At 47.2% G+C, this 60,948-nt stretch overlaps 2 protein-coding genes across 10 annotated transcripts in view; one reads left to right on the forward strand and one right to left on the reverse strand.

The window, feature by feature from the left end:
- Positions 1-17,773, forward strand: part of dennd4c (DENN/MADD domain containing 4C) — a 228,185-nt gene extending 210,412 nt beyond the window's left edge. For all 9 annotated transcript variants that reach the window (XM_038804599.1, XM_038804598.1, XM_038804600.1 and 6 more), the window contains 4 exons: positions 3,500-3,617; positions 4,728-4,881; positions 5,151-5,215; positions 16,552-17,773. In XM_038804599.1, coding sequence (XP_038660527.1) covers positions 3,500-3,617; positions 4,728-4,881; positions 5,151-5,215; positions 16,552-16,688 — 474 coding nt within the window. In that variant the 3' untranslated portion in view covers positions 16,689-17,773. The remainder of the gene's footprint in view (positions 1-3,499; positions 3,618-4,727; positions 4,882-5,150; positions 5,216-16,551) is intronic.
- Positions 17,774-40,123: 22,350 nt separating this feature from the next.
- rps6 (ribosomal protein S6) lies at positions 40,124-55,588 on the reverse strand. The gene is made up of 6 exons (XM_038804607.1): positions 55,434-55,588; positions 54,986-55,117; positions 50,277-50,487; positions 45,871-46,017; positions 40,897-41,054; positions 40,124-40,261 (listed from the first exon to the last, which is right to left on the reverse strand). The coding sequence occupies exons 1-6, from the start codon at positions 55,437-55,439 to the stop codon at positions 40,166-40,168; spliced, it is 750 nt and encodes a 249-aa protein (XP_038660535.1). The 5' UTR covers positions 55,440-55,588; the 3' UTR covers positions 40,124-40,165.
- Positions 55,589-60,948: the final 5,360 nt, after the last annotated feature.

Below are 60,948 nucleotides of genomic sequence, written 5' to 3' on the forward strand. Positions count from 1 at the left end.
ATCCTGACTTTGTGGAATATGAATGTGTCCTTAAATCTGTGGTTTACAAGCTATTGCAATTATTTTTCATGAACATTAATTTTCAAATTCTGAAGTTTTTCATTTGACGGAATGTGACGCATATACATTTTGAGCATCCATACCAGTTGTAGCATGGTTAAATACAGAGTAATGTTCTCTGTAGCAGTTAGCACTGCTGCCTCACAGTGGCAGGAACCCGGGTTCAATTCCGACCTTGGGTGACTGTGGAGTTTGCACATTATTATAATCTTTATTAGTGTCACAAGTAAGCTTACATTAACACTGCAATGAAGTGACTGAAAATCCCATAGTCGTCACACTCTGGCGCCTGTTCAGGTACACTGAGGGGAATTCAGAATGGCCATTTCACCTAACAGCACACCTTTCGGAACTTGTGGGAGGAAACCAGAGCACCCGGGGGAAACCCTTGCAGACACGGGGATAACATGCAGACTCCACACAGACGATGACCCAAGCCAAGAATCGAACCCGTGTCCCTGGCGCTGTAAAGCAACAGTGCTAACCACTGCTACCGTGCTGCCCATTCTCCCCGTGTCAGCGTGGGATTCTTCGCGGTGCTTTAGTTTCCTCCCACAGTCCAAAGATGTGCGGGTTAGATGGATTGGCCATGCGCAATTATCCAAAGGTTAGGTGGGGTTACAAGGGATTGGGCCTAAATAGGATGCTGCCTTGGAGGGTCAGTACAGACTTGATGGGCTGAATGATCTCCTGCATTGTAGGGATTCTATGGTTCTGCTTGGGAACTCTATGCTACTATGACATGCTTCCATGTTGCACAACAGAAATTCTCAGTTTGCTGCTATGGTCTTAGGTGGCCTGAACTTTAGTTCTGTATCTCACTGGCTATGCTTACAGAAGTTGATTGAACAAATGTAAGAAGATTATCTACCACAGATGATATGATAGATATGGTCAATCTTGCTTTGAGCAACATTCAGCCTCAGCAGTTTCCTAAGCTTTTTTTCTCTGGCTGATTCAGTGCAGCTTGGAGCTGTTTTTGTATGTTGTCTTAGAATTTACAACAGAGGAGATTATTTACCTAATATATTATTCGCCTTCTGTACTATCCCTTTCAATGGGATTCATTTATACTAATTCTGTTTTCTGTCCCATATATTTTTTAAGTGGATGGTAGTCTGTGGCAGGGCAATTGAGTTTGTGTTGGAAGCACTAACTTCAAAAATCATTCACTGCTTTTTCAGGTTGAGTCTTGATCTTAATTTCAGAATGACTTTTTCAACTTTGAACAGCATTAGCACAGAGAGCTGTAGATGCAGTCAGATTCAACAGACCCACACTTGCAAATAATAAACAGTAAATCCTTTGTTTGAGGGGCCTTTTCTTTTCACTGAAAATGTGCAAATTATCTTTTTAGAAGGTGAGGACACTGCACATCTCAACATCCTGTGGCAACTTATACCAACTCTTGCCACATGGTTTGCTGTCCGTATTCTGCAGTTCTGCCTGCAGCCCCAGAAGTGATGAAAATGCTAGTTTGAGAGGACCAGCAGATTGCTTGTCATGTCTTGTTTTATTTTCATAATTTTAAAATGCCCAATTCATTTTTTTCCAATTAAGGGGCAATTTAGCATGCCCAATCCACCTATCCTTCAAATCTTTGGGTTGTGGGGGTGAGGCCTACGCAGACATGGGCAGAACTCCACACACAGTGACCTGGGGCCAGGATCGAACCCGGATCCTTGGTGCTATCAGGCAGCAGTGCTAACCACTGCTCCACCGTGCCATCCAGCGCTTGACAATGTCAATAGGCTGGGTTTTGTTTCTTGTTTTAATAGGGATCATTTGAGGATTATTTTTTTTAAGTGGTGAATGCGCTTTAGTTTTGGCTTTGGTACACTTTTAGTTATGACTCTGTGGAAAAATGAGAACTATTTAAGGCTAATTACCTCTATGGCATCTCTGGTGTGCCTGTAGTCAGTCATTTGCTGAGTGGTTTTGGGCAGATCAGCTTTTCCAGAAAGCTGTGCTTCTGTTTTCATTTTTTTTAAGTTTTAAAGAAAAATGTTTAGCATACTTTAGTGTAGCAAAAGAAGTTGGATGTATATCTTTGATTACTCAAAGGATAAAAATAGATGTCATCTTGTGAATATTTGAAAGCAGAGGATAACTTGTCTTTTTTCTGACTGCATCAATATTTCAGTGCTGTTAACTTCCATTATATCACTGCAAAAGTGGGCATTTAATGAGTTGAACCATGCGTACCTCTATTGGAGATTATTATTTCATAAAATTGTCCTGGGAAAGATTAGCATGGAGTACTTGCTAAAATGGTGAGACTATATGCCCTGTGATAGTGTACACTTTACTTATACTGGATAGGGCAAGATACTAGCTCATGTTGATGGGATGGAAGTGTTCCCTAGTTGCAAGGGCCTTGTCTCCATTCAGTTACCAGCGCATAATCCAACAACACAAAACTGTTCCTCATTTGGCAGTCCTGTTCTGAATCCACAGGATGATTTGAGAGGAAAATGGAAAAACAATCGTGCTTTGGTGTGTTTTGTGACTGAGACTCATTAGAACATAGAACAGCACAGAACAGGCCCTTCGGCCCTAGATGTTGTGCCGAGCAATGATCACCCCACTTAAACCCACATACCCCTAACCCAACAATCCCCCCCCCCCATTAACCTTTACACTACGGGCAATTTAGCATGGCCAATCCACCTAACCCGCACATCTTTGGACTGTGGGAGGAAACCGGAGCACCCGGAGGAAACCCACGCACACACGGGGAGGACGTGCAGACTCCACACAGACAGTGACCCAGCCGGGAATCGAACCTGGGACCCTGGAGCTGTGAAGCATTGATGCTAACCACCATGCTACCGTGAGGCCCGTCATTGTAGAAGAATAGACAGTGTATTAACATATTCAGTGGTGCTTTTCCTGATCTAGTGCTTGCTGTTGATATGGATGGTTGAAATGAAGAGTAATAACATCTCTCAAATGAGCGCAATTTCGTTTGGCAGGGGATTGGGGTAATGAATTGAAAGGGAAGGAAAGACAACTGCTACATTAATCTGTTTTCTAACCAAAAATAAAAATGTGTCCATTAACTTCTGCAACCGACAACAAACATTTAGCCCAGTAATCAGCGTTTGCACTTCAACTCTTGCATTATCTTCAACCAGACAAATATTATTGGTACTGCAATGAAAACTCTACTTGCTCGGGGTTGTTACTATATACATCTGCGCAGCAGTGGTGTCCTTTATATCTAATCATTCTATTCTTGAAATGTAAATGTTTTTTGACTGCCACCCAAGCAATGATTTCTCGAGGATTATGCAGTTTCATGTATCAAATACATTTTATCAAAATTCTCTGAATTGAATAGGAGCAGCTATTTTTCCTCTTGACAGTTTATTCATTCATTTGTGCATTTTTAAACATGTGAAAAATTGTTCTTGAATCATGTATTTTTCCCTCCTAGATGTCTCAGTCAAGTCTTTCACTGGACAGCAAACTGGTTTACATCCAGCTACTTTGGGATAACATCAATCTTCATCAAGAACCTGGTGATCCCCTGTATATACGTTGGAGAAACAGGAGTAAGTGACCAAAATGGACTGCACAGGATAGCTTTACTTCATACTTCTGCATTCACTTGATCGCCTATAGGGGCTGGTTTAGCACACTGGGCTAAATCGCTGGCTGTGAAAGCCGACCAAGGCAGGCCAGCAGCACAGTTTAATTCCCATACCAGCCTCCCCGAATAGGTGCCGGAATGTGGTGAATAGGGGCTTTTCACAGTAACTTCATTTGAAGCCTACTCGTGACAAGCGATTTTCATTTCATTTCATTTTTATATTCCTGTTATGATTTAATTTGTGGAGTTGATGCTTGCCTAACAGTAAATGCAACACCAGTAGATAGTTTTCCCAATCCTCATCAAAATGAAAAAGTCAGTTTAGAAGAAATACTGATGTACGGGTCACTCGTTTTATCATTGCCACCTAGCTGTGCTGACCAGTAAAGCCTAGAAGCAGTAAGTTATTTTTAATTCAAGTTCAACTTGACAAATCAATTTTAGTTATTGCTATTTGGATGAAAACCCCAAACTCGAATGTAGCAATAGGGTGAGAGATGGATCACAACAAATGGGAACATGTTCAGTAAGGAACTGTGAACACAGAATAAATCTTTTCAGCAATTGTTTCTGGACAAAATAAATTAAATGTACAAAGCTTAAATTGATAGAAACATTGTACTTAAATAAAGCTGTGTCATGGTTTTGATGCAACAAAAGACCAGTGCAGTTTGTTGACTGAACATGGTCATAGTTTCATATAGAGTAAGATTGTTTGACAAGTGATATTCAAGTTTATGTCTAGAATATTGACTGCTTTATCCGATTGTCTGTTGAATTTCATAAACTAGTGAGTTTCCATTTCTGACAAATTGAACAGAGTATCCATTGTATTGCTCATGATTAATTGGCTCTGCTCCCAACACCTCCCTGCATTCCAACACATTTTGGCAAGCAAAAATAGAATGTTTTAAAGTTGTTCCTCATGTTCACATTTTGTGCACCAAACTCACAAACCAACATGGATTGTATTTTCTTGTCGATGTGCACTGCATGAGCATGAATCGGCAAAATAAATTTGTCATCAAAATTAATGCTTCCGGTTCTAAAATATTAATCATCTTTATCACAGACAAAGATGTGGCTGTTGGATTAACTCCAGATCGTCAGGTAGAGAAGAGTCCCTTGCACATAATTGTGAGAAGCATCCAGACTAATGATGTGTTTGGACCTATATGCCTACTCCTGAAGGAGTCCGGGAAACATCTCGAAACTAAGCGACAGAGGTCAGATACTCGTGAGAACTCTTCTACAGTATGCAAATGCTGAAAACAAAAATAGCCTCTGCCATAAACCTGTCCTTTCTTTTAATCTTCACCAGTAACTACAGATCTAGATGCTGTACTGTTCACTCCGTTTCAATGCTGTTGTATTTGTAGGTTCTGATGCCTGTGGAAACAGTTTGTAATAGTGTTATGTTAATGATTTTAGTATATGACAGATTACGATTCATTAGCAGCTCGATAGTCATCGGAATTATTTTCTTTCTCCACAGGAGCATGTACAGGGAAATTCTCTTTCTTTCCCTTGTGGCCCTTGGGAGAGAGAATATTGATATTGGTAAGTAAAGTAAAACTGGATTCCATGGTAATGTGCAAGAGAATTTTCAGTCCTTCTTTTTTTCTTAATATAATTTTTATTGGAATTTTTTACAGAAAATATAAAACGTAACGACAAACAGTGAAATGCAACAAAATAACCCATAATAACTGTAACACCCCCAGACCGTATCGACGCATGTATCCCATCCCCCAACCCCAATGAACAACAGAAGAACTTAAAAATAAATTTAAATTAAATAAACAAACATAGTCATCGTCGTGTCCCCCCCCCCCCCCCCACATTTTCCCTCCCCCACCCCCCCGGGTTGCTGCTGCTACTGTCCCCGTACCCTGTCGTTGAGCCAGAAAGTCGAGAAAAGGTTGCCACCGCCTAAAGAACCCTTGTACCGACTCTCTCGGGGCGAATTTGATCTTCTCTAGCTTAATGAAACCCGCCATGTCACTGATCCAGGTCTCCACGCTTGGGGGCCTCGCATCCTTCCATTGTAGCAAGATCCTTCGCCGGGCTACTAGGGACGCAAAGGCCAGCACACCGGCCTCTTTCGCCTCCTGCACTCCCGGCTCCACCCCAACCCCAAAAATCGCAAGTCCCCATCCTGGCTTGACCCTGGATCCCACCACCCTCGACACCGTCCTCGCCACCCCCTTCCAGAATTCCTCCAGTGCCGGGCATGCCCAGAACATATGGGCATGGTTCGCTGGACTCCCCGAGCACCTGACACACCTGTCTTCACCCCCCAAAGAACCTACTCATCCTCGTCCCAGTCATGTGGGCCCGGTGCAGCACCTTGAATTGGATGAGGCTAAGCCGCGCACACGAGGAGGAAGAATTAACCCTCTCCAGGGCATCAGCCCATGTCCCGTCTTCAATCTGTTCCCCCAGTTCCCCCTCACACTTAGCTTTCAGCTCCTCTACTGACGCCTCCTCCGCCTCCTGCATAACCTTGTAGATATCAGATATCTTCCCCTCCCCGACCCAGACCCCCGAAAGCACCCTGTCGCTCACCCCCCTCGCGGGAAGCGAAGGGAATCTCTCCACCTGCCGCCTAGCAAATGCCTTTACCTGCAGATACCTGAACATGTTCCCCGGGGGGAGCCCAAATTTCACCTCCAACTCCCCCAGGCTCGCAAACCTCCCATCAATAAACAGGTCCCTCAGCTGTCTGATGCCCGCTCTGTACCAACCCTGAAATCCCCCATCAATGTTCCCCGGGACGAACCTATGGTTCCCCCTTAACGGAGCCTCCATCGAGCCCCCCACTTCTCCCCTATGTCGCCTCCACTGCCCCCAAATCTTGAGGGTAGCCGCCACCACCGGACTCGTGGTATACCTCGTAGGAGGGAGCGGCCACAGCGCCGTTACCAGGGCCCCCAGGCTTGTATCTCCACAGGACGCCCTCTCCATCCGTTTCCATGCTGCCCCCTCCCCCTCCATTACCCACTTGCGCACCATCGACACATTGGCCGCCCAATAATACCCCAAGAGATTGGGTAACACCAGCCCCCCCCCCCATCTCTACCCCGCTCCAAGAAGACCCTCTTCACCCTCGGGGTCCCATGCGCCCAAACAAAGCTCATGATGCTGCTAGTCACCCTCCTAAAAAAGGCCCGAGGGGGCATTCCCCCTTCTGGATCCGCCACATACAACAGCAGGTCGTCCACATACAGCGATACACGATGTTCCTCCCCACCCCGCACCAGACCCCTCCATCTCCCTGACTCCCTCAACGCCATAGCCAAAGGTTCAATCGCCAGTGCAAAGAGCAAGGGGGACAGGGGGCACCCCTGCCTGGTCCCACGGTAGAGCCTAAAGTACTCCGATCTCCTTCCATTGGTAACTACACTTGCCATCGGAGCCGCGTAGAGCAGCCTCACCCATTTGATGAATCCCTCCCCGAATCCGAACCGCTCCAGCACCTCCCACAGGTACCCCCACTCAACTCTATCAAACGCTTTCTGCGCATCCAGCGCCACCACTATCTCCGCCTCCCCCTCCACTGCCGGCATCATAATAACATTTAGCAGTCTCCACACATTCGTGTTGAGCTGCCGTCCCTTGACAAATCCTGTCTGATCCTCGTGTATCACCCCTGGCACACAGTCCTCTATCCTGGTGGCCAGGATCTTCGCCAGCAACTTAGCGTCAACATTGAGGAGCGAGATAGGCCTGTATGATCCACACTGCAAGGGGTCCTTATCCTGCTTTAGGATCAGAGAGATCAGTGCCCGCGACATCGTCGGGGGCAAAGCCCCCCCCTCCCATGCCTCATTGAAGGCTCGCACCAACAGGGGGCCCACCAGATCCGCATACTTTTTATAAAATTCCACCGGGAACCCGTCCGGCCCCGGCGCCTTACCTGACTGCATTTGTCCAATCCCCCTGACTAGCTCATCCAACTCTATCGGCGCCCCCAGCCCCTCTACCAGCTCCTCTTGAACCCTTGGGAAACATAGCCTGTTCATGAATCTCTCCATCCCCCCTCTCCCCATCGGAGGTTCCGAAAGGTACAGTTCCTCGTAGAATTCCCTAAAGACCCCATTTACTTCTGTCTCCTTCTGCACTACATTCCCACCCCTATCCGTCACTCCACCAATTTCCCTAGCCGCATCTCGCCTGCGGAGCTGATGCGCCAACATCCTGCTCGCCTTCTGCCCATACTCATATACCGCGCCCTGCGCCCACCTCCACTGTGTCTCCGCCTTTCTGGTGGTCAACAAGTCAAATTTGGCTTGCAAACTACGCCGTTCCCCCAGCAACCCCTCCCCTGGTGCCTCCGCGTATCTCCTGTCCACATCCAGGAGCTCCCCCACCAGTCTCTCCCTCTCCTTCCTCTCCCTCCTTTCCCTATGGGCCCGGATGGAGATCAGCTCCCCCCAGATCACTGCTTTCAGAGCCTCCCAGACCATCCCCACCCGGACATCCCCCGTGTCGTTGGTATCAAGATACCCCTCAATACTTCCCCGGACCCTCCTACACACCTCAGCCAGCAGCCCCACATCCAGGCGCCAGAGCGGGCGCTGGTCCCGCGCCTCCCCCATCTCCAGATCAACCCAGTGCGGAGCATGGTCTGAAATTGCTATGGCCGAATACTCTGCATCCTGCACCTTCAGGATCAATCCCCTGCTCAGGATGAAAAAATCTATTCGGGAATAGACCCTATGGACATGGGAGAAAAAGGAATACTCCCACGCTCTCGGCCTCCCAAACCTCCAGGGATCCACCCCTCCCATCTGGTCCATAAACCCCCTCAGTACTTTGGCCGCCGCTGGTCTCCTACCCGTCCTTGAACTGGACCGGTCCAGTGGGGGATCCAGCACTGTGTTAAAGTCTCCCCCATGATCAGGCCCCCTGCCTCCAGGTCCGGAATGCGGCCCAACAAGCGGGGCATATACATTAACCAGCACCACCTTCTCTCCCTGCAGCCTACCCTTCGCCATAATATATCTGCCCTCCTTGTCCGACACCACCTCAGCCGCCTCGAACGCCACCCTCTTCCCCACCAGAATCGCCACCCCCCGGTTCTTCGCGTCCAATCCTGAGTGAAATACCTGCCCCACCCACCCCTTCCTCAGACGAACCTGGTCCGCCACCTTCAAGTGGGTCTCCTGGAGCATAGCCACGTCCGCCTTCAGCCCCTTCAGATGAGAAATTACCCTAGTTCTCTTAACCGGCCCATTCAGCCCCCTCACGTTCCAGGTAATCAGCCGGATCAGAGGGCAACCTGCCCCTCTCCCCCGCCGGCTAGCCATAGCTTATCGACTGCTCGCCCCAGGCCAGCTCGCCCCGCCTGACCCGTTCCCCATGGCGATAACGCCTCTCCTCTACCTCCCCCGGCCCACGCCAGCTCCTTCCTGGCCATTCCAGCAGCAACCCGGTATCCCCCCCCCCCACCCCCCCAGGCTAGGACCCCTCCTAGCCGCGACGCACCCTCCATGGTACTTCCGTGAGTCAGCTGACTTCTGCTGACCCGGCAGCTCCTGCCAAAACCCATCTCCTCCCGGCATGGGGTCATCTTCCTCTTGCCACACCTCCTTGGCACCACTTCAGCGCGGGAAAGAAAACCAGTAGTGCCACGCCCCCACCTCCAGCTCCGCCCCCCTGCCCTGCAGCGCTGACAACCAGAGGAAAGCCCGCGCTTTCACACTGCCACACCCCACCCTTCTGACGCAGCTCCTCAAAATCCAGTTTCACCCCAACCCCCAGCCCCGTACAGAAGAGAACATATAAAGCACATGCCCCCAACGTTCCCCACATACCCCACACCCATACCTAACAGACAAACCCACCCGGAAACAGAGCAAAAAGAAAACTAGCATAAAAAAAACACATGTCAAAATTGAAGAACAGCAACAGCAAAAACAGCAACAGCCATAGTGTGTCCCCAGACCCTAGTTCGAGTCCAGCTTCTCCGCCTGTACAAAGGCCCACGCCTCCTCCGGGGACTCGAAGTAGTGGTGCCGGTCCTTATATGTTACCCACAGACGCGCAGGCTGCAGCATTCCAAATCTGACCTGCTTGGCATGCAGCACCGCCTTAATCCGGTTGAACCCGGCCCGCCGCTTTGCCACCTCCGCACTCCAGTCCTGGTAGATTCGCACTACCGAATTCTCCCACTTGCTGCTCCTCTCTTTCTTGGCCCAGCGCAACACACACTCCCGGTCACTAAATCGATGGAACCGCACCAGCACCGCCCGCGGGGGTTCATTTGCTTTAGGCCTCCTGGCCAGCACTCTGTGAGCTCCCTCCAGCTCCAGGGGCAAATGGAAGGACCCCGCTCCCATCAACGAGCTCAACATCGTGGTCACGTATGACGGGAGATCCGACCCTTCCAGCCCCTCCGCCAGGCCCAGGATCCTCAAATTCTTTCGTCTCGTGCGAACGTCCAGCTCCTCCAAGCGGTCTTGCCACTTTTTGTGAAGTGCCTCGTGCAACTCCACTTTCCACACGAGGACCACGGCCTCCTCCTCCCGCTCAGCGGCCTGCTGCTGCAACTCCCGAATGGACACCTCCTGAGCCGCCTGAGCCCCAAGCAGCTTGTTGGTAGTCGCATTCAGGGAGTCCAGCAACTCAGCCTTCAGCTCCGCAAAACAGCGCAGAAGAGAGGCCTGCTGCTCCTGCGCCCACTTCCACCAGTCCTCGGGTGTTCAGCCGGCCGCCATTTTGTCCTTCCCCCGCTTTTCTTGGGGAGCTGCTGCAGCTTTTTCCTTTGCCCCACTCTGGGTGAGCACCATAAATTATGGGGAATGCTCCTCTAGACACCTTCCCCCACCGGGATTCGTCGAGACAGCGCCGTTTGAGGCCCTCAAATCGGCCCAAAAGCCCTTAAGTAGCGGGAGCTGCGGTGCGGCCTAGCCGCAACTGCAGAGCCGATTTTCTGACCGCTCCACTCCTAGTCCAGGCCATCCACCGGTGGAGAATCTGAGGAGGAGTGTTCCCACACGGGGAAAAGTCCAAACAGCACCACTACGAGCCCTTAAAAGAGCCCCAAAGTCCGAAAATAGTGGGAGCCACTGAACATGTGGCTTAACTCCGCATCACCGCTACCGGAAGTCCGTCTCCGCTTCTTCAATGGCCTTGGTGAGATCTTTTCACAGTTCTTCCCTCTGCTGCTAGAATTCAGCTTTCATAAAGGCCCTCAGGTCAGCTTGAGACCTATAAACTGGCCCTTCCCCCGCTTGCATGCTTGCAGAGGCTTTTGTTTGCTGCTGTTCAGACAAATCTTGCACTGTTCTGAGGGTCTGATAACCAAGAAACATCCTATTCCTGGGGGAAAATACTCCTTGAACCTTCACCCACGCCTTTTCATCGAAATTCCAACCCGTGCTGCCCAAATTAGAGCTCTTTTCTGCAACCTTAGGCAGGAGCTGCCTCTGTGTGCACACTCACTCCATGATGCACACCGGAAGTCCCCGAATTTTCAGTCCTTCTGAATATGGTCCCTTCGCCTGCACACTTTTATACTTTCAGAAATGAAATTTAAAAATTAAGAAAAACATAATCTATATTATTGTCTTGAATGCAAGGTTAGAAGGTACTACAAATTTGCAGATACCATTAAAATAGGTGGGCTGGTAAGTTGCAACAAGGAACTAAGAAATGCACTTATGGATAAGTTAGGTGAGTCAGCCAAAATTTGGCAGATCGAGAACGTAGATAAGTGAGGGGATATCCATTTTGGTTGGAAAAATAGAAAGACAACTTATTATCTAAATGAAGAGAGAATGAGTGCTTCGGTGTGTGTGGGGGATGGGGGGGGGGAAGAGAGAGAGAGAGATCTGGGTTTCCTCGTGCATGAATCTAGTATGCAGGTACAGCAGCAGATAATAAGGAGGACAAATGGAATTTTGGTATTTATGGCTAAAGGAATACAGTATAAAAGGCGGGGAGTTGCTGCAACTGGACAAGGCATTGGTGAGACTGCACCTGTTGTGAACAGTTTTGGTCCCCATACTTGAGGAATGTAGTTGCATTGGAGGTCGTTCAGAGGTGGTTCATGAGATTGATTCCTGAGGTGAGGGGTTTGCCTCATGAAGGGAGATTGTGCAGTTTAGTCCACTCCACAGTTTAGAAGAATGAGGGGAGATCTAATTGAGATGTACAAGATGATGAACGGTATTGGCAAAGTAGATGTAGAGCAGATGTTTCCTCTTGTGGAGCAATCTAGAATGAGAGGTAATAGTTTTAGGATAAGGGTGAGCAGATTTAAAACCGATGAGAAATTACTTCTCTCAGGGTCGTGAATCTGTGGAATTCGCTGTGAATCAGGAGTGCTGTGGATGCAGGAAATGGAGTAAATTTAAGGAGGATATAGATAGATTTTTAATCAGTAATAGGTTGAGGGTTTATGGAGAATGGGCAGGAAAGTGTTGAGGCGAGATGTTATCAGCCATGATCGTATTGAATGGCGGAGCAAGCTCAAGGGGCTAAATTGCTTAATCCTGCTCCTAGTTAATGTTCTTAATGAACAGTTTCAGATGTCATTTATGTTGTGTGCAATGTATTAACTGATGTGCTGTGATGATAGCATGTATTGTAAGCTAAAACTACATTCTCCCCTGTCTGGGCTCACCCCCAGAACCCAAAAAGATGTACTGGGTAAGTGAATTAGCCATGTTAAATTGCCCTTTAAATGAGGAAAAGAAAATTGGGTCCACAATTTTTTTATTTTTTTTTTTGAAAGGCTATTCTAAAACTTGTACACCAGAACTGCAAGTTTCCATATTAACCCCTGAAACATGCAGAATTGCTGCTTCTTGGATAAGTGTCGAAAATGCTCACAGAACATTTGAAGCTGCTAGTAGATGGAGACTAAAATACATACCATAGAAAATACTTTTCTGACTTGCTGAAGTTCTTGTCAAAACATAAACTAAACAAAAATCTGCATCGCTAAGACTGAAACTAAGGATGCAATTTTCTCAACTCCAGTCAAAAGATGTACCAGTTTTGAAAGTATCCATGCCTTCCGAATAGCTCGCCATTGGAATTGAACACGAGAAGTGATGCTGATCTGTGCTAAATTTTAAGGAAAAAGAGATGTGTTTATATCATACCTTTCACAACCACAGGATGTCCTAAGCACTTTAAGAAACATTGAAGTTATTTAGGAAACAAAAGCTCCCCAAACAGCAATGTGGTGACCAAATTCATTTCTGTGATTGATTGAGGAATTAACATTCATAGGAGGGAGGCGCAGGGGTTAGCATTGCTGCCTAGGGCGCTGAGGACCCACGTTCGCTCCCGGCCCTGGGTCACTGTCCGTGTGGAATTTGCACATTCTCCCTGTGTCTGTGTGGGTCTCACCCCCACATCCCAAAAGATGTGCAGGTTCGGTGGATTGACCAAACTAAATTGCCCCTAATTGGGGGGGAAAAAAATTGGGTACTCTAAAATTTAAAAAAAAAATTAACCTGAACAGTGATTAAAGTATACTGAATTGAAAGAAGTAAACCACTGCTTCATCTGGCGGATCTGACGTTGGAAGCAGGTTCAGAGAAGGTTTATTAGATTAATATTAGGAATGGGCAGGTTGTCTTGAGGAAAAGTTGGAGAGGTTAGGTATGTTGGAGAGGTTAGGTATGTATCCACTATATATAAAAGGTAAGAGAGAGGCAAAAATAGACATTGGACCACTAAAAACGTGCTGGAGAAGTAATAATAAGAAACAAAGAAATGGCAGAAGAACTGAGTAGTTACTTTGCATTAGTCTTCACGGTGGAAGACACCAGTGGGATGCAAGAGCTCCAGGAGAATCAGGGGGCAGAGGTGAGTGCAGTGGCCATCACTAAGGAGAAGGTTCTGGGGAAACTGAAAGGTCTGAAGGTGGATAAGTCACTTGGACTGGATGGCCTACACCCCAGGGTCCTAAAAGAAATAGCTGAGGAAATTGTGGAGGCATTGATGGTGATCTTTCCGGAATCATTGGAGGCAGGGAGGGTCCCAGAGGACTGGAAAGTGACTAATGTGAACACCACTGTTTAAGAAGGGAGGGAGGCAGGCAGAAGACGGGGAAATTTTAGGCCGGTTAGCCTGACTTCGGTCATTGGTAAGATTTTAGAGTCTGTTATTAAAGATGAGATTGCAAAGTACTTGGAAGTGCATGGTAAAATAGGACTGAGTCGGCACGGCTTCGTCAAAGGGAGGTCATGTCTGACAAATTTGTTCGAGTTCTTTGAGGAGGTAACAAGGAAGTTAGACAAAGAAGAACCAGTGGATGTGATTTATTTAGATTTCGAGAAGGCCTTTGACAAGGTGTCGCAGAGGAGACTGTTCATAAATTAAGAGCCCCATGATGTTAAGGGTAAGATCCTGGCATGGATAGAGGATTAGCTGACTGGCAGAAGGCAGAGAGTGGGGATAAAGGGGTCTTTTTCAGGGTAGCAGCTAGTGACTAGTGCCTCAGGGGTCTGTGCTTGGACCACAACTTTTTACAATATACATTAATGATCTGGAAGAAGGAACTGAAGGCACTGTTGCTAAGTTTCCAGATGATATAAAGATCTGTAGAAGGAAAGATAGTATTGAGGAAGCAAGGGGGCTGCAGAAGGATTTGGAGCAGCTAGGAGAGTGGGCATTGAAGTGGCAAATTAAATACAATGTGAAAAAGTGAGGTTATGAAAATTTGGTAGGAGGAATTTAGGCATAGGCTATTTTCTAAATGGGGAAGTGCTTGTTCATAATTTTCTTAAGGTTAACGTGCAGGTTCAGTCAGCAGTTAAGAAGGCAAATGCAATGTTAGCATTCATGTTCAAGTGGGCTAGAATACAAGACCAGGGATGTACTTCTGAGGCTGTATAAGGCTCTGGTCAGACCCCATTTGGAGTATTGCGACTAGCTTTGGGCCCATATCCAAGGAAGGATGTGCTGGCCTTGGAAAGGGTCCAGAGGATGTTCACAAGAATGATCCCTGGAATGAAGAGCTTGTTTTGAGGACTCTGGGTCTGTACTTGATGGAGTTTAGAAGGATGAGGGGGGGGGGATCTTCTGAAATTTACAGGATACTGTGAGGCCTGGAAAGAGTGGACGTGGAGAGGATGTTTCCACTTGTAGGAAAAATTAGAACCAGCGGACACTATCTCTGACTAAAGGGACGATCCTTTAAAACAGAGATGAGGAGGAATTTCTTCAGCCAGAGGGTGGTGAATCTGTGGAACTGTTTGCCACAGAAGGCTGTGGAGGCCAAATCACTGAGTGTCTTTAAGACAGAGATAGATAGATTCTTGATTAATAAGAGGATCAGGGATTATGGGGAGAAGGCAGAAGAATGAGGATGAGAAAATATCAGCCATGATTGAATGGCGAAGCAGTCTCAATGGGACGAGTGGCCTAATTCTGCTCCTATGTCTTAAGGTGTTTAGAAGAGTAAGAAGCGATTTGATCAAAATCTTGAAGATCCTGAGGGGTAGAGATGGGATGGATGTGAAGAAGATTCAGAGAATCTAGAACTAAGGGTCACTTTTTTAAAATAACAGGTTGATCATTTAATAACAAGATGAGGAGAATTTATTTCTGAGGGTGGTGAGTCTCTGGAACTCTCTTCTACAAAAGACAGTGGCAGCAGAGTCTCTGAATACTTTTAAGACAGCTAAATAGATTCCTGGTAAGCAAGGGGGTGAGAAGTTATTAGGGGTAGATGGGAATGTGGAATAGAGGCTACAATCCGATCATCCATAATCTTATTGAATGGCAGAGAGGTTCAAGGGACCAAGTAGACTACTCTTGCTCCTGCTGCCTCACGGTTCGATCCCGGCCTCCGGTTATTATCAGTGTGGAGTTTGCACATTCTCCCAGTGTTTGCATGGGTCTTATCCTCACGACTGAAAGATGTGCCGAGTAGGTGGATTGGCCATGCTAAATTGCCCCTTAGTTGGAAAAATTAAAAGAGTACTGTGGTATTCATTAAGGACCAGTATTAGGACTGCAATGCGACTTGGTATGCAGGGCATAAGTTAATTTGCAGATCAAATATTATAAATGATGACAAAAGGCAAAGATTGTAACAGACCTCGGGAGGACAGAAATTCAGCATGTGGAATTTAATGCGAAGAAGGATGAAGTGGTAGGTTTTGTTGGGAAGAATGAGTAGCAATATTAACTAATTCGTACAATTTTATAGTAGTTGCAGGAGCACGGATAACTGGGATGTATATACACAAATCTTTATGGTAGCAGGACAAGTTAAGAAGGCTTTTTTAAAATTGGGACCTTAGATTTATTAATAGATGAACAGAGTACAAAAGCAAGGGATGTATGATAAATCTTTCACAAATACGCCATCTTTTACCTAAGATAATTCTGGCCGCCACACGTTTGCTGAGATGTCAAGGAATTAGTGCAAGTATAGAAAAGATTTACCGGAATGCTACTAGAGGTTCTGTGAAGCTGGCAGAGTTGTTGGTGTCGAGAAAGTTGTTGCGAGATAGGGATGTACAGAAAGGATTTGAGTAGCAGAAAAGTCAGCAAGCCACCAGACACAGATTTAGGATGATTGCCAAAATTACCAGAGGTGGAAACATTATTCGTGGTTTGTGGGGTGCTCTGGAATGCAGAGCATGATGGGGAATGAATTGAAGCAGATTCAATTTTAACATTCTAAAGAGCATTTGTTACTTGAAGGGGAAAACGTGTGCAGCATTGAAGATAGTGAATATGTGGGGAACCATGGACTACTGTGGACCGAATGGCCTCTTTTCGTGCTGAATTATTCTAACTAATCATTGCCTGACTTCTGGCCTGTTGGCCTGGAGAGGAGTTGCCATCTTCAAAAATAAAATGTAAGTTCTGAATTTATTACTGAATTGCATTCTAACCTTGCTCAATGCATGTGATTTCAGATGCTTTTGACAGAGAATACAGAGCAGCATATGAGCGCTTGACAGAAGAACAAGTGAAGGTGGCCCTTCCAATTGACTCCCCACCCTGCACCAAGATTGAGTGGTGCCGGAAATGGTTTGAGCCTCCCTTCATCTAAAAACCTGCAATGTTCAATGTTATTATGGAACTGAACCACTATGATTTATGTCCAAAGTATGAATGTACAATCTTCAAACTAAGCATATGCGCCTATGTGATTAGAATTTAAGGTGTTGGTGTACGTGGAGATATGGCTGCACAATTTGTGGTGCTGTTGCACTCTGAATAATGGAAGAACTGTTCGCTGATTTTAAACTTCCATGGAAGGGAGTTTTAATAAATTGCAACTGCTAAACACTAAATGTCTTAAGGCAAATCTGCCATTTCCTATCAGTTGTCTAGTAGTGCAGTGTTTTGTACGAATATCACAAAGGATGGTTCTGATCATTTTATATTTTTTGGTGGCAATGACTGGCTTTTTAAGTGTGGGATAATTTTCTTTGTGTAAATGAATTCTACAATTTGAAATTAAATCACTAGCTATCCAATAATGAAACTAGGGGGATCATTCCTGGGTAATTGAGTTCTTTTGTCTGCATCACTGAGGCATAAAACATCACATGACTGGGCTGGGGGAGGTGGGGAAGTTTGCATGCTCAGAATGAACAGCCCCTGATTGATGTCTGTTATGTCCAGGTGGTGGTGATGCAAATACTGTGTGTCTGACACGGCAGTCCTTTAGTGCTGCATTTATAAAGGGATGCTGTAATTTTATGCTGAGATTTTTGATGTATTCTGCAGTAGAAGCAGAGATGGAGTTCTCCCCCTCACTATCTATGATATAAACCAGAGTAACTTAATTTTTTTTAAAAACTGAAATATTGCTGACACCTTGTTTTTCAGGATTTAATAACCTGAGAGAAATTATAAACGCACTGGGAAAATTGTGGCAGTACAAATATTATTGAAGGACAAAATTTCTGTCCTGATATCTATGTAATCCTGTATCAAAGACTTTACTACTTTGAAATGTAAAATATTGATTTTATATTTTAACACTTCTAGAACAGAAGATTGCATCTATGGTCCAAATCTTGTACAGCTACACAGTTGTTTTATGTAACAGCTGTTAGTATAATTCTCTAAATATAATGTATGTGAACATATCAAGTTACTTGTTCAATAAAGGATAGTTATACAAAATTGTCATTATTAATAGTAAAGGGACTGAATGCATAACATTACATAGAATGTACAACAAAAACAGCTATTTAGCCTGAAACTCTGATTCCTCCCACTCCATCTGCATCCTCTCCTCCTTTCAGCACATCTTTCTATTTTGTTTTCTGTATTCTTGCACTTTTTTGGTTTGCTTTTGAATGTATCAAGTTATTTGCCTCAACTATTCCCTATAGTAGTGAGTTCCACATTCTAACCAATAAGTGAAGAAATTTCTCCTTAACCCCTTATTGAATTAGAAGTAAATATATCTTGTATTTATGGAATCTAATTGTTCTGCTACAAATGTAAATATTCTCTCCATATCTGCCCTGTCCAAAATATTCATTATTTTGAAGACTTCCAAGTAATGTCTTTAATGAAGAAGGCCATAACCTGCTCCATCTTTGACAGCACTTATTTCAGTGCTGCATTTAGTAGTATGGAGATCAGAATTTTAAAAGTTAATTTATAGGATGTGATTGTGACGAACAAGGCCTGTATTCATTGCCTCACCTAGATGAAGCCTCCCCACCTGGCTATATCGTGCATCATGTGTCCTGTCAAGAGCATCATTGGTATGGTGCTTATTATCCAACCATATCTCAGCTTTGACCTCCTATTCCTTTGGCATTTGCTCCTGATTTTGTCCATGTAATCAATCTCCTGCTTCCTCTACTTTATTCTCACCAAATTGCTGACTATCCAAATGCCCCTCCTGCTGCCCAGATGAGCTGATATTAACAGTGCTTTCATCAAGTACATTCTCTTTAAATGTGCTGTCATCATTCATTTGCTTTGAGATAACCAGCTTTGACCCTGTCCTTGAAAACGACCACCCCGTCTCCAATTTGTCTTGTCTTTCAAGTCCTCGAACAAGTTTCTGCCACCCCAAATCTGTACCCTTTTAGGTAATTCCATGTTTGAATCCTTCCAATTGGGGTGCACTGAAACATCTCTTGTCAAATTGAAGTTGATAGGATTGATGTTTTGGCACTGTGCCTTTAAATTAAGTTAAAATGAAGGGAGTCATGTGGCCTCTTCTCGAGTCTGCCTAATGGTAAGCCTGGGTGGTTTGAGGTCAAATGCAGGCGAAGATTGTTTTACTAGGAAGAAGGTGCAAGGTTTTTACACTAGGAGATAATGGCAGCAGACAGTGTCTAATCTTGAAAACCTCTGTGCTGAATAAGCGTTGAAATGTTTTTTTAGTTCTTTCATGGGATGTGGGAATGTTGCCAATCCCTAATTGCCCTTGGATTGTGTGGCTTCTGGGCCACTTCAGAGAGAAGTTCAGACTCAACCACATTGTTGTGGGTCTGGGGCCACATGTAGGCTAGACTGGGTAAGAATGGCAGATGCCCTTCCCCAGAGGACTAGTAAACCAGATGTGCTTTTCTACCGATGATAGTTACCCTGGTCACCATTACTGGGACTAGCCTTTTTTTCAATTTTTATTAATTTAATTTAAATTTCACCATCTGCTGTGATGGGATTCAAACCCATGCCTCCTGAGCATATCTTTGGCCTCTGGGTTCCTCGTTTAGTGACATTGTCACTGTCTCCCCACAACTATAAACATTTGTGCTTTATCATGTTCATTTAGTTCCAAGGTGAAAGAGTTGACCTCCAGGATAGGCTAATTTGAATTTCTACCTAGATATGAGACCCATATGATTCATATTGCCAAGGATAAGGATGCAGAGAAAGCCACTAAAAATCAAGTTACAGGCTTTCCTAAAATATCACGCAAAACTTTGATGTTCAATCTTTCGATCTGCAAGCCGGGGAGCAGCAAAAGTCTCCATGGTTCACCAGGCAGGAATGCAGGGGGAAGCTTGTGTGCATTGAAGAGACCAAATTTATGGGGTGTTTGAATGAGACTGGAAGAATTGTCCAGCTTAGCCCAAAGGGAAATATGCTAGTCAAGAGACTTAGTTAAGATTGCAAGATATCAGGCTGTGAAAATTATAACTTGGATTGATTCTGGGAAAATTGAAGGATAGTGCACAGTTTACCAGTGGTGTATATTTTTCAGTTTGACTAAGAATAAGAGGGGTCTGTTTAGTTGTGTGGTTTAAAGTATAAGTTACCGCCGGGGTGGCACAGTGGTTAGCATTGCTGCCTACGGCGCTGAGGACCTGGGTTTGAATCCCGGCCCAGGGTCACTGTCCATGTGGAGTTTGCACTTTCTCCCCGTGTCTGCGTGGGTTTCACCCCCACAACCCAAAGATGTGCAGGATAGGCCACTCTAAATTGCCCCTTAATTGGAAAAAATAATTGGGTACTCTAAATTTATTTTTTAAAAAGTATAAGTTACCGACAATTATTTACTGACGTGTTTCCGGCTTATTGTTGCAGTTAAAGCCTTACAAAAACATGAAATCTGGCATGTTTTTCAGCTATTAACTTTTAAAATGAAATTCAAACTTTCGTTAGTGGTCTCAAAATACTCTGATCAAAGTTGCAAATTACATCCTATGTGACCAGGAGGGGAGGCAGTGGTGTAAAATGTCACAAAACTAGAAATCCAGAGGTACTGGCTAATGCTTTGGGGACAGTTGTTTGAATCCCACCATAGCTGGCGGTGAAATTTAAATTCAGTTATTAAATCTGGAATTAGATTGGTCTCTAAACCAATCTTCTCCTGTCACATGTGGTTCACTAATGTCCTGCAAGGAAGTAAATCTGTTGTACTTACCTGATCTGGACTACATGTCACTCCAGACCCACAGTAATGTGGTTGACTGTCAGCTATCCTACTGCAGCTAAAGAAATGGCTTGGATAGCTATTCAGTCACATCAAACTGCAACAACGTCCACAACAATAATGGATCTAGCCTGATCACCTGGTGTCTACCTCGGTATGGGAAACAGCAATGACCAATCCAACCTTGTTGTTGCTGCAAAGTCTGCATTACTATCATCTGGCGCCTTGTGGCAAAATTGGGAGAGCAGTCCCACAGCCTGACAGTCATAGAACATAGAACAGTACAGCACAGAACAGGCCCTTCGGCCCGCGATGTTGTGCCGAGCAATGATCACCCTACTCAAACCCACGTATCCACCCTATACCCGTTACCCAACAAACCCCCCCCCCCCCCCAAAACCTTACTTTTACGGCACTACGGGCAATTTAGCATGGCCAATCCACCTAACCCGCACATCTTTGGACTGTGGGAGGAAACCGGAGCACCCGGAGGAAACCCACGCACACACTGGGAGGACGTGCAGACTCCGCACAGTCGTACTAAAAAAAATCATACCTTGGAGACAATGTCGGAGACTGACCAGAGATGGTGGCATAGTAGTATACAGTCAGGAAGAAGTTGTCCTCAACATCCATTCTGGATCCCATCAGATTAAACATGCAGATCACCACCTCCACATACACAATGATCTGTTGCGCTGCTCTCGGAAAAATACATTTCACTGTACCTTGGTACACGTGACGATAAAAATCCCTTTTCCTCCAGGTTGAAACAAGTTTGAGGAAGTGTGGAGGGTAGCAAGGATGCAGAATGCACTCCAATTGGGGACCTCCAATATCCATCATCAATTGGCTTGATATTATCACTGCTGCCAGGGGGTGTGGGGGGGGCACGGTGGTGCAATGGTTAGCACTGCATCAAGGACCCAGGTTCGATCCCAGCCCCGGGTCACTGAGGAGTGTGCACATTCTCCCCATGTCTGTGTGGGTCTCACCCCCACAACCCAAAGATGTGGAAGGTAGGTGGACTGGCCATGCTAAATTGCCCCTTAATTGGAGAAAAAAATAATTGGATACTCTATTTTTTTTTTATAAACACTGCTGGCTGAGTCTAAAAGGACATAACCGTAAGGCTAAGTCTGTGGCAGATGGTGACTCAACCAACGAGAGGGAAGAACCTATTTGAACTCATTCTCGCCATTTGACCTGTCGAAGATGCATATCTAACACAGAAGGAATGACCACTGCATAGTCCTCATGAACACAAGTCCTGTTTTCCCTCTGAGGGTGCCCTCCATTATGTTGTGTGGTGCTATCAGCATGCAAAATGGGATATACTTTGAATTGATCTCAAAATTGGGCATCCGTCAGGTGCTGTGGGCCATCAGCAGCTGAATTATATACAACCACAATCTAAATTCATGGCCTAGTAAATCCCCCACTATACCAGGGCATCAACCCTTGTTCAATGACAAGTGCAGGAGAGCATTCCAAGAGCAGCACCAGGCATGTCTAAGAATAAGGTGTCAACCTGGTGACTACAACACAGGACTACCTGCATGCCAAACAGTGAAAACAGCACGCAATAGCGCTAAATGATCCCACAGCCTACAGATCAGATCTATAGTCCTGCCATGTTCGGTCATGGACGGTGGTGGGCAATTAAACAACTAACTGGTGGAGGAGGTTCCACAAAAATTCTCAATGATGGGGGAGCCCAGCAAAATATCTGGCTGAAACATTTGCAACAATCGGCAGGCAGATGTTTTTTTAAATATAAATTTAGACTACCCAATCTTTTTTTTTCAATTAAGGGGCAATTTAGAGTGGCCAATTCACCTAACCACACCTTTGGGTTGTTGGGGTGAAATCCACACAGACACGGGGAGAATTTGCAAACTCCACATAGACAGTGACCCAGGGCCAGGATTCAAACTTGTGTTCTCAGTGCCGTAGTCCCAGTGCTAACCACTGTGCCACGTGCCACCCCTATCAGCAGCCAGATGTGCAAAGTGAATTAACCACCTTGGCCTTCTGAAATCACCAGCATCACGCATGTCGGTCTTCAGCAAATTTGATTCACTACACATAACATCAGGCGGGGGAGGGGGGGGGGGGGGGGGGGAGTCTCATGTGATGTGTGCACAGGAGGTGAACTTTGAGCATCAGAGAAGGATGAGACAAGTTTGCCTCTATCCCCTGGTTGTTATCATTGCCCATTGAGCCACTGGCAGAGGACATCAGGTCAGACCCTTGATATCGGGGTTGGAATGTCGGGCAAAACAGCATTATGATCAGAGAACGAGTCTTGTAAACTAACAAAACTATTAATTTAACTCTACAATTGGATTCGATACTTATCCCTCAGAAACAAACAGTTGATTAAACACACATGAACTATACTCATCTAACAACCAACTCACTAACAGATCAACTACTCTCTTGCTTTCTCACTATCTATAGTACTCCTAGCCCACTCCTGCTCCTACCACCTACTCCAACCTTCTGCCACAAGGCTCAGCGCATCCCTTATATACATCTAGGATTAGCCCCCTCTAGTGGCTGTCTGGAACCATTTCATTAATCCTTACATTACCTTCATGTATGAATACCACAATTATGCTTTATGCAGATGACCGTTTATGCTGCTGTTTGTGTTGAATCTTAGCATTTCGGTCCTGGCTATTATTAGAGTGGTGAACAGTTTTAGTGTATTTTCGAGTTACAGGATTGACTTTACTAAGTCAGAGGCCATGGGGGTGGTGGTCGGCTGAGGGGTAAACCACTGCCCCTTGCTAATTTCCCCTTTTGATGATTCCCCCATGGGATTTAAGTATGTTGGGATTGTGGTTATCACTTCCTTCAGGCAACTATATGGGACGAACTGCTCTGTTACCTCTGGTGTCCTCCAACCATCTAGTTCTCATCTAGCTCCCTCCTAGTTCTCATCTAAATGCAGCCTCTCATCGACATAATCTGAAAACCAGTGATAGATTTTGCAGAACACAAAGTAAAACAAAATGCTGGAAATGTTTAGCAGGTATGGCAGCATCTGTGAAGAGAGAAACAGAATTCATGTTTCAGATCAATGATCTTTCAGTAGAATTGGGCAAAGTTTAAAGATGTAATACGTTTCAAGCAAGTGTAGGGGGACTGTGGGGAAAAAAGAACAAAAGGAAAGTCCATGATTGGATGAAGGCCCGGAGAGATCAAATGTCAAGAGGTTCATGGAGCAAGGGTACAGTAGGACGAGAGGTAACAAAATAAAGGACGTCCCTAGAGGTGGTGTGGATGGCTGAATCATGAACATCTGGCACTCAAAAACAGGAAAAGGAACAAAGCCAAAACCAGCAAAGAAAAAGGAAACTAAATAAGTCAGAGGTTACAGTCTGAAATTATTGGACTCATTGATGAGTGTGGGAGTCTGCCTGATGCTCAACCAATGATGAGGTACTGTTTCTCGAGTTTGTCCAGAACTAACCTTAGACGAAGTGGCCCTATTGTTATCCTGGCCATCCTACTCTTTCTGTACTGAGAAGAGTTATATTGGCGATTCTTCTATCACCAGGGATTTTGCACCATCATTATTTTGTGAGACTTTTCTTCCTAAATTCTCTGCAGTTGTAACTTTCATGTGGCAGCAGTCACATATAAACTCTGTAAAATACGGGCTTTTGAGAAATGTTGACACGCAAGAACTACCAGTGCACTGCTATCTCCTCTTTGACAATACCATCTTAGGAACATAACAAAGACCTGTCAACTTACTCACCCTGAATGTGACCATTTTGTTTTCCAGAATCAATTTGTTTCCTACATTCATGTTGAACAGTTTTTCCACATCCTTCTCTGGTTCAACTACATTGTCACATTCACCATCAAAAAACCCGAACATGTATTTAGTAATACATTGTCATATTTCACTTTAACCAGTTTCCCTCTTTAATTAGAATGGGTAGGGCCAGCCAAAAGATCATCTTTTATTTCTAATATGTTTCTATAAAACCTTTGCTAATTTCCTTTTATACTATCTCCTGGTCTTTTTACATACTGTTTTAGTTTTTCTCCCTTTTCACCTCTCTGCTGCACATTATATGAATCAAAATAATGACTGTTCAGTGGTCTTGGTTTTAACAGGCAAGTAAAATACTGTGGATGCCGGAAATTTGAAATAGAAAGAGAAAATGGGGGAAATACTCAACATCTGTGCAGAGCGCAGTTAATGTTTCAGGTCGATAACCTTTTCTCAAATCTGGAAAATGTAGAGATGTAACTGGTTTGAAGCAAACATCGAGGCAGAGAAATTGGGGAGGAAATGGAATGGATGCAGTCGAGGTCCTGTTAACTAAGGTCAGGGGGTTTGCAAGGATTGAGGGGAAAGGATGACATATCAGCAGCACTGATATGGAAAATGGCATTGTCGGACCCGTTGTGACAGAGACAAAGTAACTGGGAGAATGGAAGTGTCCTTACAGGGAGACAGACAGGTGGGGAGAAGTGTAGACCATATTTCCTGAACTGAGGATTCCCCTCTGACATGACTGACAGGGTCTTCAACTGTGTAAATCAAATGGCGTAGCGGTATGGCCGCTGGACCAGTATTCCCGAAAGCCAGAGTCATGCTTTGGGCACCTGGATTTGAATCACACCATGGCAGATAGTGAAATTTGAATTCAATAAAAAATCTGGAAAGAAAAGTCGAAAGGTGACTATGAGACCATTGCTGATTGTTGTAATAAACCAGCCGGTTCACTAATGTCCTGTAGGGAAGGAAATCTGTCATCCTTACCTGGTCTGGCTTACATATGACTCCACATCCACAGCAACGTGGTTGACTCTTAAATGCCCTCTGGGATGGGAAATAAATGCTGGCCCAGCCACCCATGAATGAAAAATAAAAAAATATTTCTCACTCTGCTGTTCCTTACGTATTCCCCTCCCTTCCGGAACAATGAAAGGGCTTCACTTCCACCAAGCTAGCCTCCAAATTCAACTGATTATCTTCCACCATTTACACCCCTCAATCATGATGCCCCCACCAAATACATCTTGCCCGCACTGCCCCCAATATGGAAAAAGGACCAATCTCTCTGCAACACCTTGACCCACACAATTGCCCTCAGCAATCCCCCTCCTTTTAATGGCACCTTCCCATGTAAACATAGAGATGTTTTATCTCCTTCCTTCTCAATGACCAACGCACCAAACACTCAATCCAGGTGAAAGGAAAATAAAGATTTACATTTATATCGCACTTCTCATGCCCACCAAATGGTTCAAAGTGATTTACAGCTCATTCTGTACTTTTTGGAATGGAGCCACGGTTGTAATGTAAGGAACACAATTACCAATTTGCACTCAGCAAACTTCCACAAACAGCAGTGTATAAATGACCAGATCAGTTGTTTTTTGTGACATTAATTGAGGAATAAATATTGGTCAGGACACTAGGTACAACTCCCCTGCTCTTCAAAATAATACCATGGGATCTCTTACATCCATCCATCTGAGCAAGCAGTTTAATTTCTCATCGGAAAGACAGCACCTCCAACAGTTCTCTTTCAGTACTGCACTGGAATGTCAGCCTTGATTTTTGTGCTCAATCCCATGAGAGAAATTTACTTGTGTTTCTTTTACTTTAGTATAAATGTACTTGTTGCTCATGATGCGATCTCCTCTAAATTAGAGAGAGCAAATGCCAATTGGATGTTCAGGCTTCCTCTACATGGAAATGTGGCTGCATGGTAATTAAAAATGTACTGTGTAGGGAACAAATAGGTTGTGCATAAACCTGGGGCGGGATTCTCTGTCCTGCGATGAAGTATAAACGCCGAGGCAGGATTCGTGGACTTCCACAACAGCAAAACTGGCGCCGCACCTGGATTGATTCAGCAACCATGGGGAGGCTAACACCGTTGTGCTCCGTGGAACACAATCGATTCCAATGACAAACAGTGCGGGATTCACCGGGTCAATGGTTGACACTCGTGAGGCTGACATGCTGCCGCCGCATATATATACTTCACTCCCCACACACACTCATCCCAGCCAACAAGATGGCACTGGTTGCGCTGGAGCATGCTCATCCTGCTGATGGGGCAGCTGGGGCCAGATGGCACCTAGAGGGGTGCCCTTGGGGGACACCCATACGACCTGTGGCCCTAAATTTACAGTGGGCAGTCAGCAGCATGTGCATCTGCATTGCTGCCTTGCAGGCCAGTGCAATGGTGCTCCATTCCTGTCCACCCCGACCCCACAACCCACCTCCTGGCCACCCCCCACTATTCCCCCGGCCCTGGCAGAAGCCCCCCAGTCAGCGGCACAACTGCCAGCAAACTATGGCGATGTTGGACATTCTATGTACCTCTCTCTCTCCCTCAGCAGTCACGGTGCCTCAGTCACAATCTTTAAAAGCACAAGTAAACCTCGCCGTCGGGAATTAGCCCCAGTGGAGGCGGAGCATCGCGGAGGCCCCAGAGAATACCGGGTCAGGCCCGCTAATGATATGCCAATGACGTTTACTGTATGTGTGTTCTGGAACACATTGACGCCACTATCAAGGCAACGGAGAATTGCGATTTGGCGCCTGCCACGATTTAGGCGTCAAAACCGATTTTCCGCCCAGTATTGTTTCCCTGATTCCAGCATCAGCCAACCGAGAATCCCGCCACTTGTTCCTTTGATGATGGGCATGTATGGTGCAGTGAGGCAGCACGGTGGCGCAGTGGGTTAGCCCTGCAGCCCCATGGCGCCGAGGTCCTAGATTCGATTCGATCCCGGCTCTGGGTCACTGTCTGTGTAGAGTTTGCAAATTCTCCCCGTGTTTGCGTGGGTTTCACCCCTACAACCCAAAGATGTGCAGAGTAGGTGGATTGGCCATGCTAAATTGCCCCCGAATTGGAAAATGTGAATTGGATACTCTAAATTTTTTAAAAATGAAAAAAGATAATGTATGGTGCAGTGGCAAAATGAAAGGAACCATGCAGGGGAACAGGCAGGCTGTGCACTGCAAATGGAAATTAGAGGGAACATTTGTGACTCCACTTCGGAATATCAGTCTGCAAACCATACTCTGGGTTTTCTGTTGTTGAAGTAAACTCATCCCTTAGACTAAGGGAAAGGAGGCAAGGAACAGTGAAAAATGTATGTAATAGTGAACAGAATAATAGATTTCTGGAGGAGAGATTGGTGAAATGGGGAGATGAAAAGCAGATGTAATTGAACGCAGATAAGTGTGAAGTGATGAACTTTGGGAGTGGGCAGGATAAAATATTGATGGTAGAGGAGGTTTACCAGGAAAATAGTGAGGGACTTGAGTTACGTGGAGAGATTGGAGGAACTGGTCTTTGCAGCAGAGAAGGTTACAGGGAAGTCTGAAGGGATTTTGATAGAGCGCGTTTTCTTTGGCAAGTGGATGGTAACCAAAGATGATAGATTGAAAATAATTGGCAAAATAATTAGGGGAACTGTTTCTCCCCCCCACCCACCCCGGACGATTAATTCTCCGCGAATAAGTCGATGAACGGTTGCCACCTCCGGGCGAACCCTAACAGTGACCCTCTCAAGGCAAACTTAATCTTCTCTAGGCTGAGAAAGCTTGTCATGTCAGTTCACCAGGTCTGTGACTTTGGGGGCTTAGAGTCCCTCCGGGCTACAAGGGAAGAAAAGGCCAGAACATCTGCCTCTTTCTCCTCCTGGATTCCCGGGACTTCTGACACCCTGAAAATTGCCACCTCTGGACTCATTGCCACCCTCGTTTTCAATACACTGGACATGACGTCTGCAAATCCCTGCCAATATCCCCTAAGTTTTGGACACGCCCAGAACATGTGAACATGGTTCGCTGGTCCTCCCGCACATTTTGCACACCTGTCCTCTACCCCAAAGAATCCACTCATCCGGGCCACTGTCATGTGGGCCCGGTGGACCACCTTGAATTGGATCAAGCTGAGCCTGGCGCATGATGCAGTCGCGTTGACTCTGCTCAACGCGTCCGCCCATAAGCCATTCTCCATCTCACCACTAATCTCCTCCTCCCACTTTCGCTTCAGCTCCTCGGTCTGCATCTCCTCCGCCCCCATGAGTTCTTTGTAGATGTCCGAGACGCTCCCCTCTCCCACCCATCCCCTAGACACTACCCTATCCTGGATCCTCCTTAGTAGCAGGAGTGGGAAGGATGATACCTGCCTGCGCAGAAAGTCCCATACCTGTAAATATCTAAATTCATTCCCCCTTGCCAACCCAAACTTCTCCTCCAGCGCCCTCAAGCTAGGGAAGCTCCCCTCTAAGAACAGGTCCCCCATCCTCTCAATTCCTGTCCTTTGTCATACTTGAAACCCCCATCCAAGCTCCCTGTGGCAAACCGGTGATTGTCACATATTGAGGACCAAACCGATGCTCCCACTGCTCCAACGTACCTCCTCCACTGACCCCAGATTCTCAAGGCCGCCACCACCACGGGGCTAGTGGAGTACCTCGCCGGCGGGAACGGCAGAGGTGCCGTTATCAACGCCCCCATACTGGTACCCCTACATGAAGCTGCCTCCATCCGCTCCAAAACCGGCCCCGCCCCCACCACCCACTTCCTTATCATGGCTATGTTAGCCGCCAGGTAATTAATTTTAAAAAAAAATTTAGAATAACCAATTAATTTTTCCAATTAAGGGACAACTTAGCATGTTCAATCCACCTAGCTTGCACATCTTTTGGGTTGTGGGGGCGAAACCCACGCAAACACGGGGAGAATGTGCAAACTCCACACGGACAGTGACCCAGAGCCGCCAGGTAATAATTACTGAAATTCGGTACGGCAATCCCCCCTCCCCCCCCGATTTCGCTCGAGCATCACTTTCTTCACTCATGGGGACTTATCCGCCCACACAAAGCTCAGGATGATTTTGTTAACCCTCTTAAAAAAGGACCACGGGATGAAAATTGGGTGACACTGAAATACGAATAAAAATTTCGGTAAGACCGTAATTTTGACCGCACCCTCCCAGGCAACGACAGCGGGAGCGCATCCCATCTCCGAAACCCACCCCTCATCTGTTCAACCAACCGGGACAAGTTCAACTTGTGTAACCGGTCCCAGTCGCGCGCCACTTGTATCCCTAAGTACCTGAAACTGTCCCTTACCAACCTAATCGGCAGCTCCCTCAGCCGACCCTCCTGACCCCTCACCTGGACTACAAACATCTCACTCTTTGTCATATTCAGTTCATACCCCGAAAACCGGCTAAATTCCCCCAAAATCGCCAGAATTTCACCCATCCCTGCCCCTGGATGTGGTAGGAATAAGAGCAGGTCATCCGCGTACAGCGAGACCCTGTGTTCCACCCCCCCCCCCCCCCCCCCCCGAACCAGCCCCTTGAAGCTCCCACAGTTATTGTCACGTGTACCGAGGTACAGTGAAAAGTATTTTTCTGCAAGCAGCTCAACAGATCATTCAGTACATGGGAAGAAAAGGGAATTAAACAAAATTCAAGAAAATACATGAGAATACATAATAGGGCAACACAAGATATACAATGTAACTACATAAGCATTGGCATCGGTTGAAGCATACAGGGTGTAGTGTTAATGAGGTCAGTCAATAAGAGGGTAATTTAGGAGCCTGGTGACAGTGGGGAAGAAGCTGTTTTTGAGTCTGTTCGTGCGTGTTCCCAGACTTCTGAATCTCCTGCCCGATGGAAGAAGTTGGAAAAGTGAGTAAGCCGGGTGGGAGGGATCCTTGATTATGCTGCCCGCTTTCCCCCGGCAGCGGGAGGTGTAGATGGAATCAATGGATGGGAGGCAGGGTCGTGTGATGGACTGGGCGGTATTCACGACTCTCTGAAGTTCCTTGCGGTCCTGGGCCGAGCAGTTGCCATACCAGGCTGTGATGCAGCCCGATAGGATGCTTTCTATAGTGCATCTGTAAAAGTTGGTAAGGGTTAATGTGGACATGCCGAATTTCCTTAGTTTCCTGAGGAAGTATAGGCGCTGTTGTGCTTTCTTGGTGATAGCGTCGACGTGAGTGGACCAGGATAGATTTTTGGTGATGTGCACCCCTAGGAATTTGAAACTGCTAACCATCTCCACCTTGGCTCCGTTGATGCTGACAGGGGTGTGTACAGTACAGTAGTCCCCCGTTATACCGCGCTCCGCAATACCGCGGTTCGCGATATACCGCGGGGGGGCTTATGGACCCCAACTGTCAGTTGTGTCAATTTCAGCGGCCGGCTGATTGTTTCAGTGAGAGAGCAGCTTCCCTCTCCGGATCAAAGTGAGCCGGCCGCTGAAATTGACACTGCCCGCTGCTCTCTCCCTCCAATCCAACTTTTAAGTTTTAATGTTTCTGATTGGAGGGAGAGAGCAGCCGGCAGTGTCAATTTCAGCGGCCAGCTCACTTTGATCCGGAGAGGGAAGCTGCTCTCTCACTGAAGCAATCAGCCGGCCGCTGAAATTGACACTGCCGGCTGCTCTCTCCCTCCAATCAGAAACATTAAAACTTAAAAGTTGGATTGGAGGGAGAGAGCAGCCGGCAGTGTCAATTTCAGCGGCCGGCTGATTGTTTCAGTGAGAGAGCAGCTTCCCTCTCCGGATCAAAGTGAGCCGGCCGCTGAAATTGACACTGTTTTAATTAGATCCACGATGGGGGTTTTAAATTTATTTAAAAATCTATGCTAGCGCTTCCCATTGTGAGTCTATGGGGGTCTGACCTCTCCCCCCGCCCCCCGTAGACTCTCAATGGGAAGCGCTAGCATAGATTTTTAAATAAATTTAAAACCCCCATCGTGGATATCCGCAGCTCGGTGGCTGTCTTGGACCCCAACACCCGCGTTATAAAGGGGGACTACTGTACTTTGCTTCCTGAAGTCGATGGCCAGCTCTTTAATTTTGCTGGCATTGAGGGAGAGATTGTTGTCGTTACACCACTCCACTAGGTTCTCTATCTCCCTCCTGTATTCGGACTCGTCGTTATTCGAGATCCGGCCCACTATGGTCGTATCGTCAGCAAACTTGTAGATGGAATTGGAACCAAGTTTTGCCACGCAGTCGTGTGTGTACAGGGAGTAGAGTAGGGGGATAAGTACACAGCCTTGCGGGGCACCGGTATTGAGGACTATTGTGGAGGAGGTGTTGGTGTTCATTCTTACTGACTGTGGTCTGTTGGTCAGAAAGTCAAGGATCCAGTTGCAGAGTGGGGAGCCAAGTCCTAAGTTTTGGAGCTTTGATATGAGCTTGGCTGGGACTATGGTGTTGAAGGCGGAGCTGTAGTCAATAAATAAGAGTCTGACATTAAAGAATAAGTGAGTCTCCTTCGGTGGGTAATGTTGACGAATTACCAAATGAGTGTGATGACTAAGGGGGACTAATCGGACGAGAGGAACCTGTGTGGCACAACTGGGGAAAAGATGGCAGAGGAACATGTGGCATCGTTGCTCGCACAATGGTCGACGGAGCAGTTGGTGGAATTTCTGGTGGCCGGGTTTAAGCAGCAAAGGAAGGCGGCTTCAGATGATCTGGCTAAGGTGGCAGAGATGATGTGGGCAGCCCTGGTGGGAGTGGAGCAGAAGCTGGAGGTACAGAGTGCGTTGACCCAGAGGGTGGAGGAGTCAGGTCAGTGGCTGACCAGAGGGTCGTACTGGCTCGTTGGAGGCAGAAATGCTGCTGATGGCGGAGGGTCAGAAAAAGTTGAGGGAGCAGGTCGATGACCTAGAGAATCATTCGAGGAGGCAGAATCTGAGGATTGGGCAGGGGGCAGTTGCTTGAAGGGTTTGAGGGAACGTTGGCCAGAAAACATGTGGCTAAGATGTTTGAGAAGTTGTTGGGCGAGGGTGTCTTTGACGTCCCGAAATGGATCGGGTGCACAGGTCGTTCAGGAGGAAACGAAGAGTGGGAGAGTTGCCGAGTGTGATCATCTTGAGGCTGCATCGGTACTTGGAGAGCTTTGTGCAGCACCGGGATTGGGTGGGCAGGGAGGGGGAAGAGGGGTGGAAGGGTGATTTGGTACAGAAGACGTTTGTCTTATGTCTCGGGCAGGGTTTATCCTGCTAGCAGATAGGCTAGTTAACGAAGGTGAAGTGGGAAGAGGAACCGTGGAGGAGGGTTGGGGTTTAGGGTTGTTCTGGGTTTTTTTGTGGGTTGGGGCCTGGAGAGGTGGGACTTTTTGTGTTTGGCATGGAGGAGGGGCTGGGGACAGAGAGGTGAGTTGCTGACATTGAAGGTGTTGTAGTGGCGCAGTTGGCTAGGGAAAGGTGACAGCAGCCACCTTGAGGGGCCCCAGGAGGTGGGAGAGACATAGGCCCGGAGGAGTCAATTGAAATGTGGAAATGACTGATCAGGTTGCGAGGGGGGGGGGGGGGGGGGGGGGGGGGGCTGCTTGGAGCCCTCCGACCAGTCTGGACTCTTGGAACATTGCGGCACTGAATGCGACTGGGGCATGAAGTGGTTTTTGGATGGCCTGGACTTTCTGGTGGTGAAGGAGGGGGAAGATGCAGTGGTTGGGTGCCCTGATTGGGCTGGGGGAATTGATAGGGTGCCTGGTTTCAATGCAGTCTGGGAAAGTGCCGGGTCTGGACGGGTTCACAGCGGAATTCTATAAAGAAATTGGTACAAAACCGGGTCCCCTTTCAGTGGTGATGTTTAATGAATCGGTTGGGGAGATCTTCTGAATCGTATTGTTCGATATTGCTGTTGAATGTGGATGCAAAGCTGTTGGCAAAGATGCTAGTGACACACACGGTGAACTATGTGCAGGGGGGGGGTGATAAGTGAGGACCAAATGGGGTTCATGAAGGGGAGCAGTTGTCGGCTAACATTAGGAGGCTGTCAGAGTGATTATAACGCCCCTGGAGACTCAGGAATAGATGATAATTTCTATGGGCGTGAAGAAGGCGTCCGACTGGCTTTATTTGTTCATGGTGTTGGGATGGTTTGGATTTGTGGATTGATTAGTGTTGAACAGGGCCCCCATGGCGAGTGTTCGCATGAATAACATTAGTGTGGGGTATTTCTGTCTGCATCGGGGACGAGGTAGGGGTGTCTGTTTTCTCCGTTGCTTTTTTGCTCTGGTGATTGAGCGTTTGGTGATGGGGAATAGGGTTCGGGTGGGGGGGGGGGTATTGGGGTGAGTGGGGGATGGAGTACCGCGTCTCCCTATATGTGGACAACCTGTTGTTGCATGTCACAGATCCGATGGAGTATTGATAGGATTAAGGGGATAGTGGCGGCATTTGGGTCATTTTCTTTTCTTTCTGTTAATTTAGAGTACCCAACTATTTTTTTCCCATTCAGGGACAATTTAGCGTGGCCAATCCACCTACTCTGCACATCTTTTAGTTTGTGGGGGTGAAACCCACGCAGACACGGGGAGAATGTGCAAACTCCACACGGACAGTGACCCGGGCTGGGATTGAACCTGGGACCTCAGCACCGTGAGGCAGAAGTGCTAACCACTGCACCACCGTGCCGCCTTAGTTTGGATCATTTTCAGGGTAAAAGCTCAATTTGGGAAAGAGCGAGGTGTTCCCGCTCCCTGCTCGGAAGCAGGAATGGGGCTTGGAGAAGCGCAGTTTTGGCTGGTCAAGTCGAGTTTTCAATATTTGGATAGAAATGATGCATAGTTGGGCCCAATTGCAAAAGTTGAATTTGCCGAACTTGGTGGAGGGAGTGAATGTGGATTTTTACAGGTGGGATGTTCTTCGACTTTCACTGGCTGGGGGGTCCAGACAGTCAAGATGACGGTTTTGGTGAAGTTTTGTTTATTTTCCATTCTCTCTGGCTTGGTACACCACGAGCCCAATGGTGGTTTCATCGATCAGAGTGTGGAAACAGTGCTGGAAACATTTTAGGATGGAGGATTGTGGGTGCCGATCTGTGGCAACCATCTATTTATCCTGGCAGGGTGATCTTCTGCATTCAGGGTATGGGAGCGGGTGGGAACAGGAGGTTGGATTCTCCGCTCCGGCAAGGGTCTTCAATTTGGGGCTGGGGGCAATGTAGGCAGACGGTCCGGGGCGTGCTAGCGGTCGATGCAGGGCACTCCTTTGGTGGCTCCAGGTCCACGGGCTGAGTCCACCATGGAGCATGGCGAGGCTACTGCAGGTCGCCACTGTGCGTATGTGTGGCCTCTGACCCGGACGTGCGGGTGGACGTATCGGCAGCTAGAGCTGTGAGCTCTATGACGGCTGCCTGCTAGCCCCCAGCAATACGGTAATCTGTGGCCTTGATGCCAGTTTTCCTGGTGTAAAAGACAGTTTTCACGATGGCATGGGGACTTAGTCCCAAAACAGAGAATCAAGCCCAGAGTGTTTTAGGTTAGGGACCTATTCATGAGCGGTAGGTTTGCAAAGTTGGAGGAGTTCCAGTTGCTGAGAAGGAACTTGCAAGTCAGAGATTTTGTGAGGAAGGAGTTGGCTACATTTCTGAGCTTGCCACTCCCGTCGTTGCTTGAAAAGATTCCGTCTGTAGATGAGATAGGATGGGGAGGATCTAGGACATATATGGAGAATTGACGGAGAGGCCTTCGGTGAAGGATATAAAGCAGGAGTGGGATCAGGGTGGGGGGATTTGAGGCGAGGCCCTATAAAGGGTAAATTTGACCTCGTGTGCGAGACTGACCCTCATTCAGTTTAAAGTGGTGCACAGAGCATACATGAAAGTGTCACGAATAAGTCGTTTTTTCCAGGGGTAGAGGATAGATGTGGGCGGTACTCAAGGGAACCGGTGAGTCATACTCATATGTTCTGGGCATGCCCGATGTTGGAGTTCTGGGAGTCTTTTGCGGGGACTACGTCAGAGATTCGGGGTGAAGGTACCTCCAAGCCCATGGGCGGCATTATTCGGGGTGTCGGAGGATCCAGGAGTGCAGGTGGGGAAGAGGGGCTGACATGTTGCCCATTGCCTCCCTAATAGGCCAGCGGCGAATCTAGTTAGGGTGGCGGAATCCGGAGCCGCCCAAGGCGGAGGGTTGGGTGAGTTACTTTGCTGTATTGCTACACCTGGAAAAGATAAACTTTGCCATTAGGGGATCAGAGGAGGGGGTTCTTCTTGAGATGGAAGTTGTGCATAGCCTTAAGAGTGATCAACGGCAGCCAGTGGGGGTAAGGGTGGTTATACTGTGTTGTTATTTGTGTGTTCTTTGTTATTATAATTGGGAGGTGGGCTGGGGTAAGGACATGGTGGGGTTTTTGTATTTTGATTACTGTTTGTGGGTGATGGTTACCTGTGTTCTGTAAATAATTTCAAAATGCCTTGAATCTTTTTTTTAAAAACTTTGTGACTTATTGATGAGGACACCCACTTTCTAATCTCTCACCATTTAAGAAACTCGGCACATCTGTTCTTCCCACCAAAGTGATAACTTCACATTTTTCTACATTATATTCCATCTGTCATATTTTGTCCACTCACTTGAAGGTATTTAGATTGAACTCTAAATGGCTAGAGTAAAATTAGGGACAATCAAGGATAGTAGTGGAAAGTTGTGTGTGGAATCAGAGGAGATAGGGGAAGCATTAAATGGATATTTTTTGTCAGTGTTTACACTGGAGAAAGACAATGTTGGCGAGGAGAACACTCAGGTTCAGTCGATCAGGCTAGATGGAATTGAGGTTCAAAAGGAGGTGTTAGCAATTTTAGAAAATGTCAAAATAGATAAGTCCCCTGGGCCAGATGGGATTTATCCTAGGATTCTCTGGGAAGCCAGGGAGGAGATTGCAGAGCCTTTGTCCTTGATCTTTATGTTGTCTTTGTCGACAAGAATAGTGCCGGAAGACTGGAGGATAGCAAATGCTGTCCCCTTGTTCAAGAAGGGGAGTAGAGACAACCCTGGTAATTATAGACCTGTGAGCCTTACTTCGGTTGTGGGTAAAATGTTGGAAAAGGTTATAAGTGATAGGGTTTATAATCATCTTGAAACGAACAAGTTGATTAGCGATACTCAACACGGTTTTGTGAAGGGTAGGTCATGTCTCACAAACCTTATTGAGTTTTATGAGAAGGTGACCAAACAGGTGGATCAGGGTAAAGCTGTTGATGTGGTGTATATGGATTTCAGTAAGGCGTTTGATAAGGTTCCCCACGGTAGGCTATTGCAGAAAATAAGGAAGTATGGAATTGAAGGTGATTTAGCGGTTTGGATCAGTAATTGGCTAGCTGAAAGAAGACAGAGGGTGGTGGTTGATGGCAAATGTTCATCCTGGAGTTCAGTTACTAGTGGTGTACCTCAAGGATCTGTTTTGGGGCCACTGCTGTTTGTCATTTTTATAAATGACCTGGAAGAGGGTGTAGAAGGATGGGTTAGTAAATTTGCTGATGACACGAAGGTCGGTGGAGTTGTGGATAGTGCTGAAGGATGTTATAGGATACAGAGGGACATAGATAAGCTGCAGAGCTGGGCTGAGAGGTGGCAGATGGAATTTAATGCGGAAAAGCGTGAGGTGGTTCACTTTGGAAGGAGTAACAGGAATGCAGAGTACTGGGCTAATGGCAAGATTCTTGGTAGTGTAGATGAACAGAGAGATCTCTGCATCCAGGTACATAAATCCCTGAAAGTTACCACCCAGGTTAATAGGGCTGTTAAGAAGGCATATGGTGTGCTAGCCTTTATAAGCAGGAGGATTGAGTTTCGGAACCACAAGGTCATGCTGCAGCTGTACATAACTCTGGTGCGGCCGCACCTGGAGTACTGCGTGCAGTTCTGGTCACCACATTATAGGAAGGATGTGGAAGCTTTGGAAAGGGTTCAGAGGAGATTTACTAGGATGTTGCCTGGTATGGAGGGAAGATCTTACGAGGAAAGGCTCAGGGAATTGAGGTTGTTTTTGTTAGAGAGGAGAAGGCTGAGAGGTGACTTAATAGAGACATATAAGATAGTCAGAGGGTTCGATAGGGTGGACAGTGAGAGTCTTTTTCCTCGGATGGTGATGACCAACACGAGGGGACATAGCTTTAAATTGAGGGGTGATAGATATAGGACAGATGTCAGAGGCAGTTTCTTTACTCAGAGAGTAGTAGGGGTGTGGAACGCCCTGCCTGCAATAGTAGTAGACTCGCCAACTTTAAGGGCATTTAAGTGGTCACTGGATAGACATATGGATGAAAATGGAATAGTGTAGGTCAGATAGGCTTCAGATGGTTTCACAGGTCGGCGCAACATCGAGGGCCGAAGGGCCCGTACTGCGCTGTAGTGTTCTATGTAACTCCCTCACTTTCAAACAATGTGAAATTCCAACATATTATGGTCACTTGTCCCCAAAGGTTCTTCACAATAAAACTATTAATTAGTCCTTTCTTGTTATATACTAAATCTGAAATAGCCTGTTCTCTAGTTGGTTCCTCAACATACTGTACGAGAAAACAATCCTTGATACACTCCAGAATTTTGTGTTCATTTACCCAGTCTACATGCAGATTGAAGTCACATATGCTGCTCCTCTCACCTGATTAATACCATGCCACAAACTACTACTACTGTTTGGTAGCTTATAAGCAATTCCTACCAATGTTTGCTGCCCCTTGCTGTTTCTTATCTTCACCCAGATTCCACATTTTATTCTTCTAATTGGAGATCCTCCTTTATCAGCAACACCACCCCTTTTTGCCTGTCCTTCTTAAATATCGACTACGCAGTTCCTAGTCTTGACCAGCCTCTCGTCACGTTTCCATAATGGCAACTATATCACACCCATTTGCTTCTAAAGTCACCTACCTTATTGCAAATGTTGCGTGTATTCAGAGTGCCCTGAACCTGTCTTTTTAACATTATTCCAGATTCGAAGCCTAGTTGATACTTGCCTTCATGCCACCTGGCTTCTAATTAAACTTGTTACTTTTCTACTTCTGGTTACTAACGTTCTTCCAATTTCAGCTACACTTCAGGTTCCCATCCCGACAATAGTTCAAACCCTCCCCAGCACTAGTATCAGGAAAATAAAGGTAGTTTAATATTTATATTGGCAAACATTAGAAAATAGTTTTAAGTTTGTTTAATCCTGGAAGGATAAAACCTAGTTAGATTCACGCTGGACAAAGGTGTTTGCATGTGTGGGGTTAGTTCAGTTCCAACTGTGTCTCTATCATGCACCGAGGGAGCTACGGCATAAAGAATAGTAGAAATCATTGCTTAGCAACAATGGGCTACTTTCCAGAGGGAAAGGATTTGTTTGTTCTTAGTTTTAACTGTAAGCCAGAGCAGTTGGGGCCAGGACACTGGCAAGTGAAGAGCTCTCACTCTCACGAGGGAATTGCAAAGAAGCAAGCATCCTAAGGAACAAGATAGAATCCAGATAATCAGGGAATTGGGACAGAAAGGACACTAACATTAAATACACCTGAAGTTGAGAACAAAGACCAAGGTATTGTTCAAAATAATTCAAGGAAGAGTAAACAAAGTGTTCTGAATTAAAGAGACATTTGCAGTAACTAGATTTAAAGTAGGTTAGCAGACTTCAGAGGTAGATGAAATGTTTGTTGTCATTTTAATACAGCCTGGCAATGGAGTGAAAGTAATTGTGAGCAGTTTGCACAGCAGTCGAGACAACAGGGTTGCTGCAAAATCCTGGTGTGGATTTGCTGTTAAAAGTGGAGCAGTAGCTTTGTTTGTTTAAATGGCATTTGGCTAATTTGGTCTGTTTCAGAATGCAAACTTCCAAGGGAAAACATAATTAGGAGAAGATTTTAAAACATATTTTTGGGAGTGGAGTTTGGAAACTCTCACTTAACAATAATCTGGGTGGATTCAGAGGAGACATCCTCATTCACTTGGGGTCTAGAGTACAGTGTGTTTGCCCATATTGATCTTGTGTGCTCATAAAAGGATTTTGTGTGGAGACAATTGTACTTTAGATGTTAATCTTTAAATCTATCTGTATTTGTTAGACTGGGAGAGAAATCTTCTGTATATGTTAAACTGGGGGTGGGGAGGGGGCGAGAAATAAAGGAGTATTGTATTAATATCCAATTATTCCATGTTTAATAAATGCTTTATTTCTTTGTTGTTAAAACTAATTAGCGGTCACGTGACTCTTCTTCCATGGTTTATATAGAAACTGTTATGGTCTTTTGAGCCAGGGTACATTCTGGGAGCTTCCCATCCTGTAATACCATCAGCTGGGACCATAGCACTAACACAAATCTCCATGCAAGGATATTAGTCCCAGTACTGTTAAGATGTAACCTATCCATCTTGTACAGGTCCCACCTGTCCCAGAAATGGTCCAAATACCTCAGTTATCTTTTTTTCAAATATGTTTATTAAATAGGTTTAATAATAAACACAATTATTCCTCCAGGTGCTCCGATTTCCACCCGCAGTCCAAAGATGTGCAGTTCGGTGGATTGGCCATGCTAAATTGCCCTAGTGTCTAAGGATGTGGAGGATAGGAGGGGTTACAGGAATACGGCGGGGGAGTGGGCTGAGATAATGTGCTCTTTTGGAGGGTCGGTTCAGACTCAAAGGGCCAAATGGCCTCCTTCTGCACTGTAGATTCTATGAAAACCATTTGAACATAGTAGATCCACCAAGATTAACAAGTAGATTTTCAAGTAACTTCATTGCAGTGTTAATATGAGCCTACTTGTGACACTAATGAAGATCTTTTCGCAAACGTTTGTTTTCAACGTGCAAATAACAAACCAGGAGGTGTCAACAAAAACTGTTTATTTTGTCTATCTCATCAATATTTTTACTTTTGGCTGGATTCGGATTTAGATGTGGAGGCCCTCAGTGAAGAAAGTCGCCGTCTCTTTGCGATCTGCTCCTGACGTTTTTCCTTAGCCTCCTGCAAACAAATTCAAATAGTCAGATTAATACAACAGTACTATTGCACCACACTCAATATTAATGGCATTTACTGAGGCAACTTCTGTTTCAACAAATGTTTAATCATGACATTTCTGCAGCGTCTGTAATGTAGAAGAATGTCTCAGTGCCATGCGAGGCTGAAAGGAAAAAATAAATGGAATCAAAAAATGGGATTGTGTTCAGGATGAGAAGCGTTACAAGAGATAAATAACCTTTATAGACGGTGTAAGAATTAGGAAATTTAAGAGCTTATGGCAAACGGTTAAAAGAACAAAATTGGGATGGGGTTCATGGGTGGTGTCAGAGAAATTTTGAGAGGGAGTGGCAAGGATGTAAACAGGGCTGGGAGCTTTTAATTGATGTCCTTGCATAACTTAAGTAAATGTAGGTAAACAGGGACAGGTGAGTGGGTCTTAGTGATGGGAGGAAAGTATTAGAATTCTCATATTGCAAGGTGACAAAGCTGCATGGTTCTGCAGCAGATCCCATTCAATGTAAATGTTGTGAAGCATAATGCTCCATGACAAAAATGCAGCATTGCCAAGGGCTCACGTACTGGCATAACCAAGGTGCAGAGAACATAAAGTATTTCTTCAAAACGGACAAACTAACCTTCATTCGCTTGGCCAGAAGCTTAGCATACTCTGCTGCAGCTTCCTTGTTCTTTTGGGTACGATGTTTCTTCAGGGCAATGCGCCTCCTTCTGTGCTGCAGAACACGGGGAGTTACAAGGCGCTGAATCTTGGGAGCTTTGGTTCTAGGCTTCTTACCTGGGAATTGAAGACAAGGTGTGAAATAAATACCTAAAAATAAAATTCTAACAGTTCTTCAACATTGACAAAACAGAAATCCCACTGAGCCGCAGTTTGTCTGCATTTCTAATCTCAAAGACAATTGTTATATAATGAACATTCTTCAGTGCCACAATAACAAACTTTGTGATTTGAACCACAGCTGGCACATGGCTAATAGAAACAAAGTTTCCCATATCACTGCAATATTTTAGAGAAATGCCATTGTTCTTATGAGCCTTGTTTGGGATATACCTACAACGGTCTTCTATGGACTATGCAGTAAAACATCACAATGGCTTCCAAATAAGTGCTGACACTGAACAATACAAGATGATGCAACGACAGGTGATCAAAAGCTTGGTTAGAGGTAGGTGTTAGGGAAAAGGAGAAGGGATCAATAAGTTTATCGAGGAAATTACACAACTTAGGACTTAGCAAACTGAAAGCACATCCGCCAATGGTAGAACGATTAAAATTGAGGATGCACCAAAGGCCAGAATGGGAGAACCAGAGGAATCAAAGTCTTGTAGGGCTGGAAGCAAGGCCATGCAGAGATTTGAAAACAAGGATGAGAATTAAGGTTTCTGGTCCAGACCAGTGAAGGTAGCTGGCAGTGAATTGTGGCACTGTAAAGGCTTTAGATCATAGAATTTACAGTGCAGAAGGAGGCCATTCAGCCCATCGAGTCTGCACCGGCTCCTGGAAAGAGCACCATACCCAAGGTTAACACCTCCACCCTATCCCCATAACCCAGTAACCTCACCCAACACTAAGGGCAATTTTGGACACTAAGGGCAATTTATCATGTCCGATCCACATAACTTGCACATCTTTGGACTGTGGGAGGAAACCGGAGGAAACCCATGCACACACGGGGAGGATATGCAGACTCCGCACAGACAGTGACCCAAGCCGGAATTGAACCTGGGACCCTGGAGCTGTGAAGCGATTGTGCTATCCACAATGCTACCGTGCTGCTTTGTGGGCCAAGCTCCTGCACAGCCTGACTGTTTCAGTTGGCAGTTAACAGGACTCTTAATCCCAGCACCACAGCCTGGAGCCCACATAATTTTATTATTATTATTTTTTGAATAATTTGTATTGAAATTTTTACAAAATATAAACATCTTAACTCTGTTAACAAACAACCGCGGTCACACCCCAAGAACAATACCCCCCCCAACTTCAAACAAAAGGAAAAAGGAAAAGAAAAACAAAAGAGCACCCAGACAACAAAAGGGAAAGAGATAGCACCCGCCACATCCCCGCAGACCCATGTACACAGTTCTTCCTCCCCCCCCAATCCAGACCCCCCCCCACCCCGGTTGCTGCTGCTGTCGGCCTATTTCCCTACCGTTCCGCCAGGAAGTCCAGGAAAGGCTGCCACGGCCTGAAAAACCCTTGTACTGATCCCCTCAGGGCAAATTTCACCCTCTCTAATTTAATGAACCCCGCCATATCATTGATCCAGGACTCCACGCTTGGGGGCCTCGCATCCTTCCACTGGAGCAAGATCCTCCGCCGGGCTACTAGGGACGCAAAGGCCAGAACACCGGCCTCTATCGCCTCCTGCACTCCCGGTCCACTGCCACCCCAAAAATTGCGAGTCCCCAGCCTGGCTAGACTCTGGATCCCACCACCCTCGACACCGTCCTTGCTACCCCCTTCCAAAACTCCCCCAACGCTGGGCACGCCCAAAACATATGGGCGTGGTTCGCTGGGCTCCCCGAGCACCTAGCACACCTGTCCTCACCCCCGAAAAACCTACTCATCCTCGACCCAGTCATGTGGGCCCTATGCAGCACCTTGAACTGTATGAGACTAAGCCTCACACAGGAAGAGGAGGAATTTACTCTCTCCAGGGCGTCCGCCCATGTCCCCTCCTCAATCTCCTCACCCAGCTCCTCTTCCCATTTACCCTTCAGTTCCTCCACCGAGGCCTCGTCTACCTCCTGCATTACCCGGTATATGTCCGAAATCCTCCCTCCTCCAACCCACACCCCCGAGAGCACCCTGTCCCGTACCCCACGTGGGGGCAACAAGGGGAACCCCTCCATCTGCCACCTGGCAAACGCCCTAACCTGCATGTACCGAAACATGTTCCCCGGGGGGAGCCCAAACTTCCCCTCTAACTCCCCCAAGCTCGTGAACCTCCCCTCCACAAACAGGTCCCTCAACCTCCCAACCCCTGCCCTGTGCCAGCCCAGAAATCCGCCATCAATGCTCCCTGGAACAAACCGACGGTTCCCCCGTATCGGGGCCTCCATCGAGCCCCCCATTTCTCCCCTGTGCCGTCTCCATTGCCCCCAAATTTTGAGGGTAGCCGCCATCACCGGGCTCGTGGTATACCTCGTTGGAGGGAGCGGCAACGGTGCCGTTACTAGCGCCTCCAAGCTCGTGCCCACACAAGACGCCGCCTCCACCCTCTTCCATGCTGCCCCCTCCTCGTCCATTACCCACTTACGCACCATCGCTGCGTTGGCAGCCCAATAGTACCCAGAGGTTGGGAAACGCCAGCCCCCCCCCCTATCCCTGCCTCGTTCCAGGAACACTCTTCTAACCCTCGGAGTCCCATGCGCCCACACAAATCCCGTGATACTCCTGTTGACCCTCCTAAAAAAGGCCTTCGGGATAAGGATGGGAAGGCACTGGAACAGGAACAAAAACCTCGGGAGCACCGTCATCTTAACGAACTGCACCCTCCCCACCAGTGACAGCGGTAACATATCCCACCTCTTAAACTCCTCCTCCATCTGCTCCACCAACCTTGTGAGGTTGAGCTTGTGCAGGGCCCCCCAACTCCCCGCCACCTGGACCCCTAGGTACCTGAAGCTCTTCCCTGCCTGCTTCAATGGGAGCCTATCAATCCCCTCCTCTTGATCCCCCGGATGCACCACAAACACCTCACTTTTGCCCAGGTTCAACTTGTACCCCGAGAAACCCCCGAATTCACTAAGAATCCTCATCACCTCCGGCATCCCCCCCCACCGGGTCCGCCACATACAGCAACACGTCGTCCGTGTACAGCGACACTCGATGCTCCTCCCCACCCCGCACCAGGCCCCTCCAGTTCCCTGACTCCCTCAGTGCCATGGCCAGGGACTCAATTGCCAACGCGAAGAGCAAGGGGGACAGGGGGCACCCCTGTCTCGTCCCCCGGTACAGCCAAAAGTACTGGAGCCCACATTATTTGATGACTCATTGGAAGGCATCAGGATGTGGCATCCAAGAACCAGTTGTTGGCACTGCCACTACTTTCTCATTGACATTTTCCCCTCTTCCCTGTCATGGCTTTGCTATCCTGGTCTTCATTTTCAGACATACCTTTTGGTGGGGAATGCAGTAGATGCAACAATGCAATTCCTGCATCTGTGCATGTGCAGGAAGTGCTTCCCTTAATTTGCGGCACAAATGCAACCTTTTAAAACCGATCATTGCTTGACTGGACGTCAATGTAGGTCAGCAAACTCAGGGTGGTGAGTAAACAGGAACTGCTGCGAGTCAGGATACGGGGAGCATAGTTTTAGATGAGCTCAGGTTTGGAAGGTGGAGGCCAAAGAGTACAACAGAATGGTCAAGAGGGAATAAGGGCATGGGTGAGAGTTTCAGCAACAGAGAAAAGCTGAGTGTTGTCAGCGTATATGTGGAATCTGTGTTAATGAACAACACTGTCAGGGGCAAATCAGGAAAATAAGGGGGCCAAGGACACATCTGCAGTGAAGGCCAGAGATAATGATGTGGGAGCAGCCACTGATGCAATTTTCTGACTATGATTGGACAAGCAAGAAAGGAACCTGACAGGTGCAGTCTCACCAAGCTAGATAACAGAGGGCTGGCACTGGAGAAGGATGGTGTGGTCAACCGTATCAAAGGCAAGACGAGGACAAAGATGTGTAGTTTACTAGTCAGTCAAATAAGAGGCCATTGTTGACTCTCAGTACTGCAGTGGATTAGAAAGCAGATGGGAAAAGTCTATATCTGACGGAAAGGGAAGCACGAGTGATTTTAAATTCATTCATGGAGTTTGGTTGTCACGGTGGCTCAGCATTCATTGCCCATTCCTAATTACTATCGACGGGGTGCTGGTGAATCACCTTCAGAATACAACTGAGTGGACTTAACTGCCTTTCTTCAGAAGGCAGTTAAGATTCAACCACAATGCTGTCAGTCAGGTGTCACATATAGGCCAGACCAGGTAAAGACAGCAGACTTCCTTACCTAAAGGACATTAATAAACCAGACGGGTGTTTTGTGCAAATCTGGGAGTTTCATGGCCACCATTATGGGTACTTGTTTTTATTCCAAATATTAATTTAATTTAATTAATTTACATATTGCAGCTGTCAGGGTGGGATTTGAATGGGCGTCTCTAGACCTTTAGTACAGGTCTGCGGACTGCTGGTCCACTAACACAACCATTGTTTTTGTTCCCTCATTCAGGAAACAACATGTTCAAGGACTGAGGAGAGAAAGGGACGATGATAGTGAAGGAGCTGTTAAAACCATCAGCTAATGTGGGGACCAGGAGAGGAAGGTTGGTAGGAACAGAATGGGTCTCATGGACAAGATGTGTTCAGAGGAGTTAACAGTAAAAGTGGAGAAGATGCAAGTGTAGGGCTAATGTGGGGGAACCTTTGGGGAAGTCTGATCTGATAGACCTGGGGAAGAGAAGAAAGCAGCAGACATTTTGGGTAAAAGTACACAAGCTCCTTCTACATTGTTGGCGGTGAGGGTGGGAAAAACAGGGTAGGAATTTTAAACTATTCCAGAGCATGTAGGAAAACATACGCACCTTCCTTGCTCAGAGGTCTCCTCACAACATACTGGCGTACATCATCCTCCTTGGACAGGTTGAACAGCTTGCGGATTTTGCTAGCCCTCTTTGGCCCAAGACGACGGGGCACGGTATTGTCGGTCAGACCAGGGATGTCCTTCTCACCTACTCAGAAAAAATATCCTTGAGGAAGTTGTACTTTCAAACATATTTCGTACAAATATGCAATGCTGAGACCTCACTCGACTGGACATTCAATATATGGAGAAATCTATTTCACTCCCCTATTCTTGCCAATTACATCCGCTTTCCCAGTGACAGCTTTCACACATTCCTAAACATGGGGAGAATGTGTAAACTCCACACGGACCCGGGACCTGCGTGGTCTAATCCCTACAACCCAAAAGATGTGCTGAAGCTAAATTGTCCCTTAATTGGAAAAGAATAATTGGGTACTCTAAATTTAAAAAAGAAAATATCAATACAAATTGAAGCAACTGACAGAATATGTAAAATCAAAGCTTAAAGGGATTGCCACCCTAAAACGAAGAAATAGCACATCGCACAAGTGTTTTCTCAGCTGTATGTATAACCAAACATAGGGGGTTAAAAGTAACACTGTGTGTCTGATTTTCTCTCTCCCTAGATCTCAGTATCTGTTGCAGCACCACGGCCCCAAACAGATCAGCTAACCCAATAAACTGAGAATCAAAGCTGGAACTGTGTGCTCGGTAAAGCTTATTGTGTAATATGCAGCACTTTCACTTTTACCCGTGAGTTCAGTGGGGACCATAGTTGAATTATATCAGGCAGAATTGGCAGACTGACTTCCGGTGGTTGCACACAAGGTGGTTCCTGTCGGGAGGCTGGTTCTTTGGCCATTTTTACAGGGGTGGTGCAGGTGGAAAAAAGATAATATTGAAGAACTAGATTTCTTCTCCAGCTGGGTTACCAGACCAGGAGTATGTTGAGCAAGGGGCATTTGTCAGACCCGGAGGACACGTGTGGCGCAGGAGGGGAAAGGTGGCGTTATTGCCAGCACAGCGATCAAAGGAGCAGTTGCTCTTGTTCCTTTCGGCCAAATTTGAGACACAAAGGCTGGCAGTCACTGAGGACTTGGCGAGTGGCAGAGCCATTTCGGGCTGCCCTGGAGAGCATGGACAAGAGGCTGGAGAAGCAGAATGCGGTGATCCAGAATGTGGAAGAGATGGTCGTTAACCACGAGGATCAAATTGCCACGTTGGTGGCAGAAATGATGGGTGGCGATATTTGGGGTTTCAGAGAAGCCGGAGCTCATGGAGAGGGGGAAGGCCGATGTCATGGCCTTCGCCTCACTGATTGCACGGCGACGAGTTTTGCTGGAGTGGCGGTCGGCATTGCCATCGGCATAGCAGCATGGCTGGGTGACCTGTACGACTTCCTGCGGTTAGAGAAGATAAAGTATGAGTTAAGGGGGCTCAGTAGGGGAGTTCAAGAAAAGGTGGGGGATGTTTGTGACCATGTTTGAGGGGCAGCTCGTCACCGGGGGGGGGGGGGGGGGATGGGAGAGAAATCAACGACCTGGAGAACTGCTTAAGGAGGCAGAATTTGAGGGCTGCCCGAGGGCACTGAACAGACCAGAACCACGGAATACGTGACCAAGATGGTCGAGTAGTTGGTGGGGAAGGGGTCTTTTTTTTAAAGAAGAGAATTTCCAATTAGAGACGAGGAGAATGTCCAAATGCCACATGGATAGTGATTCAGAGCCAGGATCAAACCCAGGTTCTCTGGGATTTGTGGATGACTTGCTGTTACATGTATGGACCTGGAGTAGGATTATGGAGACAGACTAAATTTGGCTCAATTTCGGGGTTTAAGTTAAATGTGGGGGAAAGCAAGGTGTTCCTGGTAAGTTGCTAGATACAAAGAATGGGCCTAGAGAATTTGCCGTTTCGGCTGGTTAGGTCGGTTTTCGGTATCTGGGAACACAGGTGGCGCATAGTTGAGCTCTGTTGCACAAGTTGAATGTGGCTATTGGCTAATTTAGTAGAGGGTGAAGGAGGATTTAAAGAGGTGGGATGTTCTTGTTATCGCTGGCAGAGGGGTCCAAAACATGAATACGTTTAGCACTGCTCCCTCACGGTGCCGAGGACCCAGGTTCGATCCCGGGTCACTGCCGTGTGAAGTTTGCACATTCTCCCAGTGTCTGCATGGGTCTCATCCGCACAACCCAAAGATGTGTAGGGTAGGTGAATTGGCCACACTAAATTGTCCCTTAATTGGAAAAAGTCACAAGCCTATTTGTGACAATAAGCGATTATTATTATTAATAAAATGAATTGTGTATTCGAAATTATTTTTAAAAACATGAAAATGACATTCTTCACTATGTTTTCATTTTTCAGAATCTCACAATTTTCATGCCTATACTTTTTTGGGAGGGCAAATTGCATAATTGTGGCCGTTATTTGGGTGGGCATGGTGCCTTTGGATTCAGAGATTAATTTTGGAACGGAACTAATATAGTGGCACAGTGCTTAGCACTGCCGCCTACAGCGCCCGGTACCCAGGTTCAATTCCAACTTTGGGTGACTGTGTGGAGTTTGCACTTTCTCCCTGTGGTTGAGTGGGTTTCCTCCGGGTGGTCCGGTGTACTCCCACAGTGCAGGATAGATTGATCGGCCATGATAAAATTGGTCCTTGGCGCCCCTTAGGCTAGGTAGTGTTATAGGGTGGGGGAGCGGGCCTAGGTAGGGTACTCTTACAGAGGGTTGGTGCAGACTCGATGGGCCAAAAGGCCTCCTTCAGCACTATAGAGATGCTATGATTTTGTGTGGGGGGGGGGGGGGGGGGAAGATTGCCAAATTTGATAAATTACTATTGGGTGGCAAATGTGGAGAAGGTTCGGAAATGGGTCATGGAGGAAGGGTTGGTTTGGGGGTAGATGTGTGTATGGGGACATGGGAACAAGTTTGAAGGCACTGGTGATGGCTCAGCTTCTGTACTCACCGGCTTAGAGTCCGGTGGCAATTGCTTCGCTCAAGAGTTTGGAATCACACACTTAAATCCCGGGTGGTGCTGAGGTGGCGATTGTTGGAGTGTCGGAAGAGCCAGGAGTCCAGGGGGCGAGAGAAGCTGATGTTTTGGCCTTTGCCTCTCTGGTAGCCTGTTAGTGTGGAGGGACTCGAAGCCCCTGAAATTAGAGACCTGGGTTAGTGACATGGCTGGGTTTCTCAGGTTCGAGAAAATAAAGTTCGCCCTAAGAGGGTCAATGTTAGGTTGGTCCCGAAGTGGCAGCCGTTTGTTAACTTTCTCGGAGAAAATTAAAATGTCAGCAGATGCAGAAATCTAGGGGGGTGGGGGGAGGTTAGGCTATTGTTTCATTGATCGGGGGTGCGAAGTACGTGATAGAGATGGAAATGTTTTATGTACCATGTTTCTGCTGCTGTTGTCGTTATTACTATTATAAAAACTACAAATACCCTAATAAAAAAATTTTTTTTTAAAGAAGAGTTTGGAATCAGTTTAGGCAACATTTTAAGCTGGAGGGCAAGTCGCTGTGGGGCTTGACTTGTGGAAATCATCGATCTATTCCAGCGGGATTGGATCCAACATACAGGGTTTGTGAACAGGAAGGGATAAGAGAGGTTTAAGGCCTTTTTTGTGGAAGGTAGATTTGCAGACTTGGGGGAGCTGGTGGAGAAGTTTCAGTTGTTGAAAGGAAACGAATCCTGGTACCTGCAGATTAGGAATTTTGTGAGGAATAAGTTGGCCACGTTTCCATGGTTACTGCCCCTTATTTTCTAGAAAAGATCATGTCCGAGGAGGAGATTGGAGAGACAAGGTTTCAGATATCTAAGGACAGTTAATTGAGAAGGACTCGATGGAGGAGGAGCTGGGTGGTACATTTTGAGGGCAAGGGTCTGGAGGGAGGCCTTGTGTAGGACAAACTCAGCCTCCTCATGTGCGAGATTGAGTTAAATTCAATTTAAAGTGGTGCACAGAGCGCATACGAATGTTATTTTCTCAGAGGTGGAAGACAGATGAGAGTGGTGTTTAATGGGGCCGGCGAACTGCACACATGTTTTGGTCCTGCCTGAAATTGGTGGGGTTCTGGGAGTTCTTTTCGGGGATGATGTCAGATTGTGGGGGTGAAGGTGGCCCCGAGCCCGTGGATGGCAATGTTTGGGTTATCGGAAGATCCGGGAGTGTATTCACGGGGGTATTAGATGATCACTTGAATAGAAAGGATGTGCAAGGGTATGGAGAAAAGGCAGGAGAATGGCACAAAGTCACAATGCTCACATGGGGAGCTGATGCAGACATGGTGGGCCGAATGGTCTTCTTCAGTCCCGTAATTATTCTGTGATAAGTTCAGGGAGTGAATTCACGATTACAGAAAGCAATCCCAATCCCTTCAACCCGGAGTAGAAACTTTCACTCACCTTTCTTAATAATAACTAAATTCAGGACACTTAGGTTGGCATCAACAATGCAGCCACGAACAGATTTTCGTTTGCGCTCACCAGTCCTCCTAGGACGATAGCAGGAATGCCCCTTGCTGAGCAGCAGACGGACACGGCCATTAGTCAAGATACCTTGTTTCATGGGGAAACCCTGCTTGTCATTGCCACCACTGATACGTACAACATATCCCTGAAGAAATTACAGAATTAAAAAGAATTGAGTTTATATAACACCTTCCAAACCCTCAGGATATTCTAAACAGCTTTAGTCATTCAACTACCGTTGAAATTTAGTCATCAATTTAGGACAAGATCCCACAAACAGCAATGTGTTGATGAAATAGATATTGTGTTTTATTTACTGCTGTTTGGTGAGGAATAAATATTGGTTAGAACACCAGGGAGAACATTGTCACTGAATCTTTCACGGCAATCTAGAGGCACAGACAGGGCCACAACTTCTCAATCCTATTCCCACTAAACTCTGATAACTCACCTTTCCCTGCTGGACGCCATGTTAGCCTTTATTGGAATTTGTTCTCTCTTCAGGTGTCATTTCTCCATCCTTTAAATGTCATCATTTCTATCTTTAACGAAAACAACCCGTAACCCCATGAGCATGAAAAGCACCTCCAACTCCTCTTCCACCCCAGATCCTTTAATGTATTGTTGACTCCAAAATCTATTCCCATCTTTCTCGGAACTCCATGTCTGAATCTCTCCAATCAGGTTTCCGCCTCAATCACAGTAGCAAAACGGTTCTAATCAAAGTCACAAATGACAGCCACTATGACAAACTTTCTGCACTTGTCTTCCTGGACCTCTCTGCAGCCTTTTGGCAGTAGACTCGCTGTCCATCCCCAATGCCTCTCCACCGTTGTTCAGCTGAGTGTAACTGCTCTTATGTGGTATCACTTGCCATGGCTTATCGTCCTGTTCCCCATTACCCCTGCTCCTGCTCTCTCTCTCCTCCTCGCCCCTTCCCCAAATTGCCCCCCACCTATATGCTACACCTTGATGCCATCATCTCAAAGTACGCCACTAGTTTTCAAATGTAAGCTGATGACATCCACCGCTTCCACTTCTGCTATATTAGCAGACTGCTCATCCAACATCCAGTACTGGATGAGCAGATATTTCTTCCAATTAAATATTGGGAAGACTGAAGGCATTGTTTTCGGATTCCACTCCAAACTCGGCTCCCATTCCTCTCTCTGGTGACAATCTGTTTGCAAACTCAGTGTCACGTTGGATCCAGAGATGAATTTCTCATCTATAAAGACCACCTATTTCCATCTCAGAACCACTGCTCGGCTTTGCAGCTCTTAGGGCGGCATGGTGGAACAGTGGCTAGCACTATTGCCTCACAGCGCTGAGGAACCGCGTTTGATCCTGGCCTGGCCACTGTCCGTGTGGAGTTTGCACATCCTCCCAGTGTTTGTGCGGGTCTCACCTCCACAAACCAAAGATGTGCAGGCTAGGTGGATTGACCACACTAAATTGCCCCTTAATTGGAAAAGAAAACAATTGGGTACTCTGAATTAAAAAAAGACTTTGCAGCTCTCTGAACTCAGTTGCTGCTGAACCCCAACCCGTGCCTTTGTTATTCTAAACTGGACTATTTCAACATACTCCTGGCTGCTCTGCTACATTCTCCCTCCGTAAACTTGAGACTGCTGCTTGTGCCTCAACTTGCATCAAGTCATGTTCCCCTGTGCTCATTGACTTGGTCAAGAAATACTTTAAATTCTCATCTTGGTTTTGAAATCACTCCATGTTCTTGCCCTTCCCCATCTCTCTGATTACCTCCAACTCCACAACCCCCATATATGTGCTCCACTATTGTCACTGGGCCTAAAGGTCTGAAATACACTCCCTACATCTCTGCACCTTCATCTCCCTTTTCTCCTAAGACGCTACTTAAAACCTATTTCTTTGAGCAAACGTTTGGTCACCCAATCTAATACCCGAGGAGCACTGTGCCATACTTTATTTTTAAGGTTCCTGCAAAGTACCTTAGAATGTTTCATTATGTTAAAGGTGCGATATAAATATAAGACATCATTGGCAACTCATCAGAAAGGTGGCACTCTCGGCAGCACGGTGGCGCAGTGTGTTAGCCCTGTTGCCAGGTTCGATCCTGGCTCTGGGTCACTGTCCATGTGGAGTTTACACATTCTCCCCGTGTTTGCGTGGGTTTTGCCCCCACAATCCAAAGATGTGCAGGTTAGGTGGATTGGCCACGCTAAATTGCCCCTTAATTGGGAAAAATGAATTGGGTACTCTAATTTTATTTAAAAAAAAGAAAGGTGCCACTCTCGACACTGTTGCGTGCTCTCAGCACGAAGCACAGATCATGTGAAGTTTCTCAAGAGGCAATTGAACCAACAACCTTCTCAGAGGGCAACTAATTAACTCAACTCTGCTCATATACAGCTCCACCCACTTGATGCTGAAATATTCTAGTACATTTGACATTCAAGATGGGGGACAGGATTACAGTTGCACTGCTTCCCTTTTCAGAGGTATAATTTAGAAAGGCCACAGACTTCACAGCATAGACAACCAGTCATCATATCATTCGTATACCTCACATAACACTCCTCGACTGATCACAAGGGAATAAGTTCTCCATACAAGAGATTACTAGTCCAGTGGAAGGAAAAGTTTAAAGACCAAAATAAAAACAAAATTTTTCAGACACTGGAAATCAGAAATATAAAGGGTCCTGGAAACACTCAGCAGGTCTGGCAGCGTTTGTGGAGAGAGAAACTCTTCTTCCGAAGAAGTCACACTGGACTCAAAACATTAACTTTGTTTCTCTTTCCATCGATGCTGCCCAACCTGAGTTTTCCAGCATCCTGCTTTTATTGGCTAAAGACTAAGTTAAGTGTGAGCATTGGGATCTGTCAAATCATACTGGAATTATACAATTCCTCCTCAAGGCTCCTTTGATGGGACCTTCCAAACCTGTGACCTCTTCCACCCAAGGACAAGGGCAGCAGATGCACAGAAACAGCACAACCTGGAAATTACCCTCCAAGCCACAACACAATTCTGACTTGGAATTATATCGCCGTTCTTTCACTGTCCTTAAGTCAAAATCCTAGAACTGCCCAACAGCACTGGGAGTTACTACACCACATGGGTTCAAGAAGGTGCGCCGCCTCACTGATGCTGTGATCCTCTACAACTGAATCCGGATAAATTATTAGCTTACAACAATGCATAGAATAGATACTTAAAATGAGTTACATTTACTGCCATTTGTGGATCCCACCTCATAACATACACAGCCAGATGGAAGCGATGCCAGTCTACATCTGAAGTTAAGATTTTTAAATATATAAATTTGTGGGATTTGGGTGCTGGCTCGGCCATCCCTAATTGCCCTTGAGAAAATGGTGAACCACCTTCTTGAATCTCTGCAGCCCATGTGGGGTAACTCAGTGCTGTGAGGAAGTTCCAGGATTTTGACCCAATGACAGTGAAGGAACAGCGATATAATTCCAAGTCAGAATTGCGTGTGGCTTAGAGGGTAATTTCCAGGTGGTGCTGTTTCTGTGCATCTGCTGCCCTTGTCCTTCAAGGTGGAAGAGGTCACAGGTTTGGAAGCTGCAGTCAAAGGAGCTTGGTGAGTTGCTGCAGTGCATCTTGTATCTGTTGCACACTGCTATCACTGTGTCAGCAGCGGAGGGATGAGTGTTGAAGAAGGTGGTCAAGGTACAGATCAAGCAGGCTCCTTAGCCCTGGTAGGTGTCGAGCCCCTTGAGTGTTGTTGGAGCTGCACTCATCCAGATAAGTGGAGAGTATTCCATCACTCTCCCGATTTTTGCCTCATAGATGGTGGACAAGCTTTGGGAGTCAGGAGGCATATGATTTGCCACAGAATTCCCAGTCTCTTGTAGCCACAGTATTTATATGGCTGGTCGAATTCAGTTTCTGGTTAATAGCAACCCCAGGATGTTGATAGTGGGGAATTCAGCTATGGTAATATCAAAGAACGTCAATTGGCAGGCGTTTAGTTTAGATTCTCTGTTGTTGGAGATGATCATTGCTTGGCTGTTACTTTTTACCCAAGCCTGAATGTTGTCCAGATGTTGCTGCATATGGGTGCAGACTGCTTCTGTGTCTGAGGAATGCAATTGCCAGTGAGCATCCCCACTTCTGACTTTACAAACAAAGGAGGGCCATTGATGAAGCAGCAGATGGTTGGGTGCAGGACACTACCTGGAGGAACTCTGCAGTGATGTCCTGGGACAGAGATGATTGACCTCCAACCACCACAACCATCTATGTTTGTGTTGCGAATGACTCCAACCAGTGGACATTTTCTTTTCCCGCTCCAGTTTTGCTGGGCCTCTTTGATGCCACACTCAGGTCAAATATTGCCTTGATGTCAAGTGCAGTCACTCTCGCCTCTGGATTCAAGTTTCTTGTTCATGTTTAGAGTAATGGGGGCTGAGTGGCTCTGAAAGACCCCAAACTGTGGGTAGGATAAGCACGGTCAGGGAGACAGCAACACCAAATAGGGACACGTGTAACATTAAACTTTCAATGAAGAAATCCTGTATGATACGGACCGCCCTTCTGTTTTTTCCCCCCAATACATTAATTCCCCAGTGAGCACCCAGTGCACAGTGGGACCAGCCACCATCCAGCACCACACATGGCGGGCTCCGGTTTACCTTCCATTCGTCTCCCAGGCAGTCCGCAGCAACCTCGGTGGCCATGCGTTTCTCATAGAAAGTCCGCAGCTTTCGCTCATCGTCCACTTCGATCAGCTTCTGGCAGCCAGTGGCTGGGAAAGAGATGTTGAGCTGCAAAAGGCAAAACAGTCGCTTCAGTTTGTGCGCACGGGAGCTCACTGCCGGCGCTGCACTCGGCCACAGCGGCGTGGAGCGGGGCCTAGGGCCTGCAGCCGGCCCGGCCACCTCCTCCCCCCCACCGCGGCCTCCCACACCCTCCTCCCGAGGCCCCGGGCTGCCCTTCTCAATCCGCCGCCATCCGAGCGCTCACAGCCGGCACGGGCGGCTGAAAGGCCGGGTCCGCTGGTGGTGAGGGTATAAGGACCGGCGCTTTGAGCGGGGCCGGTGGGGGTGGGCGATGGGCTGGGACGGGAGGCCCGATCCTCACCTTCATCCCGCAGCAACAGCGGCGCCCGGAGAAAGAGAGCGGAAATCCCGCTCCGCGCAGCCTGATAGACAGAGAGCTCGCGAGAGCGGAGAGGTGGAGCTTGAGGGGGTGAATGAGTGAGAAGAGGGGGAGGGGAATGAGTGAGGGGAGGAGAATGAATGAGGGGAGGGGAATGATTGAGAAGAGGGGGAGGGGAGAGAGTGAGAAAGGGTAGGGGAGAGAGTGAGAAAGGGTAGGGGAGAGAGAGGAGTGAGAAAGGGTGGGAGAGAGAGAGGAGTGAGAAAGGGTGGGAGAGAGAGAGGACAGTGAGAAGGTAGGAGAGAGAGGAGTTAGAAAGGGTAGGGGTGAGAGAGGGTAGGGAGAGAGAGGGTAGGGGAGAGAGAGGGTAGGGGAGAGAGGGTAGGGGAGAGAGAGGGTAGGGGAGAGAGGGTAGGGGAGAGAGAGGGTAGGGGAGAGCGAGGGTAGGGTGAGAGGAGTGAGAATAGGGTAGGAAAGAGGAGAGTGAGAAAGGGTGGTAGAGAGAGGGTAGGGGTGAGAGGCAAGTGAGAAAGGATAGGGGAGAGAGAAAGAGAAGGTAGGAGAGAGAGGGTAGGAGAGAGAGGAGTGAGTGAGGGCAAGAGAGGAGAGTGAGAATAGGGTAGGAGAGTGAGAAAGGGTAGGAGGGAGAGGAGGAGAGAGGGGGTAGGGAAGAGAGAGGGTAGGGGTGAGAGGCAAGTGAGAAAGGGTAGGAGAGAGGAGTCAGAGAGGGCAGGAGAGGAGAGTGAGAATAGGGTAGGAGAGAGAGGAGAGTGAGAAAGGGTAGGGGAGAGAGAGGGTAGGGGGGAGAGAGAAAGGGTAGGGGGGAGAGAGAAAGGGTAGGGGAGAGAGAAAGGATGGGGGAGAGAGAAAGGGTAGGGGGAGAGTGAGAAAGGGTAGGAGAGAGAGAGGGAGGAGAGGGTAGGAGAGTGAGAGAGGGTAGGAGAGTGAGAGAGGGTAGGAGAGTGAGAGAAGGTAGGAGAGTGAGGGGAGGAGAAAGGGTAGGAGGGAGAGAGGGGAGGAGAGAGAGAAAGGATAAGGGAGAGAGAAGGTAGGGGAGAGAGAGAGGGGGTAGGAGTGAGAAAGGGTAGGAGAGAGAGAAAGAGAGGGTAGGAGAGATGAGAGGGTAGAAGAGAGAGAGGGTAGAAGAGAGAGAGGGTAGGAGAGAGAGAGAGGGTAGGAGAGAGAGAGAGGGTAGGAGAGAGAGAGAGGGTAGGAGAGAGAGGAGAGTGAGAATAGGGTAGGGGAGAGAGGAGAGTGAGAATAGGGTAGGGGAGAGAGCAGCGTGAGAAAGGGTAGGGGAGAGAGGAGAGTGAGAAAGGGTAGGAGAGAGAGAGGAGAGTGAGAAAGGGTGGAGAGAGAGTAGCGTGAGAAAGGGTAGGGGAGAGAGGAGAGTGAGAAAGGGTAGGAGAGTGAGAAAGGGTGGGGGAGAGAGGAGAGTGAGAAAGGGTAGGGGAGAGAGGAGAGTGAGAAAGGGTAGGGGAGAGAGGGTAGGAGAGTGAGAGAGGGGAAGAGAAAGGGTAAGAGGGAGAGAGGGGAGGAGAGAGAAAGGATAAGGGAGAGAGAAGGTAGGGGAGAGAGAGAGAGGGTAGGAGTGAGAAAGGGTAGGGGGAGAGTGAGAAAGGGTAGGAGAGAGAGGAGAGGAGAGTGGAGGAGAGTGAGAGAGGGTAGGAGAGTGAGAGAGGGTAGGAGAGTGAGAGAAGGTAGGAGAGTGAGAGGGGAGGAGAAAGGGTAGGAGGGAGAGGGGGAGGAGAGAGAGAAAGGACAAGGGAGAGAGAAGGTAGGGGAGAGAGAGAGAGGATAGGAGTGAGAAAGGGTAGGAGAGAGAGGAGAGTGAGAAAGGGTAGGGGAGAGAGGGTAGGAGAGTGAGAGAGGGGAAGAGAAAGGGTAGGAGGGAGAGAGGGGAGGAGAGAGAAAGGATAAGGGAGAGAGAGGGTAGGGGAGAGAGAGAGAGGGTAAGAGTGAGAAAGGGTAGGGGAGAGAGAAAGAGAGGGTCGGAGAGGAGAAGGTAGGAGAGATGAGTGGGTAGGAGAGAGAGTGGGTAGGAGAGAGAGAGGGTAGAAGAGAGAGAGGGTAGGAGAGAGAGGAGAGTGAGAATAGGGTAGGGGAGAGAGGAGAGTGAGAATAGGGTAGGAGAGAGAGGAGAGTGAGAATAGGGTAGGGGAGAGAGGAGAGTGAGAAGGGGTAGGGGAGAGAGGAGCGTGAGAAAGGGTAGGGGAGAGAGGAGAGTGAGAAAGGGTAGGAGAGAGAGGAGAGTGAGAAAGGGTAGGGGAGAGAGGAGCACAAGAAAGGGTAGGGGAGAGAGGAGAGTGAGAACGGGTAGGAGAGTGAGAAAGGGTAGGGGAGAGAGGAGAGTGAGAAAGGGTAGGGGAGAGAGGAGAGTGAGAAAGGGTAGGGGAGAGAGGAGTGTGAGAAAGGGTAGGGGAGAGAGGGTAGGAGAATGAGAGAGGGGAAGAGAAAGGGTAGGAGGGAGAGAGGGGAGGAGAGAGAGAAAGGATAAGGGAGAGAGAGGGTAGGGGAGAGAGAGAGAGGGTAGGAGTGAGAGGCGAGTGAGAAAGGGTAGGGGAGAGAGAAAGAGAGGGTTGGAGAGGAGAGGGTATGAGAGAGAGTGGGTGGGAGAGAGAGAGGGTAGGAGAGAGAGAGGGTAGGAGAGAGAGGAGCGTGAGAAAGGGTAGGGGAGAAAGGAGAGTGAGAAAGTGTATGGGAGAGAGGAGAGTGAGAATAGGGTAGGGGAGAGAGGAGGGTGAGAAAGGGTGTGAGAGAGAAGGGGAGAGAGAGTGAGAGAACAGTGTGAGAGAGGCGAACAGGAAAGAGTGCAAGAGGGGATATGAGAATATAAGGAGAGAGAGAGGACAGGAGGAAGCGAGAGAGAGAGAGAGAGGGCAGGAAAGAGTTGACAGGTGAGAGAGAGAACAGGAGAGTGTGAGGGGCGGACAGGGGGAGCGTGAGGACAGGAGAGGAGAGAATGAGTGAGAGAGGACGAAGAGTGAGTGAGAGGACTAGAGAGAGAGTGAGAGGTCTGGAGAGAGAGAGTCAGATAACTGGAGAAAGAGACAGAGTGAGAAGACTAGAGAGAGAGGATGAGAAAAAGAGTCTGAGAGATGACAGGAGAGAGTGAGTGAGAGGACAGGGAGAGAATGAGTGAGAGGACAGGGGAGAGAATGAGTGAGAGGACAGGAGAGAGAGAGATTCAGGGGGAGAGAGTGAGTGAGAGGACAGGGAGAGAGTGAGAGAAAGGACAAGAGAGAGAGAGAGAGAGTGACAGGACAGGAAAGTGAGAGGAAAGTGAGTGAATGAGAGGAGGGAGTGAGAGGAGAGAGTGTGTGGAAAAGGACCGGAGAGAGAGAACAGGAGAGTGAGTGAGAGAGGAGTGTGAGTAAAAATTGCAGAAGAAAAAGTAGAGAGAGAGAGGACAGGAGAGAGAATGAGTGAGAATGGGCAGGAGAGTGAGGAGCGAGAGGACAGGAGAGTGTGAGTGAGAGACAACAGGAGAGAGAGAGAGGACAGCAGAGAGAATGAGTGAGAATGGGCAGGAGAGTGAGGAGCCAGAGGACAGGAAAGTGTGAGTGAGAGACAACAGGAGAGAGAGAGAGAGCGAGGGGACAGCAGAGAAAATGAGTGAGAATGGGCAGGAGAGTGAGGAGCGAGAGGACAGGAGAGTGTGAGTGAGAGACAACAGGAGAGAGAGAGAGAGCGAGGGGACAGCAGAGAAAATGAGTGAGAATGGGCAGGAGAGTGAGGAGCGAGAGGACAGGAGAGTGTGAGTGAGAGACAACAGGAGAGAGAGAGAGAGAGAGGGGACAGCAGAGAGAATGAGTGAGAATGGGCAGGAGAGTGAGGAGCGAGAGGACAGGAGAGTGTGAGTGAGAGACAACAGGAGAGAGAGAGAGAGAGGGGACAGCAGAGAGAATGAGTGAGAATGGGCAGGAGAGTGAGGAGCGGGAGGACAGGAGAATGAGTGAGTGAGAGTACAGGAGAGTGAATGCGAGAGAGGCGAGAGGACAGGAGGGAAAGGGAAAGAGAGGATGGGGAGAGTGAGAGGACAGGGGAGAGGGAATGAGAGGACAGGGGAGAGAGTGAGAGGATAGGGAGAGTGAGGACAGGAGAGAAAGAGAGTGAAAGGACGGGAGAGAGTGAGAAGGCAGAGGAAAAAGAGTGTGAGAGGCAGGAAGGAGGGAGAGCGAGAACGGGGGAGAGAGAGTGAGAGGGCAGGAGAGAGGGTGAATGAGAGGCGTTACGGCACTCTGGGCCAGTGCAGCCCCACTTGACCCAGAGTCGCAAGATAGTTGAAATTAACTTTTATTTTAAAATATATGAGGGGTCTTCAGCTGCCCAATAAATACAATCACCAGGTTTGTAAATTTAAACACAATTAGCTTGTTTTTTTAACAGTAGCTATAATTAAATAGGCAACAAACACAACTGGTTAACTACTCTCTAATCTATAACCCGACCCCCCTTTGTTGCTCACCACACCCTCTACACCCAAACGTAAACACAGAGGGGAAATAGGGGTGTGAAATAATTATGAAAGTACAAAGATGTTTCAGATGGATGTCTTCAAGTTAGTTTCTTCTTCAGTCTAGGCTGTCAGATGGATGTTGAAGAGAGAGAAAGAGAGAGAGAAACAGCTTCTTTCTGGGTCTCGAAGATTCTGCCTTCAGACAGTAGGCAGCAGAGCAGAGAGAGGGGTGCTTCCAACTTGAGGGTCCAGTGGCTTCCCCTGGGTTCTCCAAAACCACCCGCCTGACAGGAATCAATCGCTGTTGGTTGCCGGGCAGAATACTGTCCCTGGCCAATCCATTGGCTGCCAGCCAACCAACTGAAACAAATCCCTCCAATCACTTGGGCGCCATAAAGTTTGGGTTCCTCTACCCAAAATTCAAAACTTTATTGCACAGTACACTATTCGGACACTTTGAGTTCCTAAATTCTTTTGCTCAACTTAAAGATATATCTCCATTAACAATCCATTAAGCAAAAGCAATAAAAACGAAAGAAAAGAAATAGCATCTAAGGAATCAACAGGAAGGGTGTTTACAGAGCATAGGAGAGAAAGAGGGAGAGTGAGGGATGGGAAGAGAAAGGGAGAGGAAATGGAAGGAGAGAGAGGGCCTAAGAGGAAGGGGAAAGAGAGAGCGAACAATGGAGGAGAGAGAGAGCGAGGGGACAGGGAGAGAGAGAGAGTAAGGTGATGGGGGATTGAGAGCGTGGGGACGGGGAGAGAGAGAGAGTGAGGGGACCTAAAGGCCCTCCCCGATGCTCCGCCCCCGATAGGCCGAGTTCCCGACCTGTGACATGTGGTCTCAGTGGTCAGGAACTTGGTGTGGCAGCTGCAGACTATGTCCAGCGCTGCCAACAGTCGGGTGGGAGCTGTGCTGCTGGCCCAGAGGTCTTCGGCGAGGGCTAGTGGAGGTGGCGAGGGGGTGTCCGGGGGGACACTATCTGGTAGGTCAGGTCCACGCACGGCACCATGTTGTTCGGTGCAACCGCTGCAGGT

Source organism: Scyliorhinus canicula, chromosome 8 (genome assembly GCF_902713615.1).
Source record: "Scyliorhinus canicula chromosome 8, sScyCan1.1, whole genome shotgun sequence".
Taxonomy (NCBI): Eukaryota; Metazoa; Chordata; class Chondrichthyes; order Carcharhiniformes; family Scyliorhinidae; genus Scyliorhinus; species Scyliorhinus canicula.

Excerpts from the sequence above, each read along its gene's own strand:
- rps6 (XM_038804607.1), bottom strand. Across the intron at positions 50,488-54,985 it reads GCCTGGGAGACGAATGGAAG|GGATATGTTGTACGTATCAG; the intron begins GTAAACCGGAGC and ends TAATTTCTTCAG. Across the intron at positions 40,262-40,896 it reads TTCTGGCCAAGCGAATGAAG|GAGGCTAAGGAAAAACGTCA; the intron begins GTTAGTTTGTCC and ends ATTTGTTTGCAG.